General features: G+C 44.0%; 2 protein-coding genes, 1 long non-coding RNA gene and 1 pseudogene across 11 annotated transcripts; 3 read left to right on the top strand and 1 right to left on the bottom strand.

Annotated features, from left to right (window-relative positions):
- The first annotated feature begins 11,693 nt into the window (after nucleotides 1-11,693).
- On the top strand, nucleotides 11,694-16,850 carry LOC146302811 (uncharacterized). The gene is made up of 14 exons (XM_084698432.1): nucleotides 11,694-12,012; nucleotides 12,507-12,676; nucleotides 12,772-12,843; nucleotides 13,409-13,498; nucleotides 13,772-13,870; nucleotides 14,044-14,091; nucleotides 14,217-14,300; nucleotides 14,493-15,172; nucleotides 15,330-15,399; nucleotides 15,767-15,853; nucleotides 15,989-16,087; nucleotides 16,236-16,322; nucleotides 16,495-16,596; nucleotides 16,710-16,850. The coding sequence occupies exons 1-14, from the start codon at nucleotides 11,856-11,858 to the stop codon at nucleotides 16,848-16,850; spliced, it is 1,986 nt and encodes a 661-aa protein (XP_084554558.1). The 5' UTR covers nucleotides 11,694-11,855.
- A 19,372-nt stretch (nucleotides 16,851-36,222) lies between these two features.
- Nucleotides 36,223-41,527, bottom strand: LOC146302810 (uncharacterized). Its single transcript, XM_084699181.1, has 14 exons — nucleotides 41,189-41,527; nucleotides 40,525-40,694; nucleotides 40,358-40,429; nucleotides 39,707-39,796; nucleotides 39,335-39,433; nucleotides 39,082-39,129; nucleotides 38,873-38,956; nucleotides 38,010-38,680; nucleotides 37,783-37,852; nucleotides 37,329-37,415; nucleotides 37,095-37,193; nucleotides 36,860-36,946; nucleotides 36,584-36,685; nucleotides 36,223-36,468 (listed from the first exon to the last, which is right to left on the bottom strand). The coding sequence occupies exons 1-14, from the start codon at nucleotides 41,343-41,345 to the stop codon at nucleotides 36,328-36,330; spliced, it is 1,977 nt and encodes a 658-aa protein (XP_084555307.1). The 5' UTR covers nucleotides 41,346-41,527; the 3' UTR covers nucleotides 36,223-36,327.
- A 15,908-nt stretch (nucleotides 41,528-57,435) lies between these two features.
- Nucleotides 57,436-59,797, top strand: LOC146302809 (uncharacterized; annotated as a pseudogene).
- A 5,848-nt stretch (nucleotides 59,798-65,645) lies between these two features.
- LOC146302808 (uncharacterized) lies at nucleotides 65,646-70,676 on the top strand. Of its 9 annotated transcripts, none has more exons than XR_014754095.1 (6): nucleotides 65,646-66,561; nucleotides 66,653-66,719; nucleotides 66,892-67,023; nucleotides 67,179-67,760; nucleotides 67,932-68,070; nucleotides 68,191-70,676. It is a non-coding gene; the product is annotated as an uncharacterized LOC146302808 (long non-coding RNA). The 9 variants fall into 9 exon arrangements; XR_014754083.1 differs by having other exon boundaries at nucleotides 66,791-67,023; XR_014754065.1 differs by having other exon boundaries at nucleotides 65,646-67,023; nucleotides 67,179-67,285; nucleotides 67,390-67,519; nucleotides 67,599-67,760.
- The last annotated feature ends 1,413 nt before the right edge of the window (nucleotides 70,677-72,089 follow it).

Genomic DNA, 72,089 nt, shown 5'->3' with positions numbered 1-72,089 from the left:
TTAAATGCATGAATGTTTGTTTGGATTTCAGAGTTCCTAAATGAATGTAGTATAACTAACACATGTATCTGGATATATGTAAGATACAGTATTTCATGCAGAAAGAGAAGGTGCAGTTAGGTGTTGAAATGTATTTGACTTTGTATGGTACTTGAATGTTGTATCCCAAAGGAACACAGAAAAGTACACCATCTGTGTGCTAGTTAGTTGTGCAACCACTCACTAACGGCAGCTAAGGCCGTGTGGAGTGAAACCTATACACAAAGGGAGCTCTCCTGCAACAGGATTGGTGAACACTAGTCGAAGGAATAAAAAGGTCAATATCCTTGAGTGACCCAGTGAGAGCCCCAACCTATATCCAATGAAAGATGTGTGGCATGTCTTGAAGATTGCTCTCCATCGAAACTACCCATGCAACTTGACACAGCTTTTGTATTATTAATAGTGCAACTTATTTTTGACACTTAAAAGTAACCATTCAATTAGTGGAGTATGATGACTAGGGGGAAATTTGAATGCATGAAACTGTGTCAGTGACAGACTACAGGGAGGAGGTCAAGCGCCTAGCGGCATGGACAAGCTGTGTCTGAGCAGGGTGCACAGGATCATCAGTGCATGAGAACCTCAAATGCTGCTATCCCTGCATTTCAGTTGCACATTCCATTTTCCTCTGCACATTTAGAATTGCCATGATGTATATATTTTTACAGTTGTGTGAAAGAAGTTCAATGGAATGTTGAATCTATAAGCACTATCAGTTAGCTAACAATTTACAGCAACACCACCACACTAAGAACCAATAAAATTGATTGATGTGATCTTATAATATTACTAATACAAATATAAATGGAAAAACAACTAAGCCTACAGCATTTTGACATTAGTTTATTTAGCCTGTAGATATCAGTAGGCCCTAAAAAATTAGATGCATTGAATGAAGTTGGAAGGGTGAACTCCCAAGTCAGTAAAGATTAGTTGGAAAGTTTATAAACGTGAATACCCTCAAATGTAACTGATAGATAACCCATATTAGGCTAATCGAGTTAGACGGGGGAAACTTTTACTTTGAAAGAACAGGTAGTGCTGACAACACATTCGGCCAATGACAGGAATTTCACGCTTACCTCCACCCACGTGAGAAAAATCCAAATATAAAAGTTGTTTTATGTTTAGTTGTTTTACAACGAGAAAACAAAACGTCAAAATCCGTTTTTGCACAGAAACGAAAAAAAGGACTCAAAAACGTTTTTCGTATTCATTCGTGTTCCGTTATAACGATATAAGGAATTAAACTCACGTACACGGACCCATATGGCTTGGCTGCTGGATATCAGAGAGTTAGGCTGGAGGGTATGGAAGCAAATCGTGACCAAAATTCAAATGAAAATGCATTTCCAGAAATGCGTTTTCATTTTAAGAATGTGGCTGCATTATTTGACTCAAACAAAATTAGGAATCAATCATCCTATTTGCATTTGAATTTTCTTCTTTAAGACTGCTCATTCTTTCACTTAATTAAAATGAAAACGAAAAAGACATTTGAAAAAGACATTTGAAATTTAATTTTCAAAATATGCCCCAGCCAATAGATACCAAAATTCAATTGGAAATGTAAAATTGGAAAATACAAAATCGTGACCACAATTCAAATTCCAATGCATTTCCAGAAATGCATTTTCATTTTCAAGAACATGGCTGCAAAATCGTGACCACAATTCAAATGCATTTCCAGAAATGCATTTTCGTTTTCGTGTTCTGCCCGCAAAGAACCCCCCATAAATCGAAAACGAAAATGCATTCTGAGCGGCGCAGCAGAGTGACGTCAGTAGCATCTCTTCTTCAGCTCCCTGCTGACCGAGCCACCCATTTTGTTCGGTATGCATTTGAATTTAAATTGTGGTCACGATTTTGCAGCCACGTTCTTAAAATGAAAACGCATTTTCTCCGCGTCCGGAGCCTCCCCAGGGTCCCTTCTCACTCCGTTGTTGCCAGAGCTGTCGAATTGCTAGCGCTACCGTCCGTCGTGTCAATCTCCCCCCGGCGTTCATCCACCGTCCCCTCTTATACAGGGAACGGACCTATCCCCACACACTACACCACTCCCTTCCCATCAAGCTAATTGCCCGGTAATTGGCAATTAGCTTTGCAGCAGCCTTTGTAGGCCATAGCAACGCCCCAAATACAGACACATTCAACACATAAGTCCAGCACATAATATACATGGCATTTACACTAAAACATTACAGTACACTTGACACTTGTGTATATTATCTTTTGCTGAGAGGATTGTGGTGAGTGAAATCAACCCATCAGCCATTTTATCTTCTTGGTGCAGCATGAGCTACTATCTAGCATGGAGTTGTAGTCTTGTCATGACAACATCCTTCATTCCAGGTAATTCATTACTAACTTGGCTGGTAAGTAACAACTAATGAGCTTAAAGATATTTCCTAACATTCAAGAATAACTTTGTTAACAACAACAAAACATTTGAATCCACAGATGGACATCTGAAACTCATAACACTTTGTTTACACACAAAAGCAATCAGTATCTTTAATCAAGACATTATGCAACTCCTTTGCTGCTAATGTTGCTTGGTTGTTGCGCAATTCTTGTCATGATATAAGATACCTCAAAATGATCAATCACAAGCTTGCAGGGAACATCTTCACTTCTGACAAAGCTGGATAACAGTCGAGTAACATCCATCCAGAAATGGCTTCAGCCCCAAAACTCATCTTTCTGCTGACTTTTCTCATGCAAAATATCAATGGAGAACAAGAGACCCACAAATTACAAAGGCAAGGAGACACGTATGAAATACATGTCCTTTCTCTTACCAAGAATGCAGACTTCTGTTTGGTGTCCAGATCCATGGCTGATGGAGAACTGCTCCTGTGGAACACGTCTGACTCTTCCCCTGTCAACTCTACTCTGCATGGAGAACTGACAGATAGGCTGAGAGTGAGGAACATTTCTAAAGACTTATATTTAGACATCATCAAAGTTTCACTGTCAGACTCTGGACGTTACAGGATTGAATGCAGGACAGGCAGCAAAGTGACATACCAGAAGAACTTCACTCTCACAGTCTGCGTGAGTCGGAAGGACATGTTTGCTTTTTCCAAAACCTCTGAGCTGCCATGTCATATTGCAGCAGAAGCAGGCCTCAACCCAACTATCATCTGGTTCAGGTTTACAGGAGGAACGTGGAGGAAAGTGTTTGTAGATGGGAGTGAAACCTTGAACTCAGGCATGAAAGACCTTCAGGGCCGAGTTCAGGTGACACAGAACAACTCTCTTCTGATCTCCAACTTCACTGAAATGGATGGCTTTTTATTTGTCTGTGTGGCCCTGGAGGAACAGAAATGTGGCAGAATTGTGAGAATTTATAAACACCAGCAGTACTACTACATTCGTTCAGAAGGACAGGGGGTCACACTGCCTTGTGTTAGTTACACTGTTGACCCTGCTGGGACTTCTTGGAGAACACCTTACGGGACAATTAAAGCAGACATTCCATCCAAGAGCCCACCTCAGACCTCCAGCCCCAGGCCCCAGAGAAGAGGGGAGATGTACATGATGGATGGAAGAGAGAACACCAACTACTCCTTGGTCATCCCATCACTGGAGCTCAACCACTCAGGATTGTATTCATGCAAAACATATGTAACCTCTTTATCCTATATGCTGCTGGTCTGCCCAGAGTCTACCTCTGTCACTGTGTTCTTCTCAGAGGGGTCAGAGGTCAGTCTCAGCTGTGACCCAGACTCAGTGGAAGGACACATTGAGTGGTTCAGAAACACTGATGATTATATCATACTGGACTCAGAATATGACAATGATATCACCATGAGGAACTTGGACCGGAGATACAACGTTTCTCCCAGTTTCACCTCTGTGACGATCTCCAACCTCTCCCGAGAGGACAGTGGGGAGTACTGGTGCGTGAGATACACATACAGGGGTAACAATACTTCTACATGTGAATCTTTAGCCAAGACTAACTTAGTCTATCAGGGGAAACCCTCTCCTGGCTCTGTGTTCCATGCAGTGAGAGATGCAGTGGGGAGCTGTGCTCTCATTGGAACAGTCTGTGCTGGGGTCACTGTCATTCTGAGGAGCTGGAGAAGAGAGCGGGACTCACTGTAGACCCTAAAAGAGAGAGAGAGAGAGAGAGAGGGAGGGGGAGGGGGAGGGGGAGAGAGACAGGGAGGGGGACAGGGAGAGAGAGAGGGCCCTATTATGACCCCCATCCTATTATAGGGAAGTAGTGAGATATAGGGACCACAATGACCCACAACAAAAAAAAAATCCAAAATGACATTGAGAACTTACAAACGGATGTCAGAAAATATGTAGTTGCATTTTCCTACATCAGATCACAATAAATAATGCCAGCAGGGGTTGACTGTGTTTCTTCCTAAAGCACATCTAGTTACAAAAAACAGTGAAATCCTGATTTAATAATTATTTCAAATATTAAGCACTGGTGAGCAACAAGAGATCCCTAGAGAAGGCTTTCCAAGGATCTCCACATGTTCATATTGAGGTAAAAGGCCAAATTACAGTTGTTGCCTTCATAAAAAAGTCAACATATAAACCTTCATCCATTGGACAGTGACCATTTTCAATAGAATTGCAATTTGTGAGAAAGTATAAGTTTCCTTGTAATTGTAACTTTCCTGGAATGGTTACAAGTACTTCTTTAATAAAAAAATATGTTTTGTCTACAGAAAAAGAAACGTGTCTGATAAAATAATTAAAGGTTGAGTTTTAAACATAAATACTATGTTCAAGTGTTTACTTTAGAAAGATGTATTTCTCCTGTAATGTTAAATGAGAATTGTTTGTGTGTCTGTGACATCCTGTTCAGTTAGAGATGCTGTAGATTTGACAGTCATGTGTTTAGCTGTGCTGGCATCTGGTGAAGCATCGCTAGATGTGAAATAGTACAACGATTTTAATTAACTCTACGTATGATATGTAGATCTGTTATTAAACTATTTGAAATTGTTGCCGTGTCCGATATCCATGTTGGTGATTGTGTGGGTTTGTGCATGTGTTGTGTGTGCAGTTCAAATTGAAAGTGCTGTTGTCATCACAAGGTGGTACCCTAACACCATTTATGATTCACAGCAAAGAGAAGTGACCTAAAGATACATTCACATTCCCTTTTACCAAAAGAAACAATTTCAGTATATCCGGGGGCCTGTTCCTTAAATATAGTTGACCAAATAAGCCAGTCTATTGTCAGGGAAAGTAACTGACATAAGCCTGGCTTATTTGGTAAACTCACTTCATGGAACAGGCCCCAGCTCTCAAGTTTAGTTCTCAAGTTGAGCTGGTTATTGATTCTGGTTACTAACACATTATCCTTAAGATGTGTGACTACAGTTACAAACACAATGTCCCTTAATCAGTTTTACCCTGGTAATAACATAACTACATCACAAAACTCTGGTTATACCATAACTACACCACAGTTCTCTGGCTATTTCATAACTACGTATACTATAGTACTCTGGTTATACTATAACTACACTAGATTACTATGGTTATAACATAACTACCTTAGTACTCTGGTCATATCATAACTACATTACAGTATTATGGTTTAAACCTACATGTTTCCGGTACAAACACATTGTGATGGACCAAACAGTGAAGCACGAGGAACTGTAGGTAGAATGATCACTTTATTGCTTCCAAAACAGGCACATGCCTGGACGCACAACCAAACTGAATGAACCGACCCCTCTACTGAGACCAGGAAGGATATATTTATCAACAGGTTCAACCAAAACAGACACGTGGGGGAAGACGAACGTCAAAACCCTTCAGGTGTATCAAGCATTTCTCTAACTAAACAAATACTATAGTATAACCCACCTCTGCCCTTCTTAGGGGCCTGGTACATTCCCATCCCCTCCCCCTGCTCATTAGGCCCACCCATTCACACCACTAGTCCCTTGATCCAAACCAGGAAGGGTGCCATGCTCAGACCAACAAACAAACACGCAAGACAAAGAAAATAAAGAAACAGATCTAAGCCTGTGTCATGTCATTACATGATTTGTGTGTGCGTGCATTATGTATGCAAATGCATAAGGCCAAAATAATAACAGAAAGTTACATTTGGGAAAGGTTAAAGTAGTGTTGGGGTTATCAATGTCAATGCTGCTGTGCTGCATGAGGAGCGGCTGTCACACACATTATCCTTGTAACATCATGTAAAGATGAACGTTTCCATTCTTCCATCTTTGTTTGTGTTTATACTGTGTGGACCTGAAGGGCTCTGAAGAGTGATGCAAAACAATTCTGCTAACGTTGCTAAAATCAAAACAATGTACGTCCAAATGTGACAGATGTAACACACTGATGAACATATTATACTGAACTCAGGATGTGACAGATACTGTCCTGAGGATTCAGATAAATCTTCAATATCCTTATAGTATCTCCCCCTTACTACCTGTCTCCACCCCACGTCAGGAAGACCCTGGAAGGGCTAGTGCTCTCACACCTCAGGCCCCTGGCCAGCACCTTCAAGGGCCCCTGTCATTACCAGCCAGTCACTGGAGTGTACAACACCGTCATTGACCTGCTCAGGAGGGCCTACTCCCTCCTGGATGGAGCTGGGTGAACAGTGAGAATCCTGTGGTTTGACTTCTCCAGTGTCTTCAACAGCATTCAGCCTTGGATGCTGGGGGAGAAGATGAGGCAGGTGGAAGCCCCCTTGGTCTGCTGGGTGGTCGACTGTCTGAAAGACCACAGTGTGAGTGGTTGTAGAAGTGTGTCTAACCTTGTGAAGATCAGCACAGAGGTTCCCCAAGGGATGGTACTGTGCCCTTTGCTGTTCACTGTCTATTCTAACCATCTTTTTCCCACCTCCTTGTACCTCAAATAAACCATGAACATCAAACCGTTGCAATTTTTACTGTACAATTCAAATGAAGATGTAACTGGAATGAAATAGGGACATGTGTTTGTATCACGTGTTTGTATCTGTGTGTCTGTGTAAACTTGTGTATATTATCTTTTTCTGAGAGGAGTGTGGTGAGTGAAATCAACCCATCAGCCATTTTATCTTCTTAGTGCAGCATGAGCTACTATCTATTATGGTGGTTGTAGTCTTGTCATGACAACATCCTTCATTCCAGGCCATTCATTACTAACCTGTTTGGTTAACAACTAATGAGCCTCAAGATATTTCCTAACATTCAAGAATAACTGTGTTAACAACAACAAAACATTTGAATCCACAGATGGACATCTGAAACTCATAACACTTTGTTTACAGATAAAAGCAATCAGTATCTTTAATCAAGACATTATGCAACTTCTTTGCTACTAATGTTGCTTGGTTGTTGTGCAATTCTTGTCACGATATAAGATACCTCAAAATGTTAAACCATAAGTTGACAGGGAACATTTTTACTTCTGACATAGCTGGATAACAGTCGTGTAACATCCATCCAGAAATGGCTTCAGCCCCAAAACTCATCTTTCTGCTGACTTTTCTCATGCAAAATATCAATGGAGAACAAGAGACCCACAAATTACAAAGGCAAGGAGACACGTATGAAATACATGTCCTTTCTCTTACCAAGAATGCAGACTTCTGTTTGGTGTCCAGATCCATGGCTGATGGAGAACTGCTCCTGTGGAACACGTCTGACTCTTCCCCTGTCAACTCTACTCTGCATGGAGAACTGACAGATAGGCTGAGAGTAAGGAACATTTCTAAAGACTTATATTTAGACATCATCCAAGTATCTCTGTCAGACTCTGGACGTTACAGGATTGAATGCAGGACAGGCAGCAAAGTGACATACCAGAAGAACTTCACTCTTACAGTGTGCGATTGGAATTCTAAGGGCATATTTGTAAATGGCATAAACGCTGAGCTGCCATGTGATATTGCAGCAGAAGCAGGCCTCAGCCCAACTATCACCTGGTTCAGGTTAACAGGAGGAACGTGGAGGACAGTGTTTGTAGATGGGAGTGAAACCCTGGATTCAGGGATGAAAGACCTTCAGGGCCGAGTTCAGGTGACACAGAACAACTCTCTTCTGATCTCCAACTTCACTGAAATGGATGGCTTTTTATTTGTCTGTGTGGCCCTGCAGAAATGTGGCAGTATTGTCGAAGGTTCAACAGACATGCCGTTTTATTATTTCCGTTTTGAGAAACAGGATATCACACTGCCTTGTGTTAGTTTCACTGTTGACCCTGCAGGGACTTTTTGGAGCACACCTTACGGGACAATTAAAGCAGACATTCCATCCAAGAACCCATCTGAGACCTCAAGCCCCAGGCCCCAGAGAAGAGGGGAGATGTACATGATGGATGGAAGAGAGAACAAAAACTACTCCTTGGTCATCCCATTACTGGAGCTCAACCACTCAGGATTGTATTGGTGCGAGACAGATGAATCAGAGTATTTCATAATTAAGAACTTGGACCAGAGATACAATGTTTCTCTCAGTTTCACCTCTTTGACAATTTCTAACCTCTCCCAAGAGGACAGTGGGGAGTACTGGTGCGTGAGATACACAGACAGAGGTAACGATACTTTAGTATGTGAATCTTTAGCCAAGACTAACTTAGTCTATCAGGGGAAACCCTCTCTTGGCGCTGTGTTCCATGCAGTGAGAGATGCAGTGGGGAGCTGTGCTGTCGGAACAGTCTGTGCTGTCGTCACTGTCATTCTGAGGAGCTGGAAAAGAGACCAGGACTCACTGTAGACCCTAAAAGAGAGAGAGAGAGAGAGAGCAAGAGAGAGAGAGATAAAGAGAGGGGGAGAGAGAAAAAGAGACAGAGAGGAAGAAAGAGAGATGAAGAGAGAAAGAAAGAGAGAGAGACAGGGAGGGAGAAAGGGAGAGAGAGAGGGCCCTATTATGACCCCCATCCTACTATAGGGAAGTAGTGAGATATAGGGACCACAATGACCCACGACAAAATGTGTTTCCAAAATGACAATGAGAACTTACAAATGGATGTCAGAAAATATGTAGTTGCAGTTTCCTATATCAGAACACAATAAATAATGCCAGCAGGGTATGACTGTGTTTCTTCCTAAAGCACATCTAGTTACAAAAAACTGTGATATTCTGATTTAATATCCAACAGGGTGACCAACATTCTTTCAAATATGAAGCACTGGTGAGCAACAAGAGATCACTAGAAAAGGCTTTCCTAGTACAGCTTGTTTTACTCCACTGGTGGCTCTCCTTATGTTCATAATGAGGTAGAAGGCCAAATTACAATTGTTGCCGAAACAAAGAAGTTGACATATAAACCTCCATCCATTGGACAGCGACCATTTTCCATTGACTTCCCATTTTTTGGACTGAGAAAGTATGTAATTTTCCTTGTAAGTGTAACTTTCCTGGAATGGTTAGAAATGTTTCTGTAATTAGAAAATATATGTTTTGTCTACATAAAAAAAAAACATGTGTCTTAAAAAGTAATAGAAAGGTTAAGAGTTTTATACATAAATACTATTTTAAAGTGTTGACTTAGAAAGACCCATTTCTTCTGTAATGGTAAATGAGAATTGTTTGTGTGCCTTTGACTTCCTGTTCTGTAGAGATGCTGTAGATTTGACAGTCATGTGTTTAGCTGTGCTCGGAATCTGGTGAAGCATTGCTGGACGTGAAATAGTACAAAGATTTTAATGAATTATTTGTATGATATGTAGATCTGTTATTTCACATAAACCATTTAAAGATGTTGTTGTGTCAGAAAGCTATGTTTGTGATTGTGTGGGTTTATGCATGTGTGTGATGTGTGCATTTCAAATTGAAATTGCTGTTGTCAGCACTAGGTGACGACCTAACACTATTTATGATTCACAGCAAAGAGAATGGCCCTAAAGAATCAGAATCAGAATCAGAAAGAGATTTATTTGCCATGAAAGTTTGCACAGACAAGGAATTTGCTTTGGCAGGAAGGTGCATACAATAAACATATAGGAATCTTAAATTTAAATATGTGGTCTAACTATACTGAGGATACATAACTAGCAATACTAAGTGGAATAAAATTAAAATAAAATATACAATAAAATAAAATATAAGTTGCCATAAAATATAAGTTGCCAATTTACAATATAAAATACAAATATTACAGGAATTGAATGTAGTGCAAAATGCAAATAGTTTTAGACGTGAAGTCATTAAAGTCAGAGTGAACCTTGGCCTTGTTGAGGAGACCAACAGTGGAAGGGAAGAAACTGTTTGTGTGGCGTGAGGTTTTGGTCCTGATGGACCGCAGCCTTCTGCCGGAGGGGAGTGACTGAAACAGGGAGTGTCCAGGGTGGGAGGAGTCCGCCACAATCTTCTTCGCTCGTCTCAGGGTCCTCGAGGTGTGCAGGTCTTCGAGGGAAGGCAGATTGCTACCAATCACCTTCTCCGCAGTGCGGATGATATGCTGCAGTCTGCTCTTGTCGTTGGCAGTGGCAGCAGTGTACCAGATGGTGATGGAGGAGGTGAAGATGGACTGTGTAGAAGTGCACTGTGAAGATGGCTGTGTAGAAGTGCACCATCATTGTCTTTGGCAGGTTGAATTTCTTCAGCTGCCGCAGGAAGTACATCCTCTGTTGTGCTTTCTTGGTGAGGGAGCTGATGTTCAGTTCCCACTTGAGGTCCTGGGAGAGGATAGTGCCCAGGAAGCGGAAGGACTCCACATTGTTGACTGGGGAGGGTGGTGTCGTCCGCAAACTTCAGGAGTTTGACGGACGGATGACTGGAGGTGCAGCTGTTGGTGTACAGGGAGAAGAGCAGAGGAGAAGGGACGCAGCCCTGGGGAGATCCAGTGCTGATGGACCGGGAATCAGAGACTTGTGTTCCCAGCTTAACGCACTGCTTCCTGTCAGACAGGAAGTCTGTGATCCACCTGCAGGTGAAATCAGGCACATTCAGCTGGGAGAGCTTGTCCTGAAGCAGAGCGCGGATGATGGTATTAAAGGCAGAGCTGAAGTCCACAAACAGGATCCTGGCGTAGGATGCTGGGGAGTCAAGGTGCTGTAGGGTGAAGTGGAGGGCCATATTAACTGCATCGTCCAGAGACCTGTTGGCTCTGTAGGCAAACTGCAGGGGGTCCAGTAGAGGGTCTGTACTTGGATGTCTGGCTGTGAATGTCTGGCTACAAATTCATCAGGAACCAGGAAATCCAATTTCCAATGCCTCTCTCATATGAGAGGAGGTTCCTACACCATATATTGTCTTTTTATGGCCCTTTTCACCGGCTTCCTTTCATTCTTCCTCTCTCCCTCTACCCTTTTTCATAACTGCCCTTGAGTCATGTGTGTAGTACTCTACATTAAGACTTCATCAGAGCTGTCGTGGAGCTCATTCATTCATCTCCTGGTCGTGGAAAAGGGGGAGCGTGGCAAAAGAGAGAACTGCATAGGGGACAGTAAAGGGAAGTGTGTGTATGTGTGCGTTTGTGTCCAAGTGTGTGTACTGGGGTCTGGAGCAACATGAACTTAGTTCATGGGGCATGCAAAATTCATTGAACTTCATGTTGATCTACAATACAGTATAGGTATACATGATTGCAACATCCTGTTTCCAGAAGATGGTTCTAGATAGATAAAAACATATAGTTATATTGTGGAATTACAGCAGCGCAGTGAAAAACAAGACCGGAACATCACAAGAATAGCACACCGCATTGTGACATCACGGCGCCGTGGTTACCCCGTGATGTCACAGTGACCCCGGAGGGTGTTCTAGCAGGTGAACACAGCCGCGCAATTTAGAAGAAGCTGGACGTTGAATGAAGAAAGCAGCACTAAAGAGATCTAACAAAGACAAGAAGAAGACCTAGCTTAGCTGAGGGAGATGAGCTCTCTGTGGGGGAGCCGTGCGGGGGTCTGCAGGCTGCAGGCCTCCACCTGCCTGGCCGGAGGAGTGGTTGGCCTCGCCACCATGACCGCTGGGTACTACCTGTACAACAGGTACCAGGCGTCTGACCCAACGCCCTCTAATCACCTACAAGGTAGGGAGGAGAATATGTATGAGGCCAGTCCAGCCACTTATATGGTGAACACACACTTTAATTGAAGTTTGGAGTGAGTGTAATTTCTGGTGGTCCTGTTGGATTGGTTGTTTTTTGTGTTGGCGCTTGGGACATATCTCAAGATATTTGGGGCTTTTTAGAAACAAAGAAAATAGATTAGTTTGGACTTAGTAGACACTTTAACAAAAATCAAGTTTCTAATATAAAGTCAAACAATATAAAAACGGGCGCAATCAACACAGAGAATATGAATATAATAATGCATAAATTGAGTTACGAATGTAAAGTATTTTGAGTAGTAGAGGATAGTGTGGATGGACAAGTCTGACTAGGTGGAGATCAATAGTTCAACAGGTGCATGCCCTAGGGGGGAACAAACTGTCCAAAAACTGTTGGTTTTGGTCCAGATACTCCTGTACCGTCGCCTCAGAGGGGTAGCATGACAAACACATGTTGATTAAACATGTTTACAGCCCCTGCCCTTCAGGGAAATAGGAGCCAAGGGTTGACTCTGGAAAGAGGGATTCTTTCTGCTCCAGCCTCTGATCTGGGCCTGGGCCTGGGCGTAGGGCTGGGCATGGCCTCATTTATCCTGAACGCAGACCTGGAGCTTGTGGCTGTGCAGGCCCTGGACCCTGCTGAGGTAACCCACCCACACTCTCTCTAGGCCCCTTGGAGAGCCTTCATTTTGACAGACCTTCATGGTCATTGTGGTTCTCTGTGTGTTATGTGTTGCAGGTGTTCAGTGGACCCTTGCTACCTTGGGAATACAGCCCCCTTTACTGTGGTCCTGTGGCCGTTTGGACTTGGGTAAAAGCAACAACTTCACACACATATGAACACTATTTACAGTTTATCTTTAATCCAATACACTATTAGGCTTGGTGGACATTTTTGCTGGAATTGTGGTTTGCTGCAAATTTGCCTCAAAATTCCAGATTGTTCAGACTTGATGATAATTTGATGATCTCATAAACTGGGGGTGAAGTGGGTGTGTTCTGTTTTGAGTTGGTTTCCATGGAAACACAGTGGTGTGCAGAGGCTAATTTAATTCAATTGAAGGTAGTTTTACTCATAGATATATATCTATGGTTTTACTTACCTCTGTTGAAAACATGATAAGTGTTCCATGTTCTTGAATCCATTTACCTTCTCTCATAATTATGATTATGAGTTGCATGTCAGGCAGCCATGCAAAGTGTGCTTTTTCAAGTGAATAAAATAAATTATGCTGTTATACATTATATCAGAACAATTTTTCTCCGTTTAACCCATAAAACATTGGTAAAGTCAAGTCAAGTTAGGGTTTGGCTCCACGAGTCTTGAAGCGGTTGTAGAACACTCCTTCTCTCCCTTTTCCTCCTGACGTTGTTAGACAAGCTACTGTGGAGAAGCTCTGATGAGCTCTGAGAGAAACCACACCTTCAAGTTCTCCTGGACCTCCTCCAGAGGATCTGCTTCTAAGGTAACTGAGACAACCTGCACACAAACACCTACACAAACTGTCCCAGCACGGAGAAAACACTTCACAGAGTCGGGGCTGAGGGAAGTCTTGCACGTCATTTACCCTTCTACATCCGGGGTCTAATCAACCCTTGCTGGGTCATTCTGGACAGTCTGCTGCCAGGCTATCAAGTGTCAACCACATGGCACGTGGATTTGATCTATTATTGCTTATCATTATTGTTATGTATGACCTGCCCTGGTTGCCCTACCCCACACCCACCCCCCTCCCCAGAAGACAGAGATCCAGATGCGCAGCATCTGTATGGTGAGGGGGACTGACACCAGGCTGTGGTGGGCCATGTCACAGCAGAAATCCAGGCTCACTCCAAATGTAAGCTAACACACACACACACACACACAGGTGCACGCCCACTCACTTATACACACACACAGGTGCACGCCCACTCACTTATACACACTCACTCACTCACTCACACACACAGACACACACACACTCACACACATGGTTTGTCTGACAAAGTGCTGTCCTGTGTTGGTCTGCAGGGATTCCCTTATGTGGTTACCACCTTTATGGCAGTGAGCGGAGTTCAGGTGAGATGAATCTTGTGAGATAACCAGTGGGAAGTCCTGTCCGGGTGCACATGAAGTTGGACCAGATCAGTTATTCAGCGCTCTGTTGCTCATCCTTTTCCCTGTCTCTCCTCCTGTCCTCGCAGCTCATTGGCGGCCGGGTGAGGCAGTTCCAGTCTCACGTGTGCACCAAGACGGATGTGGACATCCCGTTTTTCGCTGAGCGCAGGGTAAGAGCTGATGACATATCACAACCTCCACGTTCTTCATGAAGCTGATTCAGGCGTATATGAAGACTGCGAACCTCCTGGTGTTTCAGTCCTTGTTCATTTCAACGGAAGCGTGTGTGAACGGGTGTGTGTGTGTGTTAACGTGTGTGAGTGTGTGTTAACGTGTGTGTGTGTGTGTCTCCTCTCCACCAGCAAACTGATGTCTCGGGCATGGAGGCCAGCCTGGTGGTGGGTCCAGACGGCATCCTGCGCACCACGGCTAGAACCTTCTGGATCGCGAAGAACACCCGGACCCGCGGGGAGGAGTCCTCCCAGGACGACGACTCCTCTGATGATGACGATGATGAGGACGATGATGACTATGATGAGGATGAGGAGGAGGAGGAGGAGGAGGAGGAATGGGATGAGGACCGCCACCGAAACTGGGCCCAGGACCAGGACAATGTCGACAATGAGGATGTTGACAATGATGAGGATGATATTTGCAATGACGAGGATGATATCTGCAATGATGAGGATGATATCTGCAATGATGAGGATGATATCTGCAATGACAATGAGGTTGTTGCCTATGATGATGACGTTGATAACGAGGAGGATGACGTTGACAACGATGATGTCAGCAATGATGATGATGATGTCGCCAATGATAATAATGGCGTCGGCAGTGATTATGATGATGTCGCCAATGATGACCCAAACGTTGGCAATAATGATGTCAGCAATGATGATGATGACGTCGGCAATGATAATGATGACGTCGGCAGCGATTATGATGATATTGCCAGTGATGACAACAATGTCGACAATGACGATGATGAAGACGGCATAGCCGATTTGACTGCTGAGGAACTTGAGATTCCGTGTCTGAAGTTAGTCCTGACCTTGATTGGATAACTGAAATAGTTCCATTTGACACCAAACCATCCTGTATTCCGTGTAAAGTGAATGTGCTTTAGCAAGCTTTCCCTCATTGCTCCAGGAACTGTCCAGGTTATTCACTTGACTGAGGTATCTCTTTCTCCACAGCTATCACTTCACCAGCAGAGGCTTCATTGACCTCCCTTACAGGCTGACTGCCCTAAGACAGGCCTTCACTGTGAGTACCCATTAGCTTCCAACCTACTTAACTAGCTCAAGGGAGTCAGGTGGCTGAGCGGTGAGGGAATCGGGCTAGTATTCAGAAGGTTGCCAGTTCGATTCCCGGCTGTGCCAAATGACGTTGTGTCCTTGGGCAAGGCACTTCACCCACTCCACTTGCCTCAGGGGAATGTCCCTGTACTTACTGTAAGTCGCTCTGGATAAGAGCGTCTGCTAAATTACTAAATGTAAGCTAGCCTGACAGTGTACTGTGGGCACCTCTCGGTGTTAGAGCTCGCAGTGTTACCGGGCACCTCTGTTCTCTGTGTGAAGTGGCTAACTAGCTATGTTGATGTCCTCTCGTTTTCCTCCCTGTTTGTCACCAGACGCTCCTCGCCAACCCCGTCAGCAGGAGCTCCCTTTGTGAGGCAGGGCGCCTCCTGCTGGGAGGACTGGCAACAGCAGCAAACAAGGTGACCGATCGATTCCACTTGAGAGTTTCCAGTGTTTTGGGCTACGTATGTGAGCTCGCGTGGGACTGTACTCTGGGTGAGCTTGTTTTGACGTCACCGTGAGACGGGTGTCGTGACTCTGTTGTCGTTCTCCAGGAGGAGGAGCAGCTGTATCTCCGTTACGACGGACTGTTGGCCTACGTCTCAGAGCACGCTCGTCGAAGCTCCATCGCCCAGGAGCTGGCACTGGAGGAGGTGAGGGGAGGGGGAGGAAAACGCGCCTGACTGACTTTGTCGTCGAAACGGAGCACAGGCTTGAAGCCTCTGCTTAGGTCTCAAATGATATCCTTAGACTCCGACTTCCTAGATCCTGAAAGGCGACTGTTGTGGTGAATGTTTTCAGATCCGTCACCTGAACGTCATAGACGTGGTATATGAGCTGGTCTTGCTGGGCATGATGGAGGAGGGCCGTCGCCGGCCAGCCGTCACTGTGAGTGCCCCCCCCCCCTCGGCATCTCCGTATTGCGGTGACATTGTGATCTGTAGACACTGTAGGTAAGGACATTTAAGTCAATGCTATCGTTTGACCCAGCGATCCTCTCCTCCTGCTCCCGCCCCCCTCCCAACTGCCTCTCCCACACCCCCACACTTCCCCCCCCCAGGTTTCAGGAGGGTTCATGGCCCAGCTGTATGGCCTGCTGGAAGCCGTCCTCCCCCGGGACGCAGAGGAAGCCCGGGGCCAGACATACCGGAAGAATCTAAAGGTGAGGAGCTCTCTCTCGCTCTCTTTCTCCCACTCTGTCCTCCTCCTCCCCTCCTCCTTTCAGTGTACGTGTGGGGCCTCAGCATTTGGGTCTGTGCTATCCTCTCCTACCAGAAAATGCTCATAGACTTTCTGGAAGCCGTATTCAGCCTGCCTGCCGACCTCTACTCCTCCCAGCATCACCTGGTGGCCGAGCTGCGAGGGCAGCTGGAGCGCCACCTACAGGTCATGATCACCAGCCTGCTCAACGTCTAGGAGGACCGCGCCACCCCCCCGGGGGGGACGTTCCGTATCCCTCCGCCTTCCCTTTTTAAGGACGGACGTACCTCTCGTTTCTCCTCCCTCTTCCTCTCTGCTCTCCTCCCGTCGATCCCTCTCTTACTTCCATTTCATCGCTGTCACTCGCTGGTCTTTTCATCATAAAATAAATTAAAAGAGAGAGGAAACGTTTGTTTTTAGACGGCGTGTTTTCTCCAGGGTTTGATGCCTGGATGTAGGTAGAGGTGTGGACAATACAGTATCTAGACAGACGATTGGCTTAGAGAGCTTCCTGCTGAACTGACTCACGTGAGCCATGTAGCCTTGCAGGTCTCCCCCACGCACCCAGGGAGAGCCGCGTGTTTGGCATCATTCTGGAGATTCTTTGACACATTTTACAGTTTTTTACAGTCGCTAGGACCCATTTCTCAATACTTAAGTCACTTTTTCAAAACTCTTCACACAGTTCTCCTAACCAACTTTCAACTCGGCACAGCAGTTAATTTCACATTCAAAATGCACTAAAACTTCCAAATCAATTCATACAAATCTCAAATCAACTCATTCTTCCATAACACTAGCCAAGGTTGACAGTCAACAAACATTCTTTTTCACCCACAAAACAATGACCTAAAAATCACTAACAACAGGTAGCATTATACAATGTTGTCTTATGTAAAACAAGGACACCTCTCTACTGTTTAGAATTCACTGCAATATATGTTACTGGAATGAATCAGACATGATGCAGTATGCTTCAATATGTTGTATATCTTTTTTCTCACTGATTCCCGAATTCAACAATGTGTATACACATCATCCACTGATACAGATGCAATAGGAATGCTACTGTAATCTTCTGCATTTGGCCATAGGTTTCTCATCCACATCACATCTTATGTCATCAAAGGCAATACACCTAGGAACAAATATGCCTTATCCATCCCTGGCAATGTCCAGGCATCCAGCATTCATTGCGTCCAGAAGGGACATTTGATTATGTGGATGGTGGTCATACAGTAAACCTTTCACCTCCATAAGGAAAATAATTATTCTATGGGGTTGAGGAATGGGGATTAAAGTAAGGTGGGAAGAAAAGTGACACCATTCTGGGATGGGCTGCAAACCGCTCGGTGACTGCACAGGAGTGGTGAAATGCCACATTGTCCCATACAAATGTTGGCTGATTTCTTCTCTCTGCATGCCTTTCCTCACCTGGCACAACCCTTCCATAGAGATCATTTTATAGCATTTAATTTTTTGATTCAAAATATATTTCATTACAATTTTACTGTAGAAATGTAGCAAATTTCTGTCTTATTCAATTTTGTATTATGTTATTGTTTTGAACTGAAGTTTAACAGTTTTGAAAACAGTATGTAAGCATGTGCAAATTGGCATGTAGGTACATAGAGTTTTGGCAATTGTTGTTTTGAAGTGAGAAAAGAATGAATATAATTTGAAAGATGTAGTCATTGAATGCATTTTGTGCCAAAGCAATGATAAATGATCCTCAGTTTAGCCCACATATACTTATGTTGTGCTCACTGTGTTTAGAGTTTTGAAGAATCGACGCCATTCGTGGAGTTGTCATGTTACTGTAAACGAACCCTTCTGAGGCCCTGTCCTCATGGATGGTAGATGGTTAATGATTGGGCAGCCATACGTGGGCGCTCTCCTAACAGATACTGATGTAATGTCACTATCAGTGTGAAGTGATTCCACCTTTGCTAGCTCCACAACAAAAGGCAGTCACACAACAAACAGTTGCACTTGGCAGTCCCCCTAGGCGCCCCCGGAAATAACAAGCGCACACACACACATACATAAACACACCCCACACACCTAACCTCACCCAAGTGTGGTTCCAAAAACACGAGCTGCCAAATCAAAATGTCTCCTGGGGAGGAACAAGTTGAAATGTATGATGGAAAACAGTAGTTGTGTGTATTTGTGTGTGTATTTTAGGAGTTGTGTAGCTTTGTGCGTGTGTGTGCGAATGTCTTTGTAAGTGTGTGTTTCCATGTGTGATTTTGTGCTTGGATGTGTGTGTGTGGGTGGGTGGGTGCGTGAGCTTTTGCAAGGGTGTGTGTGTGTCTGTGTGTGTGTGTGTGTGTGCATCAGTTTGAATGTGTGAGTATGAAGACCAGGCAGGCACGTACTGGCAGAGCCAAGAACAGAAAGATCTACATGGTGTGTAAGCTTTCTTCTACCCGGGTCACATTTACATGCTGATGGAACGGTAGATTTATGGGATAAAGAAGCAGAAAATCAATCTATTTCAGGGGATATCAAACACGGCTTGTGAAGAATGCTGGAAAAACACATTTCAGACCAAAGCCAAATTCATCCAATCGATAGCATATCATCAGAAAACATTGCGAGTGGATGTTTTGGGTGCAGGCTTGCTAAGGCTGTTGTTTGTGTTGTGGTGTGTTCGACACCTGGATGAAGAGGCCAGGTCCTTTCAGCCAGGAATATGTCCTCATCCACCAGTTATTATATACACAATAAATCTGCATTGCCATTACTCTCGGAGAAACGAGCTGAAATAGCAACCAAACGGAACCAACTAAAAACACCTTTAGGGGGGGTGATTTGCATCCTGACACATTCTAACATATTCTCTCTCTGCTTTCCAAAATAAGGGGCCAAATGAAGGCAATTATAGTTGGATGAAACAGAGCTCCATTTATCAGTTCACAACCTTGACGTTGTTCTTCACAATTAAAGACAAGAGTCTTGAATATTTCAATTAGAGCAGGAGTTAAGAAGGCTCACTCCTAGGTGCATTCCAATGGTGTCAGGAGCAAGATTTCCCTCCCTCCCTCCCTATCTCTCTCCCTCTCTCTCTCCCTCCCTCCCTCCCTATCACCAGGAACATTTCACAACATCTCAAGACTCTGGAAGTAGGAGAAGTGGGAGCAGTGAGAAAAGGAGCAGGGTTGCGGGGGGGGGGGGGGTGATGAGGACGAGGATGAAGAAGAGGAGGAGCGGGAGAAAGGGTGCCAGTTTATCTGAAAAGCCTCATGACCTTCAAACGCGCAGGCTTGTGAAGGTGTCTGAAGGCTGAGGAGATATTGGACTGTGCCGTTCCTCCTGAACACCCAGGGTTCTGGCAGAGAGATGGAAACACTTTGCTCGGTAGCGGAGGCGGTAATCAGATTTGAATGAACTACCACAGTCAGACCCGGCTGTCATTAGTTTCACCTGACCCAGGCTTTACCCCGCGCACTGCAAGAAATACACACACACATACACACACACACACACACACACACCTGCATCAGCACAGGGAACTGCAGTCAAAACACAATGCACGACCCCGGCCCTGCCATCTGCAAGATCACAAAAGCAATATTCAATTCCGCTGAGGAGAAGGGGAGGTGTGTGTGTGTGTGTGTGTGTGTGTGTGTGTGTGTGTGTGTGTGAGGTGCTGGAGAGGAGCGGTGTCATTCCTCTGGAAAGATTCGAAAACGCTCTTCCAGTCCTCAGAAAACAAACAACACACTGGGAGAGTGGGGACAGAGACACACATTCACATGGACACTGAGGCACACCACCAGACAGACAACATGGAAGTGCACAACACATGAGATACATTCTGCCACACCCACAGCCTACATACACAGAACCACAGGGAATGGTTTAATAACAGACACCGCCGTACTCTTTGAAGTATACACTGACACTGCACAGACCTGGTTCAGGTGTTGGAACATCACAGCTTTATCCTCCAGGTGACTCGACAGACTACTAACTGCTGGCTGGAGTAGAGGGAGGGGGGAGGGAGGGAGTTGTGGTGGGGAGAGGAAGAGTGAGGGACAGCGGTAGAGACTGAAGAGGAGGGAAGGAGAGGCCGAGTTGGGGAGGGAGGGAGAGAGAGGACAAAAGAGGTAGGGAGAGAGAGAGACAGAGATGGGGAGGATAGCAGAGGCATGAATAAAACATCTTTAACAGATTGACTGGCAGAGAGCAAGCAGGCTCTGAATAAACCAAATGGTTATCCCCTACACCAGAGGTCTTCAACCCTGGTCCTCAGGGACCCCCTGCCCTACATGTTTTAGATGTTTCCCTGCTCCAACACTCCTGATTGAAATGAATGGTTGTTAACAGGCTTCTGCATAACTAGATAACGACCCATTGATTCGAATCAGGTGTGTTGGAGCAGGGAAACATCTAAAACGTGCAGGACAGCGGGTCCCCGAGGACCAGGGTTGAAGACCTCTGCCCTACACTCTCTCTCTCCTCTCCCTCTCTGTCCCTTTCTCTCTCTCCTTTTTTCTCTTTCTACGTTTCTCCCTCTCTCTATGGCTGTCATTTATGAGATTGTTATGCATTCTGGCACATCTATGTAACCCTACTGGTTCCAAATGTCCGACCCTTGGGTACGCAACAACACAGAGACGTGAGAGTAGAAAAGTTTGCTTTTATTTAAACGGTTTAAAAGTAGTAATCGTCTAAAATGGGACACGAGAGATTTTTAATTAAGACGGCTAGACCGGGCACCGGCAGTGACAATGTATACTATGTGTGAAAGCTGCAGAAAGTGCCAGGGTACCCCAAATAGCCATGCGCAACCTCCGTAACCAACGCCAAAACTAGTACTAGACAGTCACTGCAATCGTATGTGAATGAGAACAGGTGCGATCAATTCGGCACTTCAATCCTGCGTGTCAACAGTGCAACCAATCCATTAACGGGCGAACCCCACCGCACAATGTTACAGCGCGGCGTCTAGGGCTCTGGGCACGGGGATATGCAACGCACACTTTAACAAGGCACTGCGGCAGCCAGTGGGGTGTCTAGTCGTCGCTCACCTATAATGTCAAGAGTTAAAAACAGTGGGACTGCTTGCAGCCCAGCAATGTCAAGGGTTCTCCTGAACCAACCCACGGCCTAGCCAATCAGAGTTCCGCCAGAGGTTGGGTAGATGAGGCGCTCCGTCCGGCCACGCTTATGGTCCCGGCGTAATTCTCCGTGCACTCGCCACTCCGTCCCGGCTGGAGATAAGGAAGTAAGAATGAGCACACTAAACCGTTCCGAGGGCGGCCCAAATGTTTCGATGCGTGTGTGGTAACTTCCCTTTAGGCCATGGAAGAAGCGTGCGTTGATTTTGATGGGATGTAGTCGTCCCGGCCGTTCCTCTGTGATCTACAGGGTGGGTCTCGATCCATTGCTTGACGAGTCTGTCTCTCTCGTGCGCCCCTCACTGCTCGTCGTCGCCGCCCAGAAATCACTCCAATGTTCGTTGCAGAACTCTGGTCTTTCGTCGTCCGGTGCCGGCCCCGGATTCTGTCGTTGTCAGACGCCGCTCTCCGGGTTGTCGTCGCCCGGTGCGGCTCTAGGAAGACTCCCCGTTTGTCGCGGACCTCAGGTCTTTATGGGCAGCCGCAACCAATCCCGTAGGCTGCCAATCAGCTACACAATCGGGGACACCTGCAGGGGGACGTCTCAAGCACACACACAATCCACAGAAAGACAGGCTGTCCCACCCCCAAATACATGTTCATTACATCTGCCCCCGTTACAATTCTTGTAAATCGTGGTCGTCCCGAGCACAGTCCCGATACGTGTCCATTTTATCCCCGTCCCACGACCACGATTTACATCTATTTACCCCCAGGTTAGATCTCTCATGAACACCTAAACAGACCAGCATGTTTGGTTCTCTCAGTAATTGCTAAAACTACACTTTATAAAACAACTTTTGTACTGCCAGCCGTGCAACACTCAACCACAAGTCATATGGGTCCGTGTACGTGAGTTTAATTCCTTATATCCTTATAACGGAACACGCATGAATACGAAAAATGTTTGTGAGTCCGTTTTTTCGTTTTTCTGCAAAAACTGAAAAACGGATTTTGACGTGTTATTTTGTTTTCTCGTTTTTTAAACACAAACCATAAAACAACTTTATATTTGGATTTTTCTCACGTGGGTAGAGGTAAGCGTGAAATGCATGTCATTGGCCGAATGTGTTGTCAGCACTACCTGTTCTTTCAAAGTAAAAGTTTCCCCCATCTAACTCGATTAGCCTAATATGGGTTATCTATCAGTTACATTTTAGGGTATTCACGTTTATAAACTTGCCAACTAATCTTTACTGACTTGGGAGTTCACCCTTCCAACTTCATTCAATGCATCTAATTTTTTAGGGCCTACTGATATCTACAGGCTAAATAAACTAATGTCAAAATGCTGTAGGCTTAGTTGTGTTTTTCCATTTATATTTGTATTAGTAATATCATAAGATCACATCAATCAATTTTATTGGCCCCTCAGTGTGGTAGTGTTGCTGTAAATTGTTAGCTAACTGATAGTGCTTATAGATTCAACATTCCATTGAACTTCTTTCACACAACTGTAAAAATATAAATGTGCAGAGGAAAATGGAATGTGCAACTGAAATGCAGGGATAGCAGCATGTGAGGTTCTTATGCACTGATAATCCTGTGTACCCTGCTCAGCCACAGTTTATGCATGCCGCTAGGCGCTTGACCTATAGGCGGCAGGAGGAGGAGCATGCACCCCTACTCATCAATGGATCGGAAGCGGAGAAGATCAGCTGCTTCAAGTTCCTCGGGGTGAACATCAGCAACGACCTCACCTGGTCTGTTCATACGGACAAGGTGGTCAAAGCGGCCCGTAAGCGCCTCTTCTTCCTGAGGAGACTGAAGAGGTTTGGTATGGACTCAGTCATCCTCATTAACTTTTACAGATGCACTATCGAGAGCATTCTGACTGGGTGCATTACAGTGTGGTATGGGAGCTGCACAGACAGGGACCGCAAGGCCCTACGAAGTGTGGTCCGTTCTGCTGAGTTCATCATCGGCAGGAAGCTCCCAGCCCTACAGGACACCTACCACACACGTTGCCTAAGGAAAGCCGGCAGGATTGTAAGAGATTGTTCCCACCCATCCTTCAGTCTCTTTACCCCGTTGCCTTCTGGCAGGCGTTACCGCAGCATCCAGTTGCGCACACGCAGACTGGACAACAGTTTCTACCCAAGGGCCATCAGGCTTCTGAATGGACACTGATGTGGACATTGATTTACTGCACACTAGTCACTTATACTCTGTCACTTTCAGCTACTGGTTGCACTATCAGTAACATTGCACTACTGTACCTCACTGTACCTCGCCACCAGGCTCCTGTATGGTCATTGACAGTCACTGATCTGCAAATTTGCACTATTGTACTGTACTCCACTTAGGTCAAAATAGGTTATAGGGTTGAAACAGGTTTTATGTGCATTTAGGGTTAGTATAGTGTACTTTTTATTGTTATCTGTAATTTAGGAAGTTTTAGTATTAGGATTAGTATAGTCAATTATTTATTGCTAGCTGTATATTTAGGAAGTTTCACTTATTTAAGCTCAGCATAGATGTAAATTATGTTACGTGTACTTATATGTTATGTTATGCCAGGTGTTTGCGTTGTCATGTCTTAAGAATTTCAGTGCCCAGTCTAACCTTGTGTTGTTCTGTATACCTGACAAATAAAAGACTTGAACTTGACCTCCCTGTAGTCTGTCACTGACACAGTTTCATGCATTCAAATGTCCCCCCAGTCATCTACACACCATACTCCACTAATTGAATGGTTACTTTTAAGTGTCAAAAATAAGTTGCACTATTAATAATACAAAAGCTGTGTCAAGTTGCATGGGTAGTTTTGATGGAGAACAATCTTCAAGACATGCCACACATCTTTCATTGGATATAGGTTGGGGCTCTCACTGGGTCAAAGATATAGACCTTTTTATTCCTTAGACTAGTGGTCACCAATCCTGTTGCAGGAGAGCTCCCTTTGTGTATAGGTTTATCTCCACATGACCTTAGCTGCCGTTACTGAGTGGTTGCACAACTAACTAGCACACACATGGTGTACTTTTCTCTGTTCCTTGTTGCCCTATTAAGTGTTGACATATACAGTTTGTATATAAAAAAGCTCAGAGTTTAACGCCATGTTGCCCTTTTTCATTTGTCTGTAATAAAATTGATTTGAAACCTGAAATGACCCTTCTTCAGAAATGACATTTTTTATAAAGTTTAAGTGCATGAATGTTTGTTTGGATTTCAGAGTTCCTAAATGAATGTAGTATAACTGACACATGTATCTGGATATATGTAAGATACAGTATTTCATGCAGAAAGAGAAGGTGCAGTTAGGTGTTGAAATGTATTTGACTTTGTATGGTACTTGAATGTTGTATCCCAAAGTAACAGAGAAAAGTACACCATCTGTGTGCTAGTTAGTTGTGCAACCACTCACTAACGGCAGCTAAGGCCGTGTGGAGTGAAACCTATACACAAAGGGAGCTCTCCTGCAACAGGATTGGTGAACACTAGTCGAAGGAATAAAAAGGTCAATATCCTTGAGTGACCCAGTGAGAGCCCCAACCTATATCCAATGAAAGATGTGTGGCATGTCTTGAAGATTGCTACTAATTGCAACTTGACACAGCTTTTGTATTATTAATAGTGCAACTTATTTTTGACACTTAAAAGTAACCATTCAATTAGTGGAGTATGATGACTAGGGGGAAATTTGAATGCATGAAACTGTGTCAGTGACAGACTACAGGGAGGAGGTCAAGCGCCTAGCCGCATGGACAAGCTGTGTCTGAGCAGGGTGCACAGGATCATCAGTGCATGAGAACCTCACATGCTGCTATCCCTGCATTTCAGTTGCACATTCCATTTTCCTCTGCACATTTAGAATTGCCATGATGTATATATTTTTACAGTTGTGTGAAAGAAGTTCAATGGAATGTTGAATCTATAAGCACTATCAGTTAGCTAACAATTTACAGCAACACCACCACACTAAGGGGCCAATAAAATTGATTAATGTGATCTTATAATATTACTAATACAAATATAAATGGAAAAACACAACTAAGCCTACAGCATTTTGACATTAGTTTATTTAGCCTGTAGATATCAGTAGGCCCTAAAAAATTAGATGCATTGAATGAAGTTGGAAGGGCGAACTCACAAGTCAATAAAGATTAATTGGAAAGTTTATAAACGTGAATACCCTCAAATGTAACTGATAGATAACCCATATTAGGCTAATCGAGTTAGACGGGGGAAACGTTTACTTTGAAAGAACAGGTAGTGCTGACAACACATTCGGCCAATGACAGGAATTTCAAAATAACGTCAAAATCTGTTTTTGCACAGAAACGAAAAAAAGGACTCACAAACGTTTTTCGTATTCATTCGTGTTCCGTTATAACGATATAAGGAATTAAACTCACGTACACGGACCTAAAATGAAAACGCATTTCTGGAAATGCATTTTCATTTGAATTTGTCACGATTTGCTTCCATACCCTCCAGCCTAACTCTCTGATATCCAGCAGCCAAGCCATATGGGTCCGTGTACGTGAGTTTAATTCCTTATATCGTTATAACGGAACACGAATGAATACGAAAAACGTTTTTGAGTCCTTTTTTTCGTTTCTGTGCAAAAACGGATTTTGACGTTATTTTGTTTTCTCGTTGTAAAACAACTAAACATAAAACAACTTTTATATTTGGATTTTTCTCACGTGGGTGGAGGTAAGCGTGAAATTCCTGTCATTGGCCGAATGTGTTGTCAGCACTACCTGTTCTTTCAAAGTAAAAGTTTCCCCCGTCTAACTCGATTAGCCTAATATGGGTTATCTATCAGTTACATTTGAGGGTATTCGCGTTTATAAACTTTCCAACTAATCTTTACTGACTTGGGAGTTCACCCTTCCAACTTAATTCAATGCATCTAATTTTTTAGGGCCTACTGATATCTACAGGCTAAATAAACTAATGTCAAAATGCTGTAGGCTTAGTTGTTTTTCCATTTATATTTGTATTAGTAATATTATAAGATCACATCAATCAATTTTATTGGCCCCTTAGTGTGGTGGTGTTGCTGTAAATTGTTAGCTAACTGATAGTGCTTATAGATTCAACATTCCATTGAACTTCTTTCACACAACTGTAAAAATATATACATCATGGCAATTCTAAATGTGCAGAGGAAAATGGAATGTGCAACTGAAATGCAGGGATAGCAGCATGTGAGGTTCTCATGCACTGATGATCCTGTGCACCCTGCTCAGACACAGCTTGTCCATGCCGCTAGGCGCTTGACCTCCTCCCTGTAGTCTGTCACTGACACAGTTTCATGCATTCAAATTTCCCCCTAGTCATCATACTCCACTAATTGAATGGTTACTTTTAAGTGTCAAAAATAAGTAGCACTATTAATAATTAGTGCTGTCAGTTTAACGCGTTATTAACGGCGTTAACGCAAACCCAAATTAGCGGTGTCAATTATTTTATCGCGCGATTAACGCTCTTTTTGGCCTAGCAAACTTTGTAGTTTTTTTCACATGCTGTTGCAACAACTACTGACGTTAGAAAAACTACAACACCACACCGGATCTAGCTAGACCGGAAACAAAACAACAGGCACGCCAAACACTCGTTTGGCTTGCGAGCTGGCTAAAGAGTAGTAGTAGAGCCCGTTTACGGATATTAGACATTCTCTGGTAGTAGGCTAACGTTACGTTTTGAGTGGATGACGAGCGCGAGATGCCGAAATGGATGCCAATAAGATTCTGAATGGAAAGTTTGCTTTTAAAAAGTTGCCAAATGGTTCTATTGACAAGACCAGTGATCTGTGTGTTTTGTCGTTGTAAACTGAGCTATCATCGCAGCACGTCCAGTCTGAAATACCACTTGATGGCCAAGCACACAGCTGATGCGAATTCTCTGCCCCCTCGTCAAAGCCAGGCGATTGCAATGTTGTTTTCAATAAAAAAAATATTTGCACAAAGCAATCCGAACCACTTTTCTATGTTGATAAGAGCATTACAATTTGAAAAAAGATTGGGACAAAAAGAAATCAGGGACATTTAGAATAGATAAAAATGTGCGATTAATTGTGATTAATCGCGAGTTAACTATGACATTAATGCGATTAATCGCGATTAAATATTTTAATCGTTTGACAGCACTATTAATAATACAAAAGCTGTGTCAAGTTGCATGGGTAGTTTCGATGGAGAGCAATCTTCAAGACATGCCACACATCTTTCATTGGATATAGGTTGGGGCTCTCACTGGGTCACTCAAGGATATTGACCTTTTTATTCCTTCGACTAGTGTTCACCAATCCTGTTGCAGGAGAGCTCCCTTTGTGTATAGGTTTCACTCCACACGGCCTTAGCTGCCGTTAGTGAGTGGTTGCACAACTAACTAGCACACAGATGGTGTACTTTTCTGTGTTCCTTTGGGATACAACATTCAAGTACCATACAAAGTCAAATACATTTCAACACCTAACTGCACCTTCTCTTTCTGCATGAAATACTGTATCTTACATATATCCAGATACATGTGTTAGTTATACTACATTCATTTAGGAACTCTGAAATCCAAACAAACATTCATGCATTTAAACTTTATAAAAAATGTCATTTCTGAAGAAGGGTCATTTCAGGTTTCAAATCAATTTTATTACAGACAAATGAAAAAGGGCAACATGGCGTTAAACTCTGAGCTTTTTTATATACAAACTGTATATGTCAACACTTAATAGGGCAACAAGGAACAGAGAAAAGTACACCATGTGTGTGCTAGTTAGTTGTGCAACCACTCAGTAACGGCAGCTAAGGTCATGTGGAGATAAACCTATACACAAAGGGAGCTCTCCTGCAACAGGATTGGTGACCACTAGTCTAAGGAATAAAAAGGTCTATATCCTTGACCCAGTGAGAGCCCCAACCTATATCCAATGAAAGATGTGTGGCATGTCTTGAAGATTGTTCTCCATCAAAACTACCCATGCAACTTGACACAGCTTTTGTATTATTAATAGTGCAACTTATTTTTGACACTTAAAAGTAACCATTCAATTAGTGGAGTATGGTGTGTAGATGACTGGGGGGAAATTTGAATGCATGAAACTGTGTCAGTGACAGACTACAGGGAGATCAAGTTCAAGTCTTTTATTTGTCAGGTATACAGAACAACACAAGGTTAGACTGGGCACTGAAATTCTTAAGACATGACAACGCAAACACCTGGCATAACATAACATATAAGTACACGTAACATAATTTACATCTATGCTGAGCTTAAATAAGTGAAACTTCCTAAATATACAGCTAGCAATAAATAATTGACTATACTAATCCTTATACTAAAACTTCCTAAATTACAGATAACAATAAATAGTACACTATACTAACCCTAAATGCACATAAAACCTGTTTCAACCCTATAACCTATTTTGACCTAAGTGGAGTACAGTACAATAGTGCAAATTTGCAGATCAGTGACTGTCAATGACCATACAGGAGCCTGGTGGCGAGGTACAGTGAGGTACAGTAGTGCAATGTTACTGATAGTGCAACCAGTAGCTGAAAGTGACAGAGTATAAGTGACTAGTGTGCAGTAAATCAATGTCCACATCAGTGTCCATTCAGAAGCCTGATGGCCCTTGGGTAGAAACTGTTGTCCAGTCTGCGTGTGCGCAACCGGATGCTGCGGTAACGCCTGCCAGAAGGCAACGGGGTAAAGAGACTGAAGGATGGGTGGGAACAATCTCTTACAATCCTGCCGGCTTTCCTTAGGCAACGTGTGTGGTAGGTGTCCTGTAGGGCTGGGAGCTTCCTGCCGATGATGAACTCAGCAGAACGGACCACACTTCGTAGGGCCTTGCGGTCCCTGTCTGTGCAGCTCCCATACCACACTGTAATGCACCCAGTCAGAATGCTCTCGATAGTGCATCTGTAAAAGTTAATGAGGATGACTGAGTCCATACCAAACCTCTTCAGTCTCCTCAGGAAGAAGAGGCGCTTACGGGCCGCTTTGACCACCTTGTCCGTATGAACAGACCAGGTGAGGTCGTTGCTGATGTTCACCCCGAGGAACTTGAAGCAGCTGATCTTCTCCGCTTCCGATCCATTGATGAGTAGGGGTGCATGCTCCTCCTCCTGCCGCCTATAGGTCAAGCGCCTAGCGGCATGCATAAACTGTGGCTGAGCAGGGTACACAGGATTATCAGTGCATAAGAACCTCACATGCTGCTATCCCTGCATTTCAGTTGCACATTCCATTTTCCTCTGCACATTTATATTTTTACAGTTGTGTGAAAGAAGTTCAATGGAATGTTGAATCTATAAGCACTATCAGTTAGCTAACAATTTACAGCAACACTACCACACTGAAGGGCCAATAAAATTGATTGATGTGATCTTATGATATTACTAATACAAATATAAATGGAAAAACACAACTAAGCCTACAGCATTTTGACATTAGTTTATTTAGCCTGTAGATATCAGTAGGCCCTAAAAAATTAGATGCATTGAATGAAGTTGGAAGGGTGAACTCCCAAGTCAGTAAAGATTAGTTGGCAAGTTTATAAACGTGAATACCCTAAAATGTAACTGATAGATAACCCATATTAGGCTAATCGAGTTAGATGGGGGAAACTTTTACTTTGAAAGAACAGGTAGTGCTGACAACACATTCGGCCAATGACATGCATTTCACGCTTACCTCTACCCACGTGAGAAAAATCCAAATATAAAGTTGTTTTATGGTTTGTGTTTAAAAAACGAGAAAACAAAATAACACGTCAAAATCCGTTTTTCAGTTTTTGCAGAAAAACGAAAAAACGGACTCACAAACATTTTTCGTATTCATGCGTGTTCCGTTATAAGGATATAAGGAATTAAACTCACGTACACGGACCCATATGACTTGTGGTTGAGTGTTGCACGGCTGGCAGTACAAAAGTTGTTTTATAAAGTGTAGTTTTAGCAATTACTGAGAGAACCAAACATGCTGGTCTGTTTAGGTGTTCATGAGAGATCTAACCTGGGGGTAAATAGATGTAAATCGTGGTCGTGGGACGGGGATAAAATGGACACGTATCGGGACTGTGCTCGGGACGACCACGATTTACAAGAATTGTAACGGGGGCAGATGTAATGAACATGTATTTGGGGGTGGGACAGCCTGTCTTTCTGTGGATTGTGTGTGTGCTTGAGACGTCCCCCTGCAGGTGTCCCCGATTGTGTAGCTGATTGGCAGCCTACGGGATTGGTTGCGGCTGCCCATAAAGACCTGAGGTCCGCGACAAACGGGGAGTCTTCCTAGAGCCGCACCGGGCGACGACAACCCGGAGAGCGGCGTCTGACAACGACAGAATCCGGGGCCGGCACCGGACGACGAAAGACCAGAGTTCTGCAACGAACATTGGAGTGATTTCTGGGCGGCGACGACGAGCAGTGAGGGGCGCACGAGAGAGACAGACTCGTCAAGCAATGGATCGAGACCCACCCTGTAGATCACAGAGGAACGGCCGGGACGACTACATCCCATCAAAATCAACGCACGCTTCTTCCATGGCCTAAAGGGAAGTTACCACACACGCATCGAAACATTTGGGCCGCCCTCGGAACGGTTTAGTGTGCTCATTCTTACTTCCTTATCTCCAGCCGGGACGGAGTGGCGAGTGCACGGAGAATTACGCCGGGACCATAAGCGTGGCCGGACGGAGCGCCTCATCTACCCAACCTCTGGCGGAACTCTGATTGGCTAGGCCGTGGGTTGGTTCAGGAGAACCCTTGACATTGCTGGGCTGCAAGCAGTCCCACTGTTTTTAACTCTTGACATTATAGGTGAGCGACGACTAGACACCCCACTGGCTGCCGCAGTGCCTTGTTAAAGTGTGCGTTGCATATCCCCGTGCCCAGAGCCCTAGACGCCGCGCTGTAACATTGTGCGGTGGGGTTCGCCCGTTAATGGATTGGTTGCACTGTTGACACGCAGGATTGAAGTGCCGAATTGATCGCACCTGTTCTCTTTCACTTACGATTGCAGTGACCGTCTAGTACTAGTTTTGGCGTTGGTTACGGAGGTTGCGCATGGCTATTTGGGGTACCCTGGCACTTTCTGCAGCTTTCACACATAGTATACATGGTCACTGCCGGTGCCCGGTCTAGCAGTCTTAATTAAAAATCTCTCGTGTACCATTTTAGACGATTACTACTTTTAAACCGTTTAAATAAAAGCAAACTTTTCTACTCTCACGTCTCTGTATTGTTGCGTACTCAAGGGTCGGACATTTGGAACCAGTACGGTTACATAGATGTGCCAGAATGCATAACAATCTCATAAATGACAGCCATAGAGAGAGGGAGAAAGAAAGGTAGAAAGAGAAAAAAGGAGAGAGAGAAAGGGACAGAGAGGGAGAGGAGAGAGAGAGTGTAGGGCAGAGGTCTTCAACCCTGGTCCTCGGGGACCCGCTGTCCTGCACGTTTTAGATGTTTCCCTGCTCCAACACACCTGATTCGAATCAATGGGTCGTTATCTAGTTATGCAGAAGCCTGTTAACAACCATTCATTTCAATCAGGAGTGTTGGAGCAGGGAAACATCTAAAACATGTAGGGCAGGGGGTCCCTGAGGACCAGGGTTGAAGACCTCTGGTGTAGGGGATAACCATTTGGTTTATTCAGAGCCTGCTTGCTCTCTGCCAGTCAATCTGTTAAAGATGTTTTATTCATGCCACTGCTATCCTCTCCTCCCCATCTCTGTCTCTCTCTCTCCCTACCTCTTTTGTCCTCTCTCTCCCTCCCTCCCCAACTCGGCCTCTCCTTCCCTCCTCTTCACTCTCCACCACTGTCCCTCACTCTTCCTCTCCCCACCTCCCCACCACAACTCCCTCCCTCCCCCCCTCCCTCTACTCCAGCCAGCAGTTAGTAGTCTGTCGAGTCACCTGGAGGATAAAGCTGTGATGTTCCAACACCTGAACCAGGTCTGTGCAGTGTCAGTGTATACTTCAAAGAGTACGGCGGTGTCTGTTATTAAACCATTCCCTGTGGTTCTGTGTATGTAGGCTGTGGGTGTGGCAGAATGTATCTCATGTGTTGTGCACTTCCATGTTGTCTGTCTGGTGGTGTGCCTCAGTGTCCATGTGAATGTGTGTCTCTGTCCCCACTCTCCCAGTGTGTTGTTTGTTTTCTGAGGACTGGAAGAGCGTTTTCGAATCTTTCCAGAGGAATGACACCGCTCCTCTCCAGCACCTCACACACACACACACACCTCCCCTTCTCCTCAGCGGAATTGAATATTGCTTTTGTGATCTTGCAGATGGCAGGGCCGGGGTCGTGCATTGTGTTTTGACTGCAGTTCCCTGTGCTGATGCAGGTGTGTGTGTGTTTGTATTTCTTGCAGTGCGCGGGGTAAAGCCTGGGTCAGGTGAAACTAATGACAGCCGGGTCTGACTGTGGTAGTTCATTCAAATCTGATTACCGCCTCCGCTACCGAGCGAAGTGTTTTCATCTCTCTGCCAGAACCCTGGGTGTTCAGGAGGAACGGCACAGTCCAATATCTCCTCAGCCTTCAGACACCTTCACAAGCCTGCGCGTTTGAAGGTCATGAGGCTTTTCAGATAAACTGGCACCCTTTCTCCCGCTCCTCCTCTTCTTCATCCTCGTCCTCATCACCCCCCCCCCCCCCGCTCCTTTTCTCACTGCTCCCACTTCTCCTACTTCCAGAGTCTTGAGATGTTGTGAAATGTTCCTGGTGATAGGGAGGGAGGGAGGGAGAGAGAGAGGGAGAGAGAGGGAGAGAGAGGGAGAGAGAGAGGGAGGGAGGGAAATCTTGCTCCTGACACCATTGGAATGCACCTAGGAGTGAGCCTTCTTAACTCCTGCTCTAATTGAAATATTCAAGACTCTTGTCTTTAATTGTGAAGAACAACGTCAAGGTTGTGAACTGATAAATGGAGCTCTGTTTCATCCAACTATAATTGCCTTCATTTGGCCCCTTATTTTGGAAAGCAGAGAGAGAATATGTTAGAATGTGTCAGGATGCAAATCACCCCCCCTAAAGGTGTTTTTAGTTGGTTCCGTTTGGTTGCTATTTCAGCTCGTTTCTCCGAGAGTAATGGCAATGCAGATTTATTGTGTATATAATAACTGGTGGATGAGGACATATTCCTGGCTGAAAGGACCTGGCCTCTTCATCCAGGTGTCGAACACACCACAACACAAACAACAGCCTTAGCAAGCCTGCACCCAAAACATCCACTCGCAATGTTTTCTGATGATATGCTATCGATTGGATGAATTTGGCTTTGGTCTGAAATGTGTTTTTCCAGCATTCTTCACAAGCCGTGTTTGATATCCCCTGAAATAGATTGATTTTCTGCTTCTTTATCCCATAAATCTACCGTTCCATCAGCATGTAAATGTGACCCGGGTAGAAGAAAGCTTACAGACCATGTAGATCTTTCTGTTCTTGGCTCTGCCAGTACGTGCCTGCCTGGTCTTCATACTCACACATTCAAACGGATGCACACACACACACACACACAGACACACCCTTGCAAAAGCTCACGCACCCACCCACCCACACACACACATCCAAGCACAAAATCACACATGGAAACACACACTTACAAAGACATTCGCACACACACACACACACGCACAAAGCTACACAACTCCTAAAATACACACACAAATACACACAACTACTGTTTTCCATCATACATTTCAACTTGTTCCTCCCCAGGAGACATTTTGATTTGGCAGCTCGTGTTTTTGGAACCACACTTGGGTGAGGTTAGGTGTGTGGGGTGTGTTTATGTATGTGTGTGTGTGCGCTTGTTATTTCCGGGGGCGCCTAGGGGGACTGCCAAGTGCAACTGTTTGTTGTGTGACTGCCTTTTGTTGTGGAGCTAGCAAAGGTGGAATCACTTCACACTGATAGTGACATTACATCAGTATCTGTTAGGAGAGCGCCCACGTATGGCTGCCCAATCATTAACCATCCATGAGGACAGGGCCTCAGAAGGGTTCGTTTACAGTAACATGACAACTCCACGAATGGCGTCGATTCTTCAAAACTCTAAACACAGTGAGCACAACATAAGTATATGTGGGCTAAACTGAGGATCATTTATCATTGCTTTGGCACAAAATGCATTCAATGACTACATCTTTCAAATTATATTCATTCTTTTCTCACTTCAAAACAACAATTGCCAAAACTCTATGTACCTACAGGCCAATTTGCACATGCTTACATACTGTTTTCAAAACTGTTAAACTTCAGTTCAAAACAATAACATAATACAAAATTGAATAAGACAGAAATTTGCTACATTTCTACAGTAAAATTGTAATGAAATATATTTTGAATCAAAAAATTAAATGCTATAAAATGATCTCTATGGAAGGGTTGTGCCAGGTGAGGAAAGGCATGCAGAGAGAAGAAATCAGCCAACATTTGTATGGGACAATGTGGCATTTCACCACTCCTGTGCAGTCACCGAGCGGTTTGCAGCCCATCCCAGAATGGTGTCACTTTTCTTCCCACCTTACTTTAATCCCCATTCCTCAACCCCATAGAATAATTATTTTCCTTATGGAGATGAAAGGTTTACTGTATGACCACCATCCACATAATCAAATGTCCCTTCTGGACGCAATGAATGCTGGATGCCTGGACATTGCCAGGGATGGATAAGGCATATTCGTTCCTAGGTGTATTGCCTTTGATGACATAAGATGTGAAACCTATGGCCAAATGCAGATGATTACAGTAGCATTCCTATTGCATCTGTATCAGTGGATGATGTGTATACACATTGTTGAATTCTGGAATTAGTGAGAAAAAAGATATACAACATATTGAAGCATACTGCATCATGTCTGATTCATTCCAGTAACATATATTGCAGTGAATTCTAAACAGTAGAGAGGTGTCCTTGTTTTACATAAGACAACATTGTATAATGCTACCTGTTGTTAGTGATTTTTAGGTCATTGTGTTGTGGGTGACAAAGTATGTTTGTTGACTGTCAACCTTGGCTAGTGTTATGGAAGAATGAGTTGATTTGAGACTTGTATGAGTTGATTTGGAAGTTTTAGTGCATTTTGAATGTGAAATTAACTGCTGTGCCGAGTTGAAAGTTGGTTAGGAGAACTGTGTGAAGAGTTTTGAAAAAGTGACTCAAGTATTGAGAAATGGGTCCTAGCGACTGTAAAAAATTGTAAAATGTGTCAAAGAATCTCCAGAATGACGACAAACACGCGGCTCTCCCTGGGTGCGTGGGGGAGACCTGCAAGGCTACATGGCTCACGTGAGTCAGTTCAGCAGGAAGCTCTCTAAGCCAATCGTCTGTCTAGATACTGTATCGTCCACACCTCTAGCTACATCCAGGCATCAAACCCCGGAGAAAACACGCCGTCTAAAAATAAACGTTTCCTCTCTCTTTTAATTTCTTTTATGATGAAAAGACCAGCGAGTGACAGCGGTGAAATGGAAGTAAGAGAGGGATCGACGGGAGGAGAGCAGAGAGGAAGAGGGAGGAGAAACGGGAGGTACGTTGGTCCTTAAAAAGGGAAGGCGGAGGGATACGGAATGTCCCCCCCGGGGGGGTGGCGCGGTCCTCCTAGACGTTGAGCAGGCTGGTGATCATGACCTGTAGGTGGTGCTCCAGCTGCCCTCGCAGCTCGGCCACCAGGTGATGCTGGGAGGAGTAGAGGTCGGCAGGCAGGCTGAATACGGCTTCCAGAAAGTCCATGAGCATTTTCTGGAAGGAGAGGACAGCACAGACCCCAATGCTGAGGCCCCACACGTACACTGAAAGGAGGAGGGGAGGAGGAGGACAGAGTGGGAGAAAGAGAGCGAGAGAGAGAGCTCCTCACCTTTAGATTCTTCCGGTATGTCTGGCCCCGGGCTTCCTCTGCGTCCCGGGGGAGGACGGCTTCCAGCAGGCCATACAGCTGGGCCATGAACCCTCCTGAAACCTGGGGGGGGGGAAGTGTGGGGGTGTGGGAGAGGCAGTTGGGAGGGAGGCGGGAGCAGGAGGAGAGGACCGCTGGGTCAAACGATAGCATTGACTTAAATGTCCTTATCTACAGTGTCTACAGATCACAATGTCACCGCAACACGGAGATGCCGAGGGGGGGGGGGGCACTCACAGTGACGGCTGGCCGGCGACGGCCCTCCTCCATCATGCCCAGCAAGACCAGCTCATATACCACGTCTATGACGTTCAGGTGACGGATCTGAAAACATTCACCACAACAGTCGCCTTTCAGGATCTAGGAAGTCGGAGTCTAAGGATATCATTTGAGACCTAAGCAGAGGCTTCAAGCCTGTGCTCCGTTTCGACGACAAAGTCAGTCAGGCGCGTTTTCCTCCCCCTCCCCTCACCTCCTCCAGTGCCAGCTCCTGGGCGATGGAGCTTCGACGAGCGTGCTCTGAGACGTAGGCCAACAGTCCGTCGTAACGGAGATACAGCTGCTCCTCCTCCTGGAGAACGACAACAGAGTCACGACACCCGTCTCACGGTGACTTCAAAACTAGCTCACCCAGAGTACAGTCCCACGCGAGCTCACATACGTAGCCCAAAACACTGGAAACTCTCAAGTGGAATCGATCGGTCACCTTGTTTGCTGCTGTTGCCAGTCCTCCCAGCAGGAGGCGCCCTGCCTCACAAAGGGAGCTCCTGCTGACGGGGTTGGCGAGGAGCGTCTGGTGACAAACAGGGAGGAAAACGAGAAGACATCAACATAGCTAGTTAGCCACTTCACACAGAGAACAGAGGTGCCCGGTAACACTGCGAGCTCCAACACCGAGAGGTGCCCACAGTACACTGTCAGGCTAGCTTACATTTAGTCATTTAGCAGACGCTCTTATCCAGAGCGACTTACAGTAAGTACAGGGACATTCCCCTGAGGCAAGTGGAGTGGGTGAAGTGCCTTGCCCAAGGACACAACGTCATTTGGCACAGCCGGGAATCGAACTGGCAACCTTCTGAATACTAGCCCGATTCCCTCACCGCTCAGCCACCTGACTCCCTTGAGCTAGTTAAGTAGGTTGGAAGCTAATGGGTACTCACAGTGAAGGCCTGTCTTAGGGCAGTCAGCCTGTAAGGGAGGTCAATGAAGCCTCTGCTGGTGAAGTGGTAGCTGTGGAGAAAGAGATACCTCAGTCAAGTGAATAACTTGGACAGTTCCTGGAGCAATGAGGGAAAGCTTGCTAAAGCACATTCACTTTACACGGAATACAGGATGGTTTGGTGTCAAATGGAACGATTTCAGTTATCCAATCAAGGTCAGGACTAACTTCAGACACGGAATCTCAAGTTCCTCAGCAGTCAAATCGGCTATGCCGTCTTCATCATCGTCATTGTCGACATCGTTGTCATCACTGGCAATATCATCATAATCGCTGCCGACGTCATCATTATCATTGCCGACGTCATCATCATCATTGCTGACATCATTATTGCCAACGTTTGGGTCATCATTGGCGACATCATCATAATCACTGCCGACGCCATTATCATCATTGGCGACATCATCATCATCATTGCTGACATCATCGTTGTCGACGTCATCCTCCTCATTATCAACGTCATCATCATGGGCAACAACATCATCGTCATTGCAGATATCATCCTCATCATTGCAGATATCATCCTCATCATTGCAGATATCATCCTCGTCATTGCAAATATCATCCTCATCATTGTCAACATCCTCATTGTCGACATTGTCCTGGTCCTGGGCCCAGTTTCGGTGGCGGTCCTCATCCCATTCCTCCTCCTCCTCCTCATCCTCATCATAGTCATCATCGTCCTCATCATCGTCATCATCAGAGGAGTCGTCGTCCTGGGAGGACTCCTCCCCGCGGGTCCGGGTGTTCTTCGCGATCCAGAAGGTTCTAGCCGTGGTGCGCAGGATGCCGTCTGGACCCACCACCAGGCTGGCCTCCATGCCCGAGACATCAGTTTGCTGGTGGAGAGGAGACACACACACACACACGATAACACACACTCACACACGTTAACACACACACACACACGTTCACATACGCTTCCGTTGAAATGAACAAGGACTGAAACACCAGGAGGTTCGCAGTCTTCATATACGCCTGAATCAGCTTCATGAAGAACGTGGAGGACGTGATCTGTCATCAGCTCTTACCCTGCGTTCAGCGAAAAAAGGGATGTCCACATCCGTCTTGGTGCACACGTGAGACTGGAACTGCCTCACCCTGCCGCCAATGAGCTGCGAGGACAGGAGGAGAGACAGGGAAAAGGATGAGCAACAGAGCGCTGAATAACTGATCTGGTCCAGCTTCACGTGCACCCGGACAGGACTTCCCACTGGTTATCTCACAAGATTCATCTCACCTGAATTCCGCTCACTGCCATAAAGGTGGTAACCACATAAGGGAATCCCTGCAGACCAACACAGGAGAGCACTTTGTCAGACAAACCCTGTGTGTGAGTGTGTGTGTGTGTGTGTGTGTGTGTGTGTGTGAGTGAGTGAGTGAGTGTGTATAAGTGAGTGGGCGTGCACCTGTGTGTGTGTGTGTGTGTGTATAAGTGAGTGGGCGTGCACCTGTGTGTGTGTGTGTGTGTGTGTGTGTGTGTGTTAGCTTACATTTGGAGTGAGCCTGGATTTCTGCTGTGACATGGCCCACCACAGCCTGGTGTCAGTCCCCCTCACCATACAGATGCTGCGCATCTGGATCTCTGTCTTCTGGGGAGGGGGGTGGGTGTGGGGTAGGGCAACCAGGGCAGGTCATACATAACAATAATGATAAGCAATAATAGATCAAATCCACGTGCCATGTGGTTGACACTTGATAGCCTGGCAGCAGACTGTCCAGAATGACCCAGCAAGGGTTGATTAGACCCCGGATGTAGAAGGGTAAATGACGTGCAAGACTTCCCTCAGCCCCGACTCTGTGAAGTGTTTTCTCCGTGCTGGGACAGTTTGTGTAGGTGTTTGTGTGCAGGTTGTCTCAGTTACCTTAGAAGCAGATCCTCTGGAGGAGGTCCAGGAGAACTTGAAGGTGTGGTTTCTCTCAGAGCTCATCAGAGCTTCTCCACAGTAGCTTGTCTAACAACGTCAGGAGGAAAAGGGAGAGAAGGAGTGTTCTACAACCGCTTCAAGACTCGTGGAGCCAAACCCTAACTTGACTTGACTTTACCAATGTTTTATGAGTTAAACTGAGAAAAATAGTTCTGATATAATGTATAACAGCATAATTTATTTTATTCACTTGAAAAAGCACACTTTGCATGGCTGCCTGACATGCAACTCATAATCATAATTATGAGAGAAGGTAAATGGACTCAAGAACATGGAACACTTATCATGTTTTCAACAGAGGTAAGTAAAACCATAGATATATATCTATGAGTAAAACTACCTTAAATTGAATTAAATTAGCCTCTGCATACCACTGTGTTTCCATGGAAACCAACTCAAAACAGGCACACCCACTTTACCCCCAGTTTATGACATCATCAAATTATCATCAAGTCTGAACAATCTGGAATTTTGAGGCAAATTTGCAGCAAACCACAATTCCAGCAAAAATGTCCACCAAGCCTAATAGTGTATTGGATTAAAGATAAACTGTGTGTGTTCAAATGTGTGTGAAGTTGTTGCTTTTACCCAGGTCCAAACGGCCACAGGACCACAGTAAAGGGGGCTGTATTCCCAAGGTAGCAAGGGTCCACTGAACACCTGCAACACATAACACACAGAGAACCACAATGACCATGAAGGTCTGTCAAAATGAAGGCTCTCCAAGGGGCCTAGAGAGAGTGTGGGTGGGTTACCTCAGCAGGGTCCAGGGCCTGCACAGCCACAAGCTCCAGGTCTGCGTTCAGGATAAATGAGGCCATGCCCAGCCCTACGCCCAGGCCCAGGCCCAGATCAGAGGCTGGAGCAGAAAGAATCCCTCTTTCCAGAGTCAACCCTTGGCTCCTATTTCCCTGAAGGGCAGGGGCTGTAAACATGTTTAATCAACATGTGTTTGTCATGCTACCCCTCTGAGGCGACGGTACAGGAGTATCTGGACCAAAACCAACAGTTTTTGGACAGTTTGTTCCCCCCTAGGGCATGCACCTGTTGAACTATTGATCTCCACCTAGTCAGACTTGTCCATCCACACTATCCTCTACTACTCAAAATACTTTACATTCGTAACTCAATTTATGCATTATTATATTCATATTCTCTGTGTTGATTGCGCCCGTTTTTATATTGTTTGACTTTATATTAGAAACTTGATTTTTGTTAAAGTGTCTACTAAGTCCAAACTAAACTATTTTCTTTGTTTCTAAAAAGCCCCAAATATCTTGAGATATGTCCCAAGCGCCAACACAAAAAACAACCAATCCAACAGGACCACCAGAAATTACACTCACTCCAAACTTCAATTAAAGTGTGTGTTCACCATATAAGTGGCTGGACTGGCCTCATACATATTCTCCTCCCTACCTTGTAGGTGATTAGAGGGCGTTGGGTCAGACGCCTGGTACCTGTTGTACAGGTAGTACCCAGCGGTCATGGTGGCGAGGCCAACCACTCCTCCGGCCAGGCAGGTGGAGGCCTGCAGCCTGCAGACCCCCGCACGGCTCCCCCACAGAGAGCTCATCTCCCTCAGCTAAGCTAGGTCTTCTTCTTGTCTTTGTTAGATCTCTTTAGTGCTGCTTTCTTCATTCAACGTCCAGCTTCTTCTAAATTGCGCGGCTGTGTTCACCTGCTAGAACACCCTCCGGGGTCACTGTGACATCACGGGGTAACCACGGCGCCGTGATGTCACAATGCGGTGTGCTATTCTTGTGATGTTCCGGTCTTGTTTTTCACTGCGCTGCTGTAATTCCACAATATAACTATATGTTTTTATCTATCTAGAACCATCTTCTGGAAACAGGATGTTGCAATCATGTATACCTATACTGTATTGTAGATCAACATGAAGTTCAATGAATTTTGCATGCCCCATGAACTAAGTTCATGTTGCTCCAGACCCCAGTACACACACTTGGACACAAACGCACACATACACACACTTCCCTTCACTGTCCCCTATGCAGTTCTCTCTTTTGCCACGCTCCCCCTTTTCCACGACCAGGAGATGAATGAATGAGCTCCACGACAGCTCTGATGAAGTCTTAATGTAGAGTACTACACACATGACTCAAGGGCAGTTATGAAAAAGGGTAGAGGGAGAGAGCTGGAGAGAGGAAGAATGAAAGGAAGCCGGTGAAAAGGGCCATAAAAAGACAATATATGGTGTAGGAACCTCCTCTCATATGAGAGAGGCATTGGAAATTGGAGTTCCTGGTTCCTGATGAATTTGTAGCCAGACATTCACAGCCAGACATCCAAGTACAGACCCTCTACTGGACCCCTTGCAGTTTGCCTACAGAGCCAACAGGTCTCTGGACGACGCAGTTAATATGGCCCTCCACTTCACCCTACAGCACCTTGACTCCCCAGCATCCTACGCCAGGATCCTGTTTGTGGACTCTGCCTTTAATACCATCATCCCCGCTCTGCTTCAGGACAAGCTCTCCCAGCTGAATGTGCCTGATTTCACCTGCAGGTGGATCACAGACTTCCTGTCTGACAGGAAGCAGTGCGTTAAGCTGGGAACACAAGTCTCTGATTCCCGGTCCATCAGCACTGGATCTCCCCAGGGCTGCGTCCTTTCTCCTCTGCTCTTCTCCCTGTACACCAACAGCTGCACCTCCAGTCATCCGTCCGTCAAACTCCTGAAGTTTGCGGACGACACCACCCTCATTGGGCTCATCTCTGGTGGAGACGAGTCTGACTATAGGTGGGAAGCGGACAACCTGGTGACCTGGTGCAGCCAGAACAACCTAGAGCTCAATGCTCTCAAGACAGTGGAGATGGCTGGGGACTTCAGGAAGAACACAGCCCCTCTCACCCCCATCACCCTGTGTGACTCCCCAGTCAACAATGTGGAGTCTTTCCGCTTCCTGGGCACTATCCTCTCCCAGGACCTCAAGTCGGAACTGAACATTAGCTCCCTCACCAAGAAAGCACAACAGAGGATGTAATTCCTGCGGCAGCTGAAGAAATTCAACCTGCCAAAGACAATGATGGTGCACTTCTACACAGCCATCATTGAGTCCATCCTCACCTCCTCCATCACCATCTGGTACACTGCTGCCACAGCCAAGGACAAGAGCAGGCTGCAGCGTATCATACCCACTGCGGAGAAGGTGATTGGCTGCAATCTGCCTTCCCTCGAGGACCTGCACACCTCGAGGACCCTGAGACGAGCAAAGAAGATTGTGGCGGACTCCTCCCACCCTGGACACTCCCTGTTTCAGTCACTCCCCTCCGGCAGAAGGCTGCGGTCCATCAGGACCAAAACCTCACGCCACACAAACAGTTTCTTCCCTTCTGCTGTTGGTCTCCTCAACAAGGCCAAGAGTTCACTCTGACTTTAATGACTTCATGTCTAAAACTATTTGCATTTTGCATTACATTCAATTCCTGTAATATTTGTATTTTATATTGTAAATTGTCAACTTATATTTTACGGCAACTTATATTTTATTTTTTTGTATATTTTATTTTAATTGTATTCCACTTAGTATTGTTAGTTATGTATCTTTAGTAGTAGTTAGACCACATATTTAAATTTAAGATTCCTATATGTTTATTGTATGCACCTTCCTGCCAAAGCAAATTCCTTGTCTGTGCAAACTTTCATGGCAAATAAATCCCTTTCTGATTCTGATTCTTTAGGGCAATTCTCTTTGCTGTGAATCATAAATGGTGTTAGGTCGTCACATAGTGCTGACAACAGCAATTTCAATTTGAAATGCACACATCACACACATGCATAAACCCACGCAATCACAAACATAGCTTTCTGAAACAACAACATCTTTTAATGGTTTATGTGAAATAACAGATCTAAATATCATACAAATAATTCATTAAAATTGTTGTACTATTTCACGTCCAGCAATGCTTCACCAGATTCCGAGCACAGCTAAACACATGACTGTCAAATCTACAGCATCTCTACAGAACAGGAAGTCAAAGGCACACAAACAATTCTCATTTACCATTACAGAAGAAATGGGTCTTTCTAAGTCAACACTTTAAAATAATATTTATGTATAACATTCTTAACCTTTCTATTAATTTTTAAGACACGTTTTTTTTATGTAGACAAAACATATATTTTCTAATTACAGAAACATTTCTAACCATTCCAGGAAAGTTACACTTACAAGGAAAATTACATACTTTCTCAGTCCCAAAAATGGGAAGTCAATGGAAAATGGTCGCTGTCCAATGGATGGAGGTTTATATGTTAACTTCTTTGTTTCGGCAACAATTGTAATTTGGCCTTCTACCTCATTATGAACGTAAGGAGAGCCACCAGTGGAGTAAAACAAGATGTACTAGGAAAGCCTTTTCTAGGAATCTCTTGTTGCTCACCAGTGCTTCATATTTGAAAGAATGTTGGTCACCCTGTTGGATATTAAATCAGAATATCACAGTTTTTTGTAACTAGATGTGCTTTAGGAAGAAACACAGTCATACCCTGCTGGCATTATTTATTGTGTTCTGATATAGGAAACTGCAACTACATATTTTCTGACATCCATTTGTAAGTTCTCATTGTCATTTTGGAAACACATTTTGTCGTGGGTCATTGTGGTCCCTATATCTCACTACTTCCCTATAGTAGGATGGGGGTCATAATAGGGCCCTCTCTCTCTCCCTTTCTCCCTCCCTGTCTCTCTCTCTTTCTTTCTCCATCTCTCTTTGTTCCTCTCTGTCTCTTTTTCTCTCTCCCTCTCTCTTTATCTCGCTCTCTCTTGCTCTCTCTCTCTCTTTTAGGGTCTACAGTGAGTCTGCTCTCTTCTCCAGCTCCTCAGAATGACAGTGACCCCAGCACAGACTGTTCCGACAGCACAGCTCCGCACTGCATCTCTCACTGCATGGAACACAGAGCCAAGAGAGGGTTTCCCCTGATAGACTAAGTTAGTCTTGGCTAAAGATTCACATACTAAGGTATCGTTACCTCTGTCTGTGTATCTCACGCACCAGTACTCCCCACTGTCCTCTTGGGAGAGGTTAGAAATCGTCAAAGAGGTGAAACTGAGAGAAACATTGTATCTCTGGTCCAAGTTCTTAATTATGATATAATCTGATTCCAGTATAATATGTTTATCAGTGTTTCTGACCCACACAATGTATCCATCCACTGAGTCTGGGTCACAGCTGAGACTGACCTCTGACCCCTCTGAGAAGAACACAGTGAGAGAGGTCGACTCTGGGCAGACCAGCAGTCTATGGGATATAGAGAGTTCATCTGTCTCGCACCAATACAATCCTGAGTGGTTGAGCTCCAGTAATGGGATGACCAAGGAGTAGTTTTTGTTCTCTCTTCCATCCATCATGTACATCTCCCCTCTTCTCTGGGGCCTGGGGCCGGAGGTCTCAGATGGGCTCTTGGATGGAATGTCTGCTTTAATTGTCCCGTAAGGTGTGCTCCAAAAAGTCCCTGCAGGGTCAACAGTGAAACTAACACAAGGCAGTGTGATATCCTGTTTCTCAAAACGGAAATAATAAAACGGCATGTCTGTTAAACCTTTGACAACAGTGCCACATTTCTTCTCCTCCAGGGCCACACAGAAGTAGAGGCCGTCCGTGTTGGTGTAGTTGGAGATCAGAAGAGAGTTGTTCTGTGTCACCTGAACTCGGCCCTGAAGGTCTTTCATTCCTGAGTTCAGGGTTTCACTCCCATCTACAAACACTGTCCTCCACGTTCCTCGTGTTAACCTAAACCAAGTGATAGTTGGGCTGAGGCCTGCTTCTGCTGCAATATCACATGGCAGCTCAGCGTTTATGCCATTTACAAATATGCCCTTAGAATTCCAATCGCACACTGTGAGAGTGAAGTTCTTCTGGTATGTCACTTTGCTGCCTGTCCTGCATTCAATCCTGTAACGTCCAGTGTCTGACAGTGAAACTTTGATGATGTCTAAATATAAGTCTTTAGAAATGTTCCTCACTCTCAGTTTATCTGTCAGTTCTCCATGCAGAGTAGAGTTGACAGGCGAAGAGTCAGACGTGTTCCACAGGAGCAGTTCTCCATCAGCCATGGATCTGGACACCAAACAGAAGTCTGCATTCTGGGTAAGAGAAAGGACATGTATTTCATACGTGTCTTCTTGCATTTGTAATTCGTGGGTCTCTTGTTCTCCATAGATATTTTGCATGAGAAAAGTCAGCAGAAAGATGAGTTTTGGGGCTGAAGCCATTTCTGGATGGATGTTACACAACTGTTATCCAGCTTTGTCAGAAGTGAAAATGTTCCCTCCAAGCTTGTGGTTTATCATTTTGAGGTATCTTATATCTTCATATGAATTGAGCAACAAGGGATGCTGTATAGGGGTAAAAGTTAGAGCAAAACTAATATAAATTATATTATATTGTATATTGTATAAATCATCATAATTGAGAATATATGTATTTAAATTATGTTAATACAATTAATGATCTCTTTGTTTTTACTTGTTTTTGGAAATAAAAGTTCAATATCCCCATTGACTAAAAAGTAAACATCCATATTGACCGACCACCCCCTTGTATCTTCATGAAATGGTTTGGTCCTGCCTTAAGGACATTTTTTATGCTGGCTTTTAATCTTTCATCAAATAGTGAACTGCATACTGTATGCAGACTTCCATGTACAAATCACCAGCAGTAAATATTGTACTAGTACTAGTATTGTAACTAACTACTAGTAAGTACTAGTAACTACAAGAAGCAAGACAGTTGCAAACCTTTAATCAGAGTTATGTAAAGCTTTTGATGGGACAGACCTAGAGATGTGGTGACAACAGCTGCGCAGAGGGGGCCCAATTTGATTGTTTTGTCATGGGGCCAAATATTCCTGGCGGCGCCCCTGTGATCAACAACCAAGCAACATTCCAGTAACAGCAGACGTGTTGCCCTATGTCTTGATTAACACTGATTGATTTAGTCTATAAAGGAAAAGTGTTATGAGTTTCTGTTGTACATCTGTGGGTTAAAAGGTTTTGTTGTTATTAACACTGTTATTCTTAAATGTTAGGAAATATCTTTCAGCTCATTTGTTGTTGATGACCTGTCTATGACCTGGAGTGAAGGATGTTGTCATGACAAGACTAGAACCCTCATGCTAGATTGTGGCTCATGCTGCAGAAGATAAGACTACTGATGGGTTGATTTCACTCACCACACTCCTCTCGGCAAAAGATAATATACACAAGTTCACACAGAGACACAGATACAAACACATGTAACCATTTCATTTCAGATTTACATCTTTAATTGAAACATACAGTCAAAATTACAATCACATAGTATTGAAAATAATGGTACTATCAGGATTCAGGTAAGACCTAAATGCATACAAGGAGGTTGTAGGATGGCTGACTTTGCGGCGGTGACAAAAAGGCTTGGAGGCAGTGTTTCAAAGATGTAGAATAAATCCCAAAAGGTTTTACTAGCCAGTGACAGCATGCATACATTCCAGTATGGAGAAAAAAATAGAAAAAGAAAAACTCCAAAACAATCATTTCCAATAATCTATCATCTGCAGATGGAGGAGCGCAAGTAGGGGCAATGGATACGTTTTTAAAGAAAATGCATCCACCTCCACAGGAACAGACATCGGAATCGAAATCAGCAAAGAGAAAAAAAGGCATAACCACTCTCCAGTAGGTAACGTGCCCCACACCAGTAGCCTATGCCTGGGGGGTATTCCAAGTAGCGGGTTTAGTGAAAACTTTGAGTTGTTTAACCCTGAAAAGAGGCATACTCCGAGTTCCGCGTTCCAGAAAGAGAGGTAACGAAACCTTTTGGTAATTTTCCATGGTAACTTACTCCTTGAAACTAACCTGCTAGCAGGTTTTCCATGCCAAACCCTGGTTTCTACCGATCCCCTCCCACTTTATGAGCCTGATAGCGTTGGCAGACACGGCATATCATTTCCTGGTTCAGCCGAGCGATCTCGAACAAAATTTAATTTGCTTAGTTATACGCCGGGAGACGATTTTAAGACTGCGGTTTGATGTACTTTAATTCCCTGATGAATACTTAAGTTAACGTTAGGCTACCGTTTCACACAATCTGTAATTTATTTTAGCAACATTCTGAGCCCTTGGGTCTTCATCGATAGTGTTACTCGCCGTGGACTTGCACTCAAAATTGGCCAAATGCCTTTTCGCACTGAAATAAAGACAAATAATTTAAATTGTATTTGGTCTTCATTATTGCCTACAAATAGAAATCTAACAATGAGTAGCATATTTCTATCGGCTATTGTTCCTACAATTTACATGATTCATATGATTCCTACAATTTACATGATGTAGGCTACAGTCCTGTAACTGTTGTTTCAGCAAATCTATTTCAACATTGTTGGGGGTCAATATATTGGCCAAACAACCGAAACTAATTCCCCTATGGTTTGAAGAAAGATGGGAAACTGAACAGTGTATTAACATTAACCAAATAATGCCAATACCACTGGAATTACAGTTATTTGACTATTTGGGTTACATCAGAGCAAGAATGGTCAAATTAAGGTTAAATAACATAATCATTTTATCATATTGCAAATGAATGCAATCAATGAAGTTAACTCGTATGCCTACTCTACCATGATTATTGTAAACCAGAGATAGAAAGCATGAGGTGAGGAAGAAGGAGTAGGACTAGGACAAGCCAGAGCTGAGGAGGTCTCAGGAGAATCCACAGAACAATGCTTCACAATTCCGTCTATACCCAAGAACAACTACAATCACACCAGAATCTTGACCCTTGCTTATCAACATGTCTAGCAATGCTACAGTAAGTTACAAAGATGTGAGAGACATCAAGTTGAGACTCATCCAGTAACTCCATATTTTACTGTAAGAAAGGTGGGGGCAGGTGGATAGCCTTACAAAACAGCCTTTATTCTTCTGCCCTATGTATGAGATCTCTTGGTCAAAATGGAAATTCAGAAAATTCAACTATTAATATTCATATAGGTTATTGTTCCTACAATTAACATCACCTGTGACCATGCATCCTCTTGTAACTGGTGTTCCAGTCAATCTTTTTCGAGATTAGCCTTTATTTTTCTACCCTAAGTGGGCCTACACCATCTCTTGGTCAGTTTTTGGAACTTTCTTCACGAGGTGCAGTTTGTACAACTAACTTACTTGTAACTGGGTATACATGAGATTAAATTAGCTACATTTCACTGTTCCACATGCAAAATTCACCTGCCATTAAATGAACATCTCACTGTATACAGCATGCCCTGTTGTCAGAATGTGCAAATCGTTTTTATATTCAAAATTCTCATAATGTCAGTGTAACTGACAATTACAAAAAAAGCCTGTAAATGCAAGTAGCCTACATGGAGAGAGAACTGCAGTAGCTAGGCTACCATACATTATTCTCTGCATCCATTTCTGCGGCAGCTGTCATTAATGTCTCTTCGTCATCTTAATCTTCTTCTTCATCCTTTGATAAAAAGCATTCTGTTGAGGGAAACTGCTAACAAGTTAAAATAGGCACCAATTGATATTTAAACATTGTATCATGTCTAATATGATTAAAACCATGGTGACGTTGAGGCTACAATCACAAGCGTAGCCTATAAGCAAAATATGCATTACCTGTTCGTAGTATGTTTTTATATGTAATATAACATTGAACATGCTCTTTTATTAGGTCCAACACTTTTTTCCTGTAATGATACAGTAACGGACAGTGGGGTTAAATGTTCAATGTATGGACTGGCTATTGCATTCAAATAGTAAATGCATTGACTCGGCAGCAATTGCCCACGCCAATTGTAGCATATAGGCTACGCAGCTACAGCCGTGTTGCTCTTTTCCGGAATATGTCCTCAGATTGACCATGAACACAAAATAAAATGTAAAGTGTGGTGAAGTATGACAACGTTTTTTGTCGTCGTTGCCATGGTGAATCCGAGTATCGGAGCTCCATAGATGTTGGCTTTTGGTAGTATTCATGCACGCGCTGAACTCAGAGTTGCCGAACTCCGAGTTGAGTTAACAAATATATATAAGCTTTTCTGGAACCGAATTTTCGGAGTTTCCCATGTTAGAGTAACTCAATTCAGAGTTCAGGGTTAATCTCAGAGTTTGTTAAACCCGCTACCTGGAATACCCCCCTGGTCTGCAGGGAGACGTTGGCTAATGCAGCCATGGTGCGTAGCAAATTGGCAAGGCACCTGGGGCCCGTTCGTCGTAGGGGTTGAAGCTAAGTTAATCAATTGTCCCTTTAGCCCGTTAGCAAGCTAACTGAGAACCACAAATATCGGTTCGTCGACGGCTGATCCGCATCCAAATCATGTGATTAATTTCAATCAGGCTAAACTTATCAGGGAAAGTGCACGGGCACGTCCTACTTCAAAAGGCAGGAAAGGTCGATCACCAAAACCGTGATTTTGTAACGATGGCGGAAAAGACGAAAGAGAGAGCGGTGATATTCTCGCCATCTGAGCAAACTATTATAATGAGTCTACGAAGACAATAAGCATATTATTATGGCTAAATCAAACACCGCCACCGCTGCCAGAGCAAGCTTGGCAAAAAAATTGCAGATAAACTAAATGCGTATTTTGGTAAAATGTATATGCTCATATGTATATATGTGTATATGCGCAGCTTACCTCCAATCATTTTGGGGGGGGGGGGGGAATGGACGGAGAGCAGATGGACTGAAACCTTCTTGAGCTGCTTGCCTTAAGTCCAGAGGCTGAGTCAGAGAAAAAGCTTGACCTGCCTGGTCAGCTGGAAAAGAGACTTGGACTGGCTCAGCTGAGCTTGGAGGCTTGGGCCGCCTCGGCTGCGCTGCAGGCCAGATGGTTCAGGGCGGTCTGTGATCTGTGATGGTACATACTCACACTCAGGGAAAATGTCTGGATTGAAAGGCCAGATGCCTGTACATCTAAAACCAGCTTGAGAATTGTTCGGCGTAACCGCATTGGGGAATGCAATCCTGACCAGGCATGGGATGTACATTATCATTGGTTTTGCAGGATTCATTCTCATCCATGGACCATAGACGCTCTGATCAAGAGGCTGTAGCTTGTGCGAACAGTGGGGTGGCAAAGAAAGGAGAACTATCCCATTTTCTGTGCAGTAAGTGATTGCCTTCACTGAAAGATGGGAACTGTGTAACACCTTCTTAGGACTGACTTTTGCGTTCTTTACAAAGTGATTCAGGAAGATAAATAAAACCTCCTCCTGCATCCATCCGGCCCCATTACCACACCCAACACTGCCTGGTGGTCCATCGTTTAAGAAGTAGTCTATATCTTTTACGTGGGAAGACAAAGGCTGGAGGAATGACAATTCCCAGTGCATTCACAGCACAAGCTACAGATACCAGGACACCCCTTTCTCCTGAGGTCATTGCACCAACTTGCTTGACACCGCGCCGTGCGATTACACGGTCAGGAGTCTGGACAGTTGTTATACCCACCCGTCTCATCCACATTCCAAATATAATTTCCAATAAAACTGTGCTTCTCTATCACATCTCCAAGCTTTTTGAAAAATCTCTCCACATTTGGACGGTTGAAACCTGTGGCACGTGACAAACTAGTTGGCTGTGCAGCTCTGATGGACAGATTTGGATGGCGTTTCATGAAGCCGGAAAACCAGTTAGTTCCTGCCATGGCTTTCTGCTTCCATGAATGGAGATATTTACAGTTATTCTCCTCTGCCAACTGGTATGCAAACTTTCTGACCTAAAAGCAAGTGATCAGTAAACTTGTTATCCCCAGGAACGATGTATGAGCCCTGGGGGCAATAAGTAATAAACAAGTCACAACAATTGTTGCTGAAAAGCTGTAAATAATCTATACCTTTTCATAATGGGGATAATAATTGTGGAGTGAAATTATTTCTTAATAAAAAAAAAATATGCCTACCTCATTGTTACCTCTCGAGGGGTTAACCCATATAACAGACCAGCTGCTTCTGTCAAATACTTTGTCAAGAGTTCCTCCTGTGCCTCACTGAAGACCTTCTGATTACTACGGTAGCCTACATGGGGCCTCTCACTTGAACCTTCCTCTCTGAGCTTCTGTGCAGCTTTAACGTATCTGTATAGTGTAACGTGACAGATTGAATGGGCCTTGGCCACTGATCTCACAGAATCTCCCTTTCTGTTCACACTGCAGCGGGGCGTCGGCTTCCAATTCATTGTCAATGAAACCAGGCATTGATGCTCGCGTAGGGCATTGTGGGAAGGCGTCGTTGCTCGCGGAGGGTATTGTGGGAAGGCGAGTGGGGCGTCGAAAGTTGGATTTTCTCAACTTTATGTAAATGAGGAGCGTGAAAACGCTAGCATTGGCCAATCAGGTTGGTTTCTTGTAACGTACCAACTGTTTGTCATGGTAAACATTTATAGGTCTAACAATTTCAAGATGGAAGAGCAACTCATCGTATGTCTTCATACCCATTATTGTATGATACGTCTGTTTGATTACAGAGACTGAAACAAAACAAAAATGATGCCTGGCGCAGGGTTGCTGAGGTTGTTGGCGTCAATGGTGTGTATTTTGTACTTTAATTCAGTTTTGTCGCATTACGTAACTTTCTTCTGTGCTAGGCTGCATAGTCTGGCTAGCTCACCAGGCACACGATTGACATCCAAAGTTGAAATGCTGGCAGCCACTCGCTATCCATGCAGTGAATGTGTAGTGGCAAATCATAATCTAGTGATTAATTTGCAGAGATTTCGAGTAATATAAGAAAAGGGTGCACATGTCAACGTTCATGTCTGATGTATCTTTTTTGTAGATAAGATTGTAAGATCAAGACAGCGTATCGGATTTTTGCTTAATGTGTGTAAAAGTTGTATTTTGTCTGCTCATTTGCCATGACATTATACAAACTACAACAGTGATTTAAGAGAAAACTACAGTTTTGAATTAATCTGTCTGACGCCCCCGAGCGTGGTGCACTGTGGGATGGCTAGCGGTGCAGAGTGGTAAAAAACGCACTGTGAACGCACTGTAACAACGTTGTCACTGGCCGTATTTCAGATGGAATTGCAATTCAAATAGTACCGTTTGCTAAAAAAGTCCGCCAAAACGTAAATAAGGTCAATATTAATTTAGGGGGACATGGCTAATTCAAAAGCAGTGTGCTAGAGGCAAGCTAGCTGCCGTTGCTATCCACACTCCACTGATTGTTTGAAAGCGCAGGAAATTAAATGTTTCTTTTGTAGGGGATAATTAAGCAATGAGCCCCAAGAGGCCGTGGTTTGTGCTGATTTTTTGGAAAAGGTAAGGGGAGTTGTTAGGCACAACGCGGAGCGCAGTTTTCGCCAGTTTTGTTTCGCCATGAAGGGGCTTATTTCCTCGATAATGACCGGCGTTCTATACATTATCCCACTTATTACACAACACTTATGTTGACCCCCTGGCTGTCTTCGCAATTGCCGTCCAACTGCTGTCCATTTAGATGTAGAATTGACCCTGGTACGAAATTAAGAAAATACTCAACAGACGCAGATCGACAGTTGACAACACTGTTGTTGCTTCCGCAATCGTCAATGGAGGCAGACAGGCTCTCACCTAGCAAACAAGTCAAATCAAATCAAGCAACCTAAATTAAAATCTCACCACCTGGCTGTTTTCACAATAGTCATATCGTCATCACATTTCCCTCTGTTTTCTCGTATAAAATTGAATTATAAAATTAGCTACAAAATATACTACTATGACGCTTTCTAACTTGGCTGCCGCCTAAAAGATGAGGCGGTCTCACGGGTGACCTGCACTCGCTCAAATTTCAAAGACTGTCACGACCTAAATCAATAATGCGAGATTGCAGTTCCATGCGAAATTGCTTTCTCTACAAAGCCAAACGGTTGTGAAGGGTGGTATTTTTCACTCGTTATCAAAGCTCCAATTTGCGGAGCGTTGTATCCATGCGTCGTTGCTAACGTGTGTTGACGTAGTGACGTAGCTAGCAAAGATTACCCTTCGTCGACAAACGGCACTTTGTTGCCACAAAAACGTTGTAACCTCCTAAACTGTGCAACACAATGTAAATCCCAATACAATCAACGCAATCGCTAGCAAGACGAAACTTTTGACACCTACATTGTCTATGTAGTCCAAATATTGACTTAGTCTCACCTTCGGGGTGTGAAAAAAAAACAATAAATAAATATATATGTGAGATAACAATGGTTTGTGCTTGCCGAAGGCAAGCACACCCCAATGAATATCCACACTCACTGGCTACTTATTTTGAGGAAATAGTTATGTCATAATAAAAGACAAGATGTGTGTAAAACAGTCAACTATTACAGAACCACCACAGCCTCTAAAATGTACTGTACCGTCAGATATTGTGTCCTAACTTTTGACTGGTACTGTATGAAAGATCCCACATTTACATTTAGTAATCGCTCTTATCCAGAGCGACTTACAGTAAGTACAGGGACATTCCCCCGAGGCAAGTAGGGTGAAGTGCCTAGGACACAACATCATTTTGGCACGGCCAGGAATCGAACTGGCAACCTTCAGATTACTAGCCCGATGCCCTTACCGCTCAGCCACCTGACTCCCACATGCTTGAGATTTACACTGCTGACTTGTACCGTCAGAGCAGACATGACCAGCCTCCTATGATTATCACATTTTTATGATTATATTATACCCTTTACAGCAGGGGTAGGTTCACATCCAGACAGCTGAAAATATTACTGTCAGATATTGTTCCACCTCTATTAAATAGGAGGCTAAAAATCACAGAACAAGTCTGTTCTGATAATAGTCAGCGGTCCTGAAATGTGTTTTTCTCTTCTTTAATACACATTCTACCTTTCAGAGGCGACGTCTTTCAACAAGTGGGCTTCCTTCACTTTTCAAAGGGGCAGAGTTCCGCATTAAAAATACTAACTATTTACTAACCAAGAGTGAGGTCATGCCGGGAAATATCAAACTGAGGCTTTAACGTATCGACCGAGCGATAGCGATTTTGAAAGGCTTTCAAAATTGACTGCCTCGAAAACGAAGTACAGAAAACGTCTCCAGGTGGAGGATGAAAAGTAATTAAAAACATTGGGCCTCATTCTCGAACATTCTTCTTACGGGCTTCAGAAAAACAACGCAAGAAAAAGACATCCGCCAAATTCATGAGCGCTTGAAAATGTGTTCCTACTCAGCAGAAGTTTTCTGAGCTGTGGAAGAGTTTTCTTAAGTTGAAAGCGCATCCTCGTGCTCCTGAATTTGAATGATAAAACGAGCCATAGTCTGTAGAGTTGATGTGAACGCAATCACCAACAATTTCTCATAACTTCATTAACTTCCAAACACTGAGTTTTCTTAAATGCGATTCCTCTGATCCTTCTGTTTTTTAAGGAATCGCAATCGAGACAAGTCTTGCGGATTTACGACTGCTATTTCGAGTTCTGAAAGTCTTCTGAAGTTCAGAATAAATCCCAGATGAGAAAACTTTCATGATTGCCAAATGTTTTCCTAAATCCAATTCAGAAGAAATTCTTCTTAACTGTGTTCGAGATTGAGGCCCATTATGCATTCTTGACACCACCATTTAGCATTTGTAACAGTCAGCCCTTTTAATGTATTATTTTGCCAATCGTATTTTAAGGGAGAGGTGGCCTTAATCCTTAAGTGTTCATTAAAAACGGACATGGTCCGTATTTAGAACAGCTACTGTTTGTTTTATCAAATTAAACTGAAAGATCAGGAATACAAAATTACAGACACGTACTTATCACAAATTCAGTAAGATTATCATCACATCAAATAATTATAATTATTAGACGTCATTAATCTTTATTAAAAATACAATATTGTATAAATACAATAGTAACCCTTACGGAAGGAAAATATATTGCAGTATATTGGAAAATATGATGTGATATATTAGGCAATATGTCCATATATGGGATTTAATAATTATATTGTACGGAAATACATGGGATAATGTATTGATGATAAATATATTACTAATATATTATAAACTATAATACATATTCATGTAATATATTGCAATATATTGCAAAATACATCAATGATTGCCGTTTTCCATATATTGCAACATATTCAACATGAATATATATCCCAAAATATATGCAATTTTATATCTATAAATACCACCGTAATATATTCCGATTTATATGGGAAAATGTATTTGTAATATATGTAAATATATAGTGTCACATGTATGTTTAATATATGGTAGAATATATTTGAAATATATGTAAAAAAAATATTGCTGCAAGCAGCAATGGCGAATTCCTCCTTCAAAATGGCAAAATATTGTAAAATTGACATAATAAATAGTTACACCGGGATTACCCAGAAAACTAGAAACTGTTTTGTAAAAAAAAAAAGGCCAATGCCTGGAGTTGAATCTGGAACCCTTCGATTACCAGCACAACCTCTCATCCAATTGAGCCATTCCAAGATCTAGACTTTGCAGTGTTCAATTACTGAATAACAAAATAAGACGTTTCTCCTATGGCAATCATAGTCACATTTGGTCCAAGCTCAAACAGCTCTAATTCAGGCATATATAAATAAATGTCAATCTTATGGTATTAACGCTTTTGGGGGCAAATTTTCACTTAGCAGGTGGTACTGTTTGATTCGGGATTCCATTTGAAATAATGCCGTTGACGACTTTATTAGAATACCTTGTAGATGGCTGAGCGGTTAGGGAATCAGGCTATTAATCAGAAGGTTGCCGGTTTGATTCCTGGAAGCGCAGAAATGAAGCTGTGTCCTTGGGCAAGGCAATTCACCCTACTTGCCTCGGGGTATGTCCCTGTACTTACTGTAAGTCACTGGATAAGATCGTCTGCTAAATGACTAAATGTAAATATCACCATATATGTCTGTGCATGTTCTCATATGTACACATGCATTGTACAATATATCTTTCCATATAATTTTACATATATTTAAAATATATTCTACCATATATGAAGCATACATGTGACACTATATCTTTACAAAAATTACCCATACATTTTCCCATTTAAAGCGGCATAGATTATGGTGGTTATTTAGGAATACATAATTGCATATATTTTGGGATATATAACCACATATATTATATATTCATGTTCCATATATTGCAATATATGGAAAACGGCAATCATTGCTGTATTTTGCAATATATTACATGAATATATATTATAGTTTATAATATATTAGTAATATATTTATCATCAATGTATTTCCATATATAATATATTGGTCAATAATATATTAACAATATATTAAAATGTATTTCAAATCATATATTGGTAAATATATTTTCTTTCCTTAAGGGTGGTCGGAAGAAGGCAGGGCCCAAACACGCTCCCGCAGTCAGCCCAACGCTCTGTATTCATTTCAACGAAAATGTGTGTCGTTATGCTAACTGCAAATATGTGCATGCTTGCAGTTACTGTGGGGACGCTCATCCCCGTGCTGTGTGCCCTCGCCGGGCCCGCCCGGCCTCAAAGGCCAAGTGAATAAACAAGCGTCAACCCCAGTGAACGTTGAGAGACTTAGCATTGCCTTGGAGGGTCATCCCGACCGCTGTTTTGTGTCGTATTTGTTGAACGGTCTAACTAATGGGTTCAATGCTGGTCTGTATGTGCTTCCGACTGTTAGCTTTGCGTGCAATAACCTTCAGAGTGCACTTCGTGAGCCAGACGTCGTGGATACGCTCATCCAAAAAGAAGTGGCCAAAGGGTTCATGATTGGGCCCTATGAGGAACCTCCCTTTTCCCCGTACAGGGTTAGCCCAATAGGCGTAGCCACGCGAAAATACTCGGGCAAGAAGCGCCTAATAGTTGATCTGTCGGCTCCGCACGGCTGCGTAGTGCCCAGCATCAACAGCCTAATACCGCGTGAGCTTTTTTCCCTCTGCTATGCAAGCGCGGACAACGCCATTCACATGATTAAAACTGCAGGCGCGGGCACGTGGCTGGGCAAAGAGGACGTGACGGACGCATTCAAAGTCATGCCGCTCCACCCCTCCCAATGGCATCTGTTCGGCGTACGTTGGCGCGGCAAATATTATTTTGCTGTCCGGTTAACTTTCGGCTGCCGCAGCAGCCCACGCATATTTGACACGCTGTCGGAAGCCCTGTGCTGGATTCTGCTGAACGTGCGTAAATTGCCGTTCGTCCTGCACCTACTGGACGACTTTTTGGTGGTGGGCTTTCCGTGTTCGCCTCCGGCCCGTTGTATAACTGTGTTGAGGGACACCTTCGACGAGCTAGGCGTTCCGCTATCCGATGAAAAGACCGTAGGCCCGCTGACCTCGCTCGAGTTTCTCGGCATCAAGCTGGATAGCGTACCGATGCAGGCCTCACTACCCGCGGAGAAGCTCGAGCGCATCCGTCATGGGGGCCGCTAGCAGCGCCGTGTCCATGAGCAAACCTGAAATGCTGTCTCTGCTAGGGCATTTAACATTCACAATGCGCATTATCCCTCAAGGGCGTTCATTCGTGTCGCGTCTCCTAGACCTGTGCAAAACCGTGGCTAACCTACAGGACACCCTGGTGCTCGACGTAGGGTGTAGGTCGGATCTGTCCTCTTTTACGCGCCCAGTGGAACTGAATATCCTTCTTTTACAACAACGAGGTAGAAACGTCCGCGGCCCTGGAGTTCTACACAGATGCGGCCCCTCGATCGGGTTCGGGGGTTATCACGGCGACGAATGGTTCTGTGCCGTGTGGCCCGTTGAGATACGGTCCCTGCCTCCGGAGCACTACTCCAGCGCGCTCCATGAGTTGTACCCAATCGTCATCATGTGTTTGTTGTGCATTTATGGTGCAGGAAAAAGATAACAGTATTCTGCGACAACGAAGCGGCGGTCCGCATAATCAATAAGGGAAGGTCTTCAGTGCCCGTAATTAACCGCCTGGTCAGACGCCTGAACTGGACGTGCGTCCTGGGCATTTTCATTTTGCGCGCAGCATATGTTGCAGGACTGGCCAACCAATGTGCTGATTCCCTGTCCCGTTTTTAATTGCAGGAATTCCGTGCACTGCGCCCTCATGCATCGCTGTACGGCCTGTCATGTCCGACGTTCCAGCAAGCCGTACTAGACTAGGGGCAGCTAGTTCCTTCAATGTTCCTCCTACTGCGATGCGTTCTCTGTGAGCCGTCTTCCCGTGAACATGTCCGTGCTGTGCGGTTTCATTGTGCACTGTTTCGAATCCCGCGAGCTGCAACCATCATCCATGAAGGCATTGATGGCAGGTATTCAATTCCACGGGCTTAATGTCGACGCTCTGCTCGAGACTGTATTTCTCACGGCGTTCTACGGGTTTCTTCGGTGCGGCGAATACACCACTAGATGCGCCACTTTCGATCCTTCCCGAGATCTCGCTATGTCCGATATAAGTATGGGAAACGGGATGTTCACTATTGTCCTGAAAAACAGTAAAACTGATGTGACGTGTAAAGGCACCCCCATTGTCATCGGTCAAACTAACAGTGCTTTTTGTCCCCTCTCCTCCATGCACCGGTACCTGTTGTACCGCCCCCGGGCGACACCTGATGAGCCCCTGTTTGCCAGCGACGCAGTAGGCAAGGCCATGACAAGATCATGGCTCACGCAGCATCTCCGGCAGCTGTGCGAGCGCTGTGGCCTGTCCCCGGACCCAATGGGTCTGGAGGCAAGGGGACTCCACGGATACTGGCAGGAAACACCATGCGCTGCCACACACCTTTTTCCTTCCCACTGATAACAGACAGTAACACATAGCTAATCACCCCGAGTTAACTTGGCTGGGTTCCAGGTACGCTCTGTTATCGAGTGTATTAGCGGGATGCCATGAGGTCCTGCCGCTACGCGGGAGGAGCGACGCTCCGCTCTAAGCATAGCATAGACTGGCGGAGTGTCGGTGTTTTGGGGGGATTTCACTCGTTTCTCCCTGCCTCATGTCATGCATGCTGCAGTGAGGGCAGGGAGTGCTTCCCCATGTACATCCATTCCGCCGATGTAAAACCATTTGTCATGTGTTTGAATAAATGGTGAAATCAATCACGTGTCTTGACTGAAATAATATATTGTTCAATGTAGTGGAAAATAATATATTAACAATGTATTAAAATGTATTTCAAATCATGTATTGGTAAATATATTTTCTTTCCGTAAGGGAAGGTTTTGTGTGGTGAAAAGTTATGTACATAATAGTTTCCAAGCTAGACGAACATGTTGGTTAAATGTTGATTACTTTATGGGCAACTTAGTAATTACAAAAAAGCAGGAAAGATATTGTTAGGAATAAAATACCACAGAGTATATAGTTTTAAGACATTCTTAATTCCATTTAACTTTAAATGTATAATTCAAATCGATAAAATAGAATAATTCAAATCCCCTTTTCTAGGTCCAGAAAAGTATACATAAAAATATACATTTTGAGATGGTGGTGTTTGTTTTTCCAGGCAAGATTTGTGAGTATGTTGTGGATTTCCTTAGAAGTTGAGTCTTGGACAAAGAGCGCAAGTCTCGAGATACCTTCAGCCTTGGTCAAGAGACCTCTATATTTATAAAGACTTTTGATCTTTTTAAGTCTCTAAGTTGTTGTCTGGTTAACATATCTTTAGTAATATCAAAACCTAAATACTTGACAATGCTTTTCACCAGAATGTTGCAGAAGCTGTTATCATTAGTATCTTTTAGACTTAAAATCTAAAATGTTTCTATTAATATGCAAACCTGAAGCCTTCGAAGATGTAAATAAATAAATATCTTCACTAACTCCATCAAGATGTACATATATTCATAAGTGAACACAACATGGTCTGAAAGTCTTAACTACAAGAGATGCTACATTTATCCACAGACAAAAGCTGGTGTTGCTGTGTCAACACATGGATGTCCCTTTCCACCATCAGTTTCACATTGATGTTGGGGCAACTCAGAAGCTGTCTTGGCAAAGCACTGTGCATTGTTGACTATAACCTTCCGACTTAACACTGCTGGACTGACACACCTTTGAACAGCTCCCTTGCCATGGCTTGTGGCAAAGAAGTGCCATTCCACCTGGATTAAACAGAATGAAATGAAGATCAGTGAATAACAGAATCTGAACACCACTGAATGTTAGAACACCATGTTTAATCTTTTAAGACCGAACAGTCCATTATATGACACAAATATTTAAATACATTTTCTTACCTTAAGGCTGTGAACTTGTCCCTAATGGTTGTGGACATGAAACCAAATTAATTCGTTTTTGAACTGTGATGCTGCTACGTAGGAATGCACGATTAAGGCCAAAATGATAATCACCATTATTGAGATCACAGTTGATTATAACCTAATCAAATTTTATTGTCACAATACATTGTATGTACTTGTATAATGGATGTGTGTAAAACTCAGAACAAATACAGCAGGGCTCAGCATTAAGGCTTGTCCGCTTGTTTGGGACAAGTGGATTTTTTTGTAGGGCAAGTGGAAGAGAAATGTACCTGGACAAGTTAAAACACACACAAAATAAAATGCCACGTTACTTCATCTTTTGTTCCACTCATTACGTTTATTTTACCGATTTTATTTAACCGAATTCTGCATGAGCAAAACACAGATCTGTGTTCGCTCGAGTGGCATAGTCCCAAGATCTCTACAGACCTTGCAGGTAATTCAATGCTCAACAATTGAACGGGGGCTTATTAGGGATGGAGATTTGAACTGATTTCACTATTCGAATAGTATCCGAAATTATTTTCGAATATCTGGATAATCTATTTTGTTAATGTGGTTCCGTTATGTAATTAGCCTGACGTGACGCAAAGCATACAGTAAACACATAAACCACCACACATACTGGAAATAATTGGGACTGTTAAACTATTAGATTAAATAAGGGTTGAATAAAGAAAACAAATGAAAGATCAATTTATTACTAGACGAAAAGACAATGAACTTGAAAAAACGCTGCGTCTTCAGACTTAAGCTCTTAATTTGGCGGAAAAGCGATTAGCCTATTATTATGTGAAATAAAAAGTAGGCTACATTGGACTAAATTAAACACATTGGGTAGGCTATCCACCATAAAAACGAAAGACACACGGAGAAATATTGCATATTAACTTGGATATTAACTTGGAACCGTAATCCTATAGGATACGGTGCGCCACCACACAATGCAAACATAAACAGCCGATTACGCTAGCTCTACATGGCTACTGGTAAGAAAATAAATAAGCCACAACTGCATTAGCCATACGCATTTTTATTCAGGAGAATTAGCATGTAAACATGCTCAGGGGAGAGGCAAGTACGGAGTCGATTTACGAGCAGGCCGGCGTAGAAAAGACTGCAGGAACTGAGGTTGCTGCGAGGTACTGCTTAGCCAGGACACTATGCACTTGTATAGCGCCAAATGAAATGAAAGGAGACTCGCAGCAGAACACAGGCGTAGCCTACCTTTTTTGATGGTCTTCATCATTTTCGAACGTCACAACTATTAGAATTCACAACACGACGCGACGGTTTTTCAAAAAAAAAATTTTAATCAAACTATGCTCATAAGTATTCGAAAAAAGTATTCGAATACTAACTTACTTTAGGATATCCGGATATTCAATTAACCACGCCCATCCCTAGGGCTTATTACTTGAAAGAGGAATTACTTACTGTGTCGTCTCAGTTACACTAGGGCTTTGGAAAACTGTGCCAAGCTCAAATAGGCTAATGGCTAGTAGAACATAACATTTCAGAATAATTTCAGTAAATCAAGCAGCGCTGCATGACCCAGTTAAAAGTTATGCAGCTAGCAAACGTTAGCTAGCATCGCTAACGACATTGGCTAACTCAACTTCGGTAGGCTATCCTCTGTATTTGCAAGCTATCTAAACTTATACTGTATCTAAAATAATTCTTTAGGGATTAGCGAAGGCAGGTCACATGTCGTTTTCTTTGTTAAGATAGCAGCCTTATGACCGACTTCTATCTGTTGCGGAATTTTCCTCACGTTATTCTGTCTGTAACCGTCTACATCTAGAAATTGAGCTGTATGGTGGGTACAACTCTGACTGGCTCATGGAGGCACGTGCACGGACATTAGGTGTATTCGACTCGACGCAGCGCCGCAGCCGGCTGCAGCCTGCAGATTGGAGAAAGAGTTTACCATAGCCCAATACATAAAATGAGAAATTTTCCGACTTAAGGAGCCGTTTATAACTCCTCCCCGACAGCAAGCGGCAACTCTCGCTTGTCGTTTCATGCTGCCACAGCCGATGTCAAACGCACCTATTGGTTTACGGAGCGCTAGATTGGCTTTGCAAAAAAAAACTTTGATACGGAGCGTTCTATGAACGGAATGACGCATTTTAAATATCGCTCAATCACGCGAATTTGATCGTGGGAAGCCGTGATCGTGATTAAAATTTGATTAATCGTGCAGCCCTACTGCTACGTTACTGAAGATGTACAGGATTTTTTTCAATCAGGTTCTCCACCACCTTTGACAGGAATGTAGCCACAGACTTCCCCATGCTCCAGTGTTGTCACTGACAATGGCATAGGATTGTACATCTGCTCTGCTCCCTCCAACAGCAGTGAAAAGTGCGACTTGGCTGCTGGTCCAATAGACCAATTATTTGTTTGTAAACATTCGGGATGCGCGTCCAATGTGGTTGCAGTAAACCGGGAAAGGATAGCATTTAAAACAGCAAAAGGACCACAAAGGTCATACAAATAGATTTAAAAGGCCAAAAAGGTATCGGAGGACTGTCTTTTAGAGCGACAGCGATTCCCCATTAATTTGTCACATCAGAATTTTGTTTTGGATCACGAAAGTCTTGACATTTGAGTTAGAATGTCGCCCGGTAGACCGCATAGACGGGCGGCAGCCATGTCACAAAGTTCATAATTTTACAGTTTTACAGTCAATTCTACATCTAAAAAGTCAAGCAGGGGAGCTTTCAAGAGATATGGGAATTCTGCTTTTAGCCAGATGGACCGATTATTTTTGTGATTTGTTTAAAACTGGCAATCTGAGTGAGACTGCGTCCCCATTTTGACGTTAGCATCAGTCAGACTTCGGTCACTCACTGGCAGTGTGCACAATGTTGTATTTCACTCCATTCTACACCAGAAATGTCTGGGAGGACTGCCTATTGTAGATACGAGCCTGCTAGCCAGCATCTCGGATTTCTTTAACCAAAACTGTTTCATTCATCATTTGCCTGAGTTAGCGACTTCCGTTAGCCAGGCTAGTTTTGCCCGTTCACTCCATTCTACCCCCAAAACATCAGGGAGGACTGCCTGTTGTAGATACGAGCCTGCTAAAGATAGCCAGCATCTTGGATTTCTTTAACCGAGCCTGTTTCATTCGTCCTTGTCTTCCTTGAGGGTTTAGGTTGGTTGAGGGGCAGTTCTATGGGCGTATGTGAAGCCCTCTGTGACATGCTTGCGTGTAAAAAGGGCTATACAAATAAATTTGATTTGGTCATTTGCCTGAGAAAGCGACCTCCGTTAGCCAGGCTAGTTTTGCCCGATCACTAGGTCGACATGCGCAGTTGAGCCTGCTTGACAGTTGTGTGACGTAAGGTGATAATTGGATTATTGGCTGTTTGGATGTCATCTTGATATGCAGTAGGGCTGTCAAAATTGCTCAAAAAGGATGTTCGAATATTCCCATAAAAAAAACAAACAGATCTATTCGAATATATTTGAATTTCTGGTTGCGCATTAGGTACGACAATAACAGGACAAATTAATACAACAAAACAGAACTACTTGTATACTGTAGGTAGGTAGGCCTAATTTATTTAAGTTTAAACATATTTGACAAATTACCTACACAAAAATAAGTAAATGAACTAATGGCCAAGACCGCAGACCTTGGCTTTGCTCGCACACACGCACTCTTTCTTTCTCTCTCCCGCACCATCGCGCTTCTCAGCGTTAGAAATACAAGGTGTTGTGAAATGGACAAATTGTATGTGGTCAAAGCCAACTTGAATCCATAATTACATTCACTCTATTTCCATAGCTATTGTGGTCTCAAACTAGCATTACTACATATCCTACACAAAGATATAGAATTGTAAATCAATTGGAGCCCTGCCTTCAACAGAGACCTGTGAACTGTGTTGTGTTTAGAAATATATTAGGATCATTAGCTTCCCTGCAGAAGAACAGGTACTGACAGGAGGCGCGACAAGAACGCTGATCCATGTGCCTCCCCCAAAAAACTATTAACATTAACAGTGATTTTAGAAGATTAAATTGATTCAAGATTAAACTGTTGAAATGCAGAACATATTTAACAAAAACATTTAACAGAACTCGGTAAAATAGCCAAAGATAGCAAACATAAATACAAAGCTAGCAAACATATATACAAAGCTAGCAAACATATATACAGTGCTAGATCTCACTGAGGAAGCACTTGGGGCAGTACCAGTCCCCTGCTGGGCCGGGGGAGGTCCATGTGTCTGTGGTGGCAGAGAGGAGGAGGGACTAGCTCCAGTGTGCGGCCCAGTGGTCCTGTAGGTGGGAAGTGGCGGTGGCTTTCCAGTGGACCGAGTCCTTTCCCGTGGCAAACCAGTCGGCGGGCAGCAAGGGGATCGTGGGCTTCCATGTGTGTGTTCAGACGGCGTCCCGCTGCGGTCGTGGTAGACCAGTGCTCGAGTTTGTCAAGGGGGCCTTGATGGAGGCGTGCGGGAAGGCTGCGCAGGCTCGCTCGAACATGTCGAACGACTGCCTGGTGGAGGCGTCGACCGGGGAGGACCGGTTATTGAGGCCAAAAGAGAGGATGACCTTCCAGACCTGGGGGGGGGGGGGGGGCGGTGATTTAAGCCAGGATGGCAGCGGCGTGGTGGAACTTGCCCCCCGGAAAACAGTCAACCTGGACCTGGTCGCTGGGAAATGGGAGGAACCTTTGAATGTTCGAGTCCCCCTTGATGAGGACCTCCCGCGTAGGCTCGACCGTCCACAGGGCCTTGTTGCCCTGGTGCCTGGTAAAGGACGAGGACGGCAGTGGTGCGGGCGGCGCCGCCAACAGCGGGGCGCATTGTCTGGTGGGGCGTGTTGGCGCACCGAGGTCCGCGGGTGGATCAGCGTGCGAGGAGCATGGCGTCCTTGACCGCCTGGGAGAGGGCCTCGTATTGTCAGGGGTCAGAGTCTGGTCCGCAAGCGGGACAGTGTGAGCGGGGAGAAGATGATCCGAGCACCAGCCGGTTCCGGGTCAAGGATCTCACCATAGCCGAGGACGGGTCGGGTCGTCGGATTGTATTGAAAAGACGGACACAGAGTTACTAACTTATGGGTAATAGCTGTTACAGCTACTATCTTTTCCCAACCAAGTGTGTAGAATAATTGAGGACTGTTGCTCTTGCTCGCTCTCAAATCATCTCTTGGATTATTACGAAAATTACATTTTGTTTAAACTTTTTCACTCATACTTTTAAATAACAAGGATTTTTGTTTAGAAGCTCGGTTAAATAGTAGTTTCCTTTTCAGTATTAACAACTTTTTCTTTTTAATATTTAAGTTTCGGGCTTTCAGCCTTTTATTTCTACACATTCAGCAGGATAAGCATTTTCTAGTTTCAAATGTTGTCAATGTAATCCCTAGATGGCCATCTGTACTACCTGTGCAGACGCAACCAGGATGAACAGAGACACAATTTAGCAAAGACTGTGCTGACACCAGAGGAAGTCAATACAATTTTCATTGAGTTTCACGACTGCAATTGGGGCTCACTGTGGCATTTATAAAACCTTAGATGCCATTGTGCAGCGATATTACTGGCCTGGTATGAAGGAAGACATACAAACATGGGTGAGTGGTTCATTGCTCCATTTTTATGGGGACCTTATTATTTACATATTCAATATTAAAGTGTTGCACATGTTTGCACTTGATTGCCCAGTGTGTTGCCTGCCAGAAAAAGAGGAACTTTATCAAGGAGAATATACAATTCAAACCCATAATAAGAGGTAATACACATTCAATTTAACATGTTAAATGGAAGTATTGTTAGTGTTTAGATTTGGTTTGCATTCTAAAGGTGACGGAGCCCTTTGAATTGGTCAGAATGGACTTAGTGGGCAAGCTGAAGTCCACAGAGACAGGCCATGTTTACATCTGTGGGATGCTGGACTATTTCAGAAAGTGGCTCGAAGTGTATCCTCTCAAACCAAAACAGCTGGAAAGGTTTTTGGATGTATTTCGGATTTCTTCTACAAATATGGTGCACCCAAAATAATTCTAACTGACCGTGACAAAGAATTTGTCAATAAAGTAGGTCCACAGTAGTATTCCTATCTTTTTGGTCACATCAATGGAAAATTCACCATGGTATTCATTTACATTTATTCATTTAGCAGACGCTTTTATCCAAAGCGACTTCCAAGAGAGATATTCAAAATATATTATCCTCTTTATGAATATTCTAGATCAGCCATGACTTGTGTGAGAAGCTATGGATAGCCAGAAGCCTCTGTGCGCCCTACCACCCACAAACTAATGGTTTAGTGGAAAAACTTGATAGCACCATTCAGAGGTAAAAAATAACACTTTTTTCACTAAATATTTTCTGATAACATATGGGGAATGACTGATTTCCTTTTTTCAATTTAAGTTTTTATTTTATTTTTTATTGTGCAGGACCACCCCAGGGATAAATACATCCGGTCAACTGTTTTTGGCTTCAGAACCAAAATTCAGTTGACTATAAAATACACTAAATGTATGGGCGGGAGGCCCGTTACCCCTCTGAATTCCTATCAAGTGGCAGGTATGACTGCCTTTTCCTGCACTATCAGAGCTGTATGTGTATGCCATAATGTGTTTTATTTTCTACACCAATTTTACAGATAAATGAGGACCACATTGCTGCCCTTACAAACAACGAGGATGTGTGCAGCCTCACCCCAAATCTGCCCAATGTCTACGCTAAAGTGGAGGAGAACATAAGCAAAGGACAAGAACGGGTGAAAAAAAGGAAATTGGCCAAGGGGGCCAACGACAACTTTGTGGTAGGAAACAAAGTTTTAGGAAAAAATAAACGGGAGGAGCAACGGAAAGGCGGGAAGCTAGAGGCTGAGTGGTTGGGCCCATATGTCATTTGCAACATTGAGGGGAAAAGTGCAGTTTTGAAAAGTGCCAAAGGAACCACTGTGTCAAAACTTTACATTGACCATTTAAAGAAATATGTGGAACTAGAAGAGCGGATCCCTGGAAAATACCTTGCCTCCACACCGCAAACGCTGCAGCACAGCCCCTTGAGGTCTCCTTCCATAAGTGCACCATCAGACACCTTGACCGCACCTGCTTCCACAGAGGAATGTAAGTATACTGTAGATGTCAATACTAAGACAATTAAATGCTTTGGTGAGATTTTGGAACTGGATACTGCATTGTATCACTTAAGAGGTATTGGTTAACAACTCTGTCATTTGATCTCAGTAATAGCAGACATATGGGCCGTGAAACTCAGAGGGGTGCTGTGGACGACCTAGACAATTTGGCTCCCGGAAAGGACCTAGAGAGTGAGGTGAGTTTTTTTTTTTTACATAGCACACAATTATCCCCTAAGGTTGTGAATGCATTCATTCATGCCACAATAATAAAACATACACTAGAGAGGAAGGTCTTCCAGGGGGGTATTCGTCGTAGCTCGCTAAACAGTTTAGCGAGCTAATTTTCAGGCTAAGATAAAACACGCCCCTCTTTTTGGTTTGTGGAAGCAAGTTTAGATAAATCACCATAGTAACATATCAATTAGCACTAACCTGCTCCAGAGCAGGCTAACGGAAGTGTAGCTGGAAAAGCTTGCCACACCCCCGGAAAATAATTGGCAGCTCCCTTTTTGAGAGACCCAGCTGACCAAGGAGATATCTTCTAGTTCGATTAGCTTTCCATACCTAATTACCAATAGAGTTCTTCGCGATCGCCATGATCCTTTATTTCACACGGATGAGTTCTTGTTTGAGCGAGATCGATTCAGCTGACAAGGATTAGCCTATTTGCAAGACCTTCTCGGGCCGTAGGCTACATTGCAAATATCACACAAAGTTTTGTGCTTTATGAGCTTATGCTGCTGTATGTGAATATGTAACGCAGTGTCTTAAGAAATGTCTTATCTGTTGTGCCTGTGCTTTTTATGTTTCACTGTGGGAGAGTGGAAAACGTCATATAGATTCCTTTTTATATCTTGACGTGTGAAGAAATTGACAACAAAGCTACTTGAAACTTTTACTGTGCTTCAGACTCTCGTATGTAATTATGAATTATCTTTTATTGTATTTTGAAGGTAATTTATCCAAAGCAGAAAGAGCTGCTTTATGTTGACTCTTTAGGTGAAACCCCTGCTCACCTACAAAAATGCAAGGATATGACGAGGCAAGTTTTACATCAGCTGGTGTCATAAAATATGATTGGTTACAAATAGAAACTATATTTTTATATCAGAGCTTTCATGAGACACAGAATTGTCAACATTTCTCAGTGGACTTGTTCGACAAGAAGCCATCCAAAACAGCTGGTAGGGTTTTTGTCTGCATGGTAAGAGTGCAGTTGACCTTTTGTTGCACACTGAATGTTGCTGATTAATCATATCTTGTGTAGTTTGCAGAGCTTATGTTGGCAGGTGGGATGCTTGATTTTCCAACTGATGAGGCAGCAATCATTCAGTTGAGGAGGGAAATAGCTTCCAAACTGGTCACTGATTCAGGTTTGTCTTATTTAATGTAAATGTTTTGTCATCATTTAATCATAACAAATTGATGACACTTGAGTATATGTCGAAAACCTATCAGAAATATGCAGGGCATGCGGCAATGCATGGCAAAGTCCAGGGAGACAGAGTGATGGCCATGATGACTGGGTAATATTAAACTAACAGGTATGTAATGGTTTAGATATAATTTAGTCATCTATTGGCATGCTTCTCCTCAGATCCAGTGTGTGCATTGGAAAACTGCCTGTGGAGCAGGACTTCTTTGATTTGTCTTGCCCGCCACGTTATATTTTTATGTATTGATTGCTGCCACATTTACATTTATATTTATTCATTTAGCAGACACTTATCCAAAGCGACTTCCAAGTGAGAGCTTTGCAAAAGTGCATAGGTCATTGATCATAACAACAAGATAGCTGTAGAAAAACCTGTAGAAAAGCAAGCAACAGTAACAAATATTTCACAGCGAGTACAATAATTTAAATCAGTTACCACTTACCAACAAAAGCAACACGTTTCTAAGCAAGAGTCATTAGGCGTGTTCAACTTCATGCAGCACCGGCGTCGCCTGCAGCCCGGCTGACTTCAAGCAGCCAATGGCATTCTCAAATTCAAGGCAGCCGGCTGCAGCTAGCTGTCGGCGTCGCCGGTGCTGCATGAAGTTAAACACAGTTATTGTTATATAGAGGATGCCCAACCCGACTGCCGCCGGAACCCAGCCCCGTTCCTGCCCTGTACCCCCGCCTCACCCCGAGGTTGTGCCGTCCAGTGCGAGGCCATTCGACGACTCCACCCGACGACTCCTGGTCTCAGCCTGCGCTCCCATGCGCCCCCGTGCCTGCGCTCCCCGGCGCCCCCTCGTCCGCGCTCCCAGGCGCCTCCTTGTCCGCGCTCCGGCCCCCAGGCCGTCCCCCGGACCTGGCCTCTGCCCTGCCTCCGGGCCGACCCCCGTACTAGCTCCGACCCCTCGCCCTGCCTTGTGAGACGTCGGGAGCCGTCCCTTGAGAGGGGGGTTCTGTCACGGCCACAGCCGTGCCCCCCCTATTGTTTTGGGTTTTGCCCTGTCCTAGTGTTTCCCTGTCAATGTTGTCACCCGTGTCTTGTTCAGTTCTCGTCAGTTTCATTGTGTTCACCTGTGTCTTGTTTGTTTCTGTGTATTTAGGTTCTTGTTTGGTGTCCAATCTTTGTCTTAGCATACCCTTTGACTGCGTGAGTACCCTACTTGTTCCCCGGTTTTTGAGAATAAACTTGTGTTCCTCGCAATGCCACGCTTCTCTCTTGCATTTGGGTCCTACCCCACCTCACAACCTGACAATAGGATAAGCCACTGACCTACGCAGGTTTACCGTTTTGCTCGACAAGGATCGAATCCAGGTCGTTGCGATCTTTCTATAAATATATTTTCTGAAATGTATTCCTTCATACGTGGTTGTGATGTAGTGCTCACTTCTACAGTCAGGCATCTGATAATTTCAGTAGAATAACAGATACACTTGATAGGTTTACAACATCAATTGCTGATGGGTTTAATCTCCTGCAACAAGTCGTGCAAGTCGTTTTATGTAGTTGTTCCTAATAGGAGACCCTCCAGACCCAACCCAATTTTTTTGTGGGGGTGGAGACGTAGGGCTGGTAGCCTACCTACATTCTGTAATCCTCATAAAATTCAGGAAGAAATGCTGCAGAGCTGTTTTGAAGTCTGCCGGAACTTCATCAAGGCACAACTGTCGGAGGCTGGGAAATAGGGAAGAGGAAGGAGGTTTAACCAACCTCTGAAAGACCTGGGGCTACACATACTCCACAGCAACCCAAAGGCTTACAGATACTTGCAAAGCATGTTTGCTCTACCCTCCGAAACCACAATACGCAAATATATTACAAGACGTGTGGGATACTTCTCGGTAAATAGACATGTAATATAGACTGCTTTACATTACCCAGTTTCACAATTTGAAAATGTACATAAATGTTAATTAATGTCATAGTTAACTCGCGATTAATCACAATTATTCGCACATTTTTATCTATTCTAAATGTCCCTGACTTCTTTTTGTCCCAATCTTTTTTCAAATTTTAATGCTCTTATCAACATAGAAAAGTGGTTCGGATTGCTTTGTGCAAATATTTTTTTTATTGAAAACAACATTGCAATCGCCTGGCTTTGACGAGGGGGCAGAGAATTCGCATCAGCTGTGTGCTTGGCCATCAAGTGGTATTTCAGACTGGACGTGCTGCGATGATAGCTCAGTTTACAACGACAAAACACACAGATCACTGGTCTTGTCAATAGAACCATTTGGCAACTTTTTAAAAGCAAACTTTCCATTCAGAATCTTATTGGCATCCATTTCGTCATCTCGCGCTCGTCATCCACTCAAAACGTAACGTTAGCCTACTACCAGAGAATGTCTAATATCCGTAAACGGGCTCTGCTACTACTCTTTAGCCAGCTCGCAAGCCAAACGAGTGTTTGACGTGCCTGTTTTGTTTCCGGTCTAGCTAGATCCGGTGTGGTGTTGTAGTTTTTCTAACGTCGGTAGTTGTTGCAACAGCATGTGAAAAAAACTACAAAGTTTGCTAGGCCAAAAAGAGCGTTAATCGCGCGATAAAATAATTGACGCCGTTA

The sequence above is a fragment of the Hypomesus nipponensis genome, chromosome 1 (genome assembly GCF_054491055.1).
Source record: "Hypomesus nipponensis isolate SF chromosome 1, ASM5449105v1, whole genome shotgun sequence".
Lineage (NCBI taxonomy): Eukaryota > Metazoa > Chordata > Actinopteri > Osmeriformes > Osmeridae > Hypomesus > Hypomesus nipponensis.
The sequence above is the reverse complement of the archived record's forward strand: the minus strand, read 5'-3'. Positions and strand labels throughout refer to the sequence as shown.

What these genes read in the sequence shown, in the direction of transcription:
- LOC146302811 (XM_084698432.1), top strand. Translation starts at nt 11,856, where the DNA reads ATGAGCTCTCTGTGGGGGAGCCGTGCGGGGGTCTGCAGGCTGCAGGCC. An exon ending in CCAGAGGATCTGCTTCTAAG is followed by an intron (nt 13,499 to 13,771) that starts GTAACTGAGACA and finishes CCCCCTCCCCAG; the next exon opens with AAGACAGAGATCCAGATGCG. An exon ending in CATACCGGAAGAATCTAAAG is followed by an intron (nt 16,597 to 16,709) that starts GTGAGGAGCTCT and finishes CTCTCCTACCAG; the next exon opens with AAAATGCTCATAGACTTTCT.
- LOC146302810 (XM_084699181.1), bottom strand. Translation starts at nt 41,345, where the DNA reads ATGAGCTCTCTGTGGGGGAGCCGTGCGGGGGTCTGCAGGCTGCAGGCC. An exon ending in CTTTTTTCGCTGAACGCAGG is followed by an intron (nt 38,681 to 38,872) that starts GTAAGAGCTGAT and finishes CCTCTCCACCAG; the next exon opens with CAAACTGATGTCTCGGGCAT. An exon ending in AGGAGCTGGCACTGGAGGAG is followed by an intron (nt 36,947 to 37,094) that starts GTGAGGGGAGGG and finishes GAATGTTTTCAG; the next exon opens with ATCCGTCACCTGAACGTCAT.